The sequence below is a fragment of the Anomaloglossus baeobatrachus genome, chromosome 9 (assembly GCF_048569485.1).
Source record: "Anomaloglossus baeobatrachus isolate aAnoBae1 chromosome 9, aAnoBae1.hap1, whole genome shotgun sequence".
Classification (NCBI taxonomy): domain Eukaryota; kingdom Metazoa; phylum Chordata; class Amphibia; order Anura; family Aromobatidae; genus Anomaloglossus; species Anomaloglossus baeobatrachus.
Genome location: NC_134361.1, coordinates 36900217 through 36972305, shown reverse-complemented (window position 1 = coordinate 36972305; position 72089 = coordinate 36900217). Strand labels below are relative to the sequence as shown.

Here is a 72089-nt window from a genome sequence, read left to right as displayed (position 1 = left end):
GAGGCCCAGGAGCAAAAGAAAAACCAAGCTGGATTTGGGAGAACAGCTGTCACAATGTGACTGTCGGTAAAACACCAGGTACAAGAGGAGCGAGCGATGCAACACAGGGGGAACACCAGGATAGCAATACAACGGAAGGCCCTGGCGCTAGGGAGAGGGGAGCGGGGTCACCTCCTAACATTCCCCTGAAGCTGATCCGTATACTCCCTAAAGTCCCTAGATGGGTCCTTCCCCTCGTGCGTTGCCACAAGCCTAGGCCCTCACTGACCCTGGACTCACTCTGACTAGTGAAGGCCAGCAAGATGCTCCCCTCGCCACTGCAATAAGACAACACTAGGAAGATAAGACAAACAGGTGAGAAAAGACATAACAAATAACACTCCACAGCTTCTCCAGCAGGAACTTCTCTGCTGCAACAGAAGCGACACCTCAGGTTCTCCAGAGGCTGGTTCCTTCAAAGTAGACAGTATAGGTATGTAATGTGTGCCTGGAACCACAGACTCAAACTGGCTGGACCCCGAGAACCCTGAAACCCTTTAACCCCTATACAGGGATTTGGAATTACACAGGGACCAAGGTGATCACTACCTGTAGAAGGCTGCAGTCCAATGAGAGTAGTCGTCAGGCAGGGTCAAACCAGGAAATGTAGAATAGGGACAAAATCAGGCAGGCAAGGACTTAATCAGAAAACAAAGCAAAGGTCAAATCCGGATCCGTTAGTGAGGTACAAAAACGGCAGGCAAGAGGGTAGTCAGAGAACAAGCAGAAGTCAAAATACAGGAATCACAAAACAGCATGGGAACCAGGAATACAGAACTCTCTCTGGCAGAGACCAGCAGACAGGAGGGGGAATTAAAAGGGTGTGGTGTCTTCCCATTGGCTGCAGCTGAATGGTGGTAACTTCAGCTGGAAGACACACGCCACCTACAGTCAGCCAGTTGTACTGTAGGTCACAGGGAAACCCAGCTTAGTGGATAAGTGAAACCTGCGCCCACCAGAGCCACTGGCACCAACTCCTCTCCTATCACCAGCAGTATCCACAACAGGAACACGGCGCCTCACGGCAATCGAAGCAGAAGTCGCATGAGTGGACTCTGGCGTGGACATGACTGTGTATAAGCTATAGCCGGCATAAGGAGGAGTGAGGAGCGGATATTTATAGCAGAAGAGAGTGGCTGCAGCTGAGGTTACAACTACGTGTTAAATCACTGCAGGATAGAAATGAAACTTAACCCTTTCAGTACCATATAGAATTAAATATGCTCTTACCCAGGGTAAATGATAAGCGGCAACTAAAACTGGATCTACATTCAATAATACGCTGTGACCTTCTGATCCCGGTTTCCTCCGAGCTCACATCAGGCCGTGACACACTCATGACAACAGCGGCTTATGCAGCAAGTGAAAATATTACATATTTATGGCAAGTGACAGGTCTGGGGGATTGAGATTATATGCTACTTTTATCTTACATAGGGCCATTTATATTTAAGAACAGGTTGTCCAAGCAATGGACAACCCCTTTAATTTTGCTCCTTAATTACTTGTTGCCTCCTGGTCTAAGAGCTGAGAGCTGCAATGCCGCTAGAATTAAAGAGGAAATCTAAGCAAGGCTCTTGGGTGACGGCCAGGATCTTCTGCAGTGAACGGGAAGGCAGGACAAACAAGAAGCCCATCCATTATTATCAGACGCAATTTACATATTTCAGCTAAATACTTTACTAATCCAAGTATACAGTAAATTGTAATTCATTTTAACCCTATTCCCGTCTGTCTACAATCACAGGGATCCAGGAGGCTGAGATATAGGGTATTTTTTGCGGGATGTGGGGTCCTCCTTTCTCTTTTAGAGCATCTGTCCAATCTGGAAATTAACGAGTAGCAAAAAGCAATTACCCCAAGATGTGCGACAAATAATAGCACATTAGCACATAGCACGGGGTAAATATCAAAATATAACTTTTAATAAATTATTTTAAACCGGGGATGTGAAACAAACAAAACATATAAAACCCGCCAGAAATCCAAAAAGGGTCAGAACACTGATATCAATCAGGCAAAATTGTGAACAAAATTATGTTATCACAATGCACTAAAATGTATTTATTTGTCGAACTTGTATACCGCCCCTCTCCAAAGACTCAGAGCGGCTCACAACATATATTGGAAAATACTATCCCCATTGGGGCTCCCAATCTAGTATCCCTATCTGTATGTGTGCCGCCCCCGTGCCAGCAGCCGGGCTGCTCGGATCCGGATCCGCAGTGGCTCGAGGGTCTCCGGACCCGGGGGTCATGTGTCCAATATAATAAAGGGGGTTATTTACAAGAGAGATTATGGAGTTCGTGAAGCCACCCATGGTGTGTGGTAATTAGGAGTACCACCGCTGCAGTTGGGAGTACCCGGGGATGATGGAATGGGGCAGCCAGGTGTTGTGACCCTCCACGGGTAAGGGGAAATACCCCGGGACTCGTGATGGTGTTGGGGAATGCCATTAGGTGCAAAAGGGGTCACTTGCGTACTCACTCAGTCCATTAAGCTGACACCGACAACTGGATAAACCAAAGTTCTGGATACCACTGCCGCTGAGGGGAGCGTAGTTCGGGTCCCGTCCCCAATGGTGCTGCCTGGTGATCCGTGACCTGCCTCCTGGCACTAACTTTACTTCTCTGTTGGTCCCGGTAGTATGAAACCTGCCGGGTCCCGCTCCCCACTATGGCTAAGTGTGGGAGCTTGCTCTCAGGGTTCACGCTTGGGATTTTCTGGACCGTTTTGAGTGGAAAGTCCTATCCCCCTCGTTGCGCTAGTACCCCGATTTTGGAGCGGGTGGAGAGAGGATCTTGAAGGCTCCGTTCTCTTCGGGTAAATTATCGGGTTGCCTGTAGCTACTCCCCGACCTAGGGTCTACGTACCCTGTCGTGCCTTGGTCCCAGCCCGGTGATGGTGCAAAGCCGCCGGCTGTCCTCCACGACAGATCCGTGCCCCTTGCCACGATCCCCTGCGACTGGGGATCCAGATCCTCTAGGCCCAGACCACCGTCTTCCACCTAGATAACTTCCTAGGAGCCCTGCTCCTGACCTCCTCTCTCCTTCACTTCCAACACACAACTCTCCTTCCTGACACTCCTGACCTCCCCTTTCCAACCCTCCAAGTGGGCGACTCTATTCGACTCAAGACGTCCACTGGTGTGTTTGGTGGGTGTGATGATAGTCCAGGGGATAGTCCAGGGGCGTCACATATGTCTTTTAGAGTGTGGGATGAAAACGGAGAACCCGGAGGAAACCCACACCAACACGGGGAGAACATACAAACTCCTTGCAGATGTTGTCCTTGGTGGGATTTGAACCGAGGACCCCAGCGCTGCAAGGCTGCAGTGCTAACCACTGAGCCACCATGCAGTGCTGACCACTGAGCCACCATGCAGTGCTGACCACTGAGCCACCGTGCCGCCCATGTTACAATGATAACAGAGAGTAACAGAGTCCAAAAGTGATTTGAACACCTCACCACCGTGGACTGGGTTGTTACTTAAATAGAAAAATGCCTCTATGTGAGCAAAAATGGTTATATAAATTATCAAACACCCATAATAAAATACATATAATAATCTCCTGGTTCGGTACAGAAGTTCACAGAAGGAATGCTGGATCTCCAAGGGGTAGCTATCACATATAGCTGCACCGTACCCCTTAACTGCTGACCCGCAGATGGCGTGCTCAAGAGTCTCCCAAAGACTCCCAAAGACAACAGAGATTACCCATCAGCCATAAATTCCTAAAATATAGCTGTCATGCCTTGTCCAGATCCGCACTTGTGGAGGACAGCAATGGCGTTGGACCCTGTTCACATTGCAGGTAATCTGGTTTCTCTTTTGTGCTCAGCTCTGCCGGGCATCGGCTGAGTTGTGTCCACCACTCCCAGCCATGGAGGAGTTAAACCTTCTCTGAGAGTCTGGTTGCTGATTACCAGCTAGCTGGTCTCTCCCTATTTAAGGCTCAGGAGTTTGTTAGGAGGTCACCGAAGATAGCATCTGCTTATGCTCTTGTGAATATCTGGTGTCATTGGCGATCTTCTTTGGTGACCTGTGATCTGCTGCTTGTTTGTTGTGGAAGTGTCCCTTGGTGTATCTTTCATCCTCCCTTATATTTTATTTCTCCCTATGCCATTAATGTCAATCCTGTGATTGTTTGCAGTGTGAGTGAGTTTCTGTTCAACCCCCTGTCCTTGTCTTTTGGGAGGAGGGGAGTTATTTCGGTGTGTCTTGCCCCCCGGGGTTAGGGGTACGGGATATTATGGTTAGAGCCTGGTGAGAAGACAGAGACACGCTGGGGGCCCAGATCTGGCTACCATCAAGCCTATCTCTGGGAGAAGGGCCAGTTCAGGTCTTTCCTGCTATCCTAGCCTACCCGTGACAGTAGCAGAGGCAAGGCCACTAACACATCCAGAGAAACGCTCCCCGTAAATACTGTACACACTCAAATATTACAGTTCTATGTCTCATAGCAATCTGAGCAGAAAATAAAAAAATAATAATATTTTGCCTATAATTTTCCCATTCCCAGATGTAAGGGGGGAAAAAATAATAACTGTGCTGAGTAGCGATAAGCAGGACGCAGCGCGATTCGCAGCCCTGTGATTAATATATCCCAGAGCCGGTGTGACGCAGGATATCTGGAAGGTGACATATAAATCCCTTATTCCCATATCCGTCCATTACTGTAAGGTCACTGCTCACACTTGGCGGTGGATTCATGGGCTGCAGTCTCCCTGGGCTCGCGCTATATTTATAGCCAGCGAGAACTCGCAGGGGGAAGCGGCAAAACGGATGTTCCAGTCGTTCACAGCGAGGCGGCTGCTAGATTGCTATTGTCTGCCGTGAAAGGCAATTATTCGGCTCTGCAAGAAAATCCCGTTAAATACTTATTCTGTACAATGACATCACAGGTATTTTTGGGCCCGGACAGTAGGGTGTTATTACGTATTAAAGGCTGTCAGCATTTTGTAGCATTATATGGCGGTATATTAATGTATATACATGTTATATGAAGTGCAGGAAAGGGTTGACTTTGCTTATAGCCAAAGACCCCCATTTTCTATAAAACACCCATAATGCAATATGCCTATTGAGCACTATTTGACCATATACTATTGTTATGCAGGCTAAAATGACCAGAAAATGAGTGGAAGGGTTCACTTACTTTTTATCCCAGTTCCTCAGGTCCTGAATATGGTCTTATATAGTATTCATGTTGAGTAATATGGCATTATATGGCAGAATAATACCCTAATGTAGACTAAATTTGTCTGGGAAAATTGTCAAAAAAGTGCTGGCAAAGCCCGTTATTGCTGGACAATGGCCCTAACTGTACAGACTAGGCAATATATGTATCCGGTATTATTTAGCAGTGTATAGCGGTGTTATTTAGGATTTTAATTGTAGTATTAGGTCTATCAGGCTTGTGTCTTCAGTACGTGTGATTTCCGTTTTCACAAGTTCACACACTGCGTCAGCGCGGAAGACAATGGCCCATAGAAGTCTATGCGTCTGTGAAAAACATGAATAGCACACGGATGACATCAGTGTGACAAACATGTGCCTTCCACACAGACCAGAACTAAAAGCATTCAAGAAATTAAAGATTTTTGTGTTAAAAATGTGAAAGATGATAGATAGATTTTATAGCTATTAGCCAAATAAATAATTAATTGGAAAAAAAATTGGTTTGGGGTCCCCCCCATTTTTTATAACTAGCCTAGGTAAAGCAGACAGCTGATGGTTGATATTATCAAGCTGGGAAGATGTATGGATATTGGCCCCTTACCCAGCCTAAAGATAGCAGCCGCCCTAGAAGTGGTGCATCCATTAGATGCATCATTACTGGCATTTTGCTCGGCTCTTCAAAATAGCCCTGGTGTGGTGGTGATCGGAGTAATAGTAGTTGGGGTTGATGTCAGCTGTGAATTGACAGCTGGCATCAAGCCCAGAGGTTAGTAATGGGGGGCAGTCTAGCAGACATCCCGATTACTAACTCAGCTGCATGTTTGTTTTTTTAATAAAATAGTAAATGAGGGAAAGTTTTGGGGAGTGATATAACATTTTTTTATGTGTGTGTCTTTGTTTTTGGATTACTGGGTTAGTAATGGGGGCTCTCCATTAATAACACTAGGGCTTGATGCCAGCTGACATATACCCCAATTACCATTATTCCAATTGCCACCGCACCATGACAATTAGGAAGAGCAAAGACAGAGTGCCAGAATTTAATTTGATGTGTCACTTGCTGCTATTTTTAGGCTGGGACGAGCCCAGTAATCATGGGCTTAACCAGCCTGATAATACCAGCCACCAGCTGTCTGCTTTAACTTGACTGGTTGTCAAAAATAGGGGGACCTAATGTCACTCTTTTTAAATGTATTTATTTATTTGGCTAATAGCTGTAAAATCTATCTATCTATATATCATCTATCTATCTATCTATCTATCTATCTATCTATCTATCTATCTATGCACATCTTTAACACATAAAAAAAACCATTCATTTCAGTGTCATGATTTTTTTCCTGGTACTGTCAGGGGGCCGTATGACAATACCAGTACACCTAAGCTGGCCCTCAGACTGTATACTCTGCACTGACCCTCAGCTCAGAGGTACGCTTGATGGTAGCGAGGTCTGAGTCACCAGCGTGTCCCTGACTGCTGTCTTAGCAATGATGTAACTCCCCTCCCCCATCTTTACCCGAGGGGTGAGAGGGGACCGTAAACACAAACCCCACAACACGAACAGGGGAAAACCCAAAACTTATACTTATACACCTTTCAATCCCACACAAAGGAGTTACTTAATGTGCACAGGGGAAACCAACATAAAAGGGGGGACTTTAAGTTCATCCATTGGTTTTATAAATTACTGTTTTGAAAGCTGAAACCCTCCCAAATTTGGTTCAGGTTATGAAAATAAAGTTTCTGCAAAGCTGAAATATTGATCACTTAATGAACACAGAAAGGTCAGATTTTGGCAAGCCAAAAGTTTTGTCCCCTTGTCATATAATGCACCCAATCCTAGTTTACATCCTCACCTGTGCTCACTAAATGATTGGTTAATTAGTGGCTGTGTATAAAAAGAAACCCAGCACCCCAGACCTTCAGTTGAACTGCAACTTGACCTCTGACAACATGCCAAAAATCCACCCTGCAACCAAAGCCTTGATGATCAAGAGGCTGAAGACCAGAAACACTGCAGAGGTGGCTGGCATCTTTAATGTGTCTGAGCGTGAAATACAAAGAATTAAAAAAAGATTTGAAGAGACTGGAGATGTTTTTGACAAGCCCAGGTCCGGCAGACCCCGCAAGACAACTGCTCAGGAGGAACATTTGTTGGTTAGAAAATCCAAAGCCAGCCTCTCTTCCACTGCAGCAGAGCTCCAACAGGCCTGGTCACCTCAAGTCCCTGTGTCAACTATAACAGTATGTAGGATTCTGTCTCAAAATGGCCTACATGGTCGAATCAGTGCCCAGAATCCAGCACTAAACAAAAGGCAATTAAAAAAACGTGTAGCCAAGTCCCACAGCCTGCTAAACAGATGGACGCTGGAAAAGTGGCAGAAGGTGAATTTCTCTGATGAATCTTCAGTTGAATTACACCACAGCCACCTAAAATACTGCAGGAGACCTACTGGAGCCTGTATGGATCCAGAAAACAGTTACGTTTGGTGGTGGAAAGATCATGGTCTGGTGTTACATTCAGTATGGGGTTGTGCAAAACTTTGCAATGTGGAAGGCAATATCAATAGCCTAAAATATCAAGAAGTATTAGTTACCTCTTACATTGCCAATCATAAAAAGGGTCAAATTCTGCAGCAGGATGGTGCTCCATCTCGTACATCCATCTCTACAACAAAGTTCCTCCTGGCAAAGAAGATCAAGGAGGTCAAGGACTGGCCAGCCCAGTCACCAGACATGAACATCATTGAGCATGTTTGGGGTAGGATGAAAGAGGAAGCTTGGAAGACAAAACCAAAGAATCTAGATCAACTCTGGGAGGCATGTAAGATGCATTCTTTGCTGTTCCTGATGACTTGATCAATAACTTGTATGAATCATTGTTGAACCGCATGAATGTGTGGAGCCCCATTACCTCCAGGTCGCCTCCGGGTCTTCAGGGACTCCACGTGTTGGCAATCTTCCTGGAACGGGTAGGTCAGGTTAACTTCTATGGGAATCGTGACGCCACTCTCAGTAATTGCGATCAGTGGGTGACTGCCACTGCAGTTTAGGGAGCCACTGGGGCTGATGGTACATGCAGTTAGGTGGTGTGGCCTCCCGAGAGTGAGGCTGGCCCCAGGGTTCAGGTGTAAGTGTGTAGTGCCGCAGAGTAACTCACACACAGGCAGCAATCTCTTTCAGGGGTTTTACTCACTTTTCTGCTGACACAGTGAGCCAACTCGAGCAATGCTGTGATCAACCAAGATGGGATCCAGGTACCTTCAGGCTAACGTAGGGGTAATTGCTGACTCGCCTTCCTAGCCCTTCTTGTTTTGAGGTGACCCCGACTTGGAGTACTACGGGATCACCCAGGGAAGTTGCTTCCGCCTCTTCTCCCCTTTCTGACCTGTTTGCTTGCAGCATGGACCAAGTAATTCAGGCTGCTGCCTTCTGTCACTTATGGGCACCCTCGTTGCTGCGTGGCTGCGGACTCTGTATGGTTTGATGAAGTGCATACAGCACCCTTACCAGCAGGTTTAGCAGGCCGAATAAATGGGTTCCTGCTCTGGGGACCTGTTTCCCTGTGCGGGCCTGGTCTACCGGTAGTCCCCTTACTCAGCCACCTCTCCAGCACATCGTCTCTAGGTGGTTTTCAAGCGGCACTACTGGGTAGCCGCTCTCCCCCGCCAGCAGCCACTACAGGTGCAGGGTCTGGCTAGTGTTCTGCTCTTCAGCCCTACACTCCAGACTCGGCTGCTTCACTTCCTCCTCCTATGACTGCCACTGCACAACTCCTGTTTCCAGTTACACCACCCACCACTAGCTGAGATGCGAGGGCCACACCCCCACCTGGGTCTGCCCAGGGGTCCCCTCTAAGCTGTGTGTGTGTTCCTGGTTACTTCGTGTCTGTGTGTCCACACCCTGGTCAGCCTTTGAGATTACCTGTTTGTACTCACTCAGCCTGAGTGCAGTACTCAGTGGTGCCTGACCAGGTCAGGGGCGCCACAGATGCAATCCTTCAAGCTCATGGAAGTCACACAAAATATTAAATATGGCTCTAATAGCACCACAACTTCATTCACCAATGTTATGCAACATATCTTTGTATTAGAAGTTAATTATTTGTTTGAATTTCACATTACTTTCTGTGGGCGACAAAACTTTTGTCTTGCCAAAATCTGACCTTTCTGTGTTCATTAAATGATCAGTATTTCAGCTTTGCAGCAACTTTATATTCATAACCTAAACCAAATTTGGGAGGGTTTCAGCATTCAAAAGAGTAATTTATAAAACCAATGGATGAATTTAAAGTCAGGTTATAAGCTTTTATTTACATAACATGGATAAGCGACAGAACTTCTGTCAGGGACTGTACATGTGTAGTATTTTAGTTGTATTATTGTAGATAAATTGTGATTTTATATGTATGTCATGCGTACATGTATATAATATGTGTATACTGTGGTAGAATGTGGAATATGGGATTATTGTTATTGACTATTTTGTTAGGAATTGCAGGGTAATATTGTCTTTTAAGGGCTTCATATGGTAGTATTATCTTAGCACTGTATGGCGGTATGGTACTCTTATGTGGGATAGAATTTTCGACAATTAGTTTACTTCATATTTGTTTTAGAAACTGTATGGTTGCTATTATGTATAAACATCTTATGGCAGTATTATTTTAGCGCTGTATGGCGGTATGATACTCTTTAATTGATTAAAAATAGAAAGTGGGGAGTCTATTTTTTTTTCTTTTACCAAGTCCAGGACCCAGCTTTCTTGGCCTTAGGCAGTGCTCATTACATTTTGTTTCCCTCTGTACTTGGACTTATCCCAATATCCTATTTTTAAATTTCCTTTACTCCAATCCTGGAATATACATCTGCCGAGTACATTTCTGCTATTAACATTTAAATAGGTTTTAGGACTGCAGAGCGTGGCAATGTGACACCCCCCAGATGACCTCGTCTGTAGGAGCCAGAAAGTAAGGTCCTCTGCTTGTGGCACACCTCTAGTTACTGATGATATAATAGTGGAAATGTACTGTGTTTCCCCAAAAATAAGACAGCGTCTTATATTATTTTTGGCTCCAAAAGATGCGCTAGGGTTTATTTTTGGGAAATGTCTTATATTTTCTATTGGTGTCAGTGATTCGGTCACCCGTTAATGAAAAATGAATATTCATCCCCTTTCCAGACCACTCATCTGCGCGGCGTCAGTGATTCACTCAAATCGCCGTATTACTGCCCCAGGATCGCAGGGCAATGCTCACACTGGCCGGCAGCTCTCCTCACCTGAGTGTGACAGCTGCATAGAAATACATCGTAGCACCTGGTTGCGGAGCCCCCCCCCCCATGCTCCTGCTCTCACGCTTCACCAAGGGCGTCATTCTCCTCACCTGCCTGGCGGGCCCACATGCCCCGGGCCTGCTACAGCCTCCTCCTGCTTCCAGGCCACACGCTGGTCTTCTTGGAGTGCCCGAAGGGTGCACGCACGGCCACGCCCCCTTCCTATCACCCGGAAGTGGCCCTTGAGGTCAGCAATCACCCTGAGGGTATTTAAGGCACTTCCCCCTGAGGGGGGAGGTGCCTGAGCAAGGTTGCCTATCTGTAGTGTGGCCAGCCTAAGGCACACCTGTGAAATAATCATGCTGGTCAGCCAAAGGCACACCTGTGAAATAATCATGCTGGCCAGCTTGAGGCACATCTGTGCAATAATCATCCTGGCCAGCCTAAGGCACACATGTGCAATAATCATGCTGGCCAGCCTAAGGCACACCTGTGCAATAATCATGCTGGCCAGCCTAAGGCACAGCTGTGCAGTAGTCATGCTGGCCAGTCTAAGGCACAGCTGTGCAGTAGTCATGCTGTCCAACCTAAGGCACACCTGTGCAAAAATAATGCTGTCTAATCAGCATCTTGCTATGTCGCACCTGTGAGGTGGATTATCTCTGCAAAGGAGAAGTGCTCACTAACACAGATTGTAGAGTGGCCTTTTATTGTGGCCAGCCTAAGGCACACCTGTGCAATAATCATCCTGGCCAGCCTAAGGCACACCTGTGCAATAATCATGCTGGCCAGCCTAAGGCACACCTGTGCAATAATCATGCTGGCCAGCCTAAGGTGCACCTGTGCAATAGTCATGCTGGCCAGCCTAAGGCACACCTGTGCAATAATCATGCTGGCCAGCCTAAGGTGCACCTGTGCAATAGTCATGCTGGCCAGCCTAAGGCACACCTGTGCAATAATCATGCTGGCCAGCCTAAGGCACAGCTGTGTAGTAGTCATGCTGGCCAGCCTAAGGCACACCTGTGCAAAAATCATGCTGTCTAATCAGCATCTTGCTATGTCGCACCTGTGAGGTGGATTATCTCTGCAAAAGAGAAGTGCTCACTAACACAGATTTAGCCAAATTTCTGAACAATATTTGAGAAAAAAAGGCCTTTTGTACACAGAAAAAGTCTTAGATCTTTGAGTTTAGCTCCTGAAAAACGGGAGAAAAAACATAAGTGTGGAGTTTATATTTTTGTTTAGTTTAATACAAAAAAATACATGGCAATAGGGGAATTTACACTGATCTCTGTGCTCCAGGAAGGAACTATTTCTGGAGCTGGATCTTATTTTTTGCCTGCTTGGTTTGAAAGCCCCCATAAGCATTAGATAAAAGTCATCCGAACCCAACAATAGTGAAGAAATTGACCAATCATCTAATGTGTATGAGGGGCCTTCGAAATCTAGACCTCGCTACTTTATTTGAACCTGCTTTTGATTGCGGATGTGGATGAGGGGGTGATGGCAGAGTGTAGACAAGGAATTTCAATGCCACAAATGGTGTGGGCTCCCCCGTCCACTTTCTGCTGTTAGGGTTTGCCCTGGTTCTGTTATTGCCCTGGTGGGCCTGTGACCATCTCTTTAGTGCAGTCCAAGTCTATGCAGCGTACAAGGGGCTGCTGATGAGTCTTTGGCTTTGTGATCTTTTTTGTTTCTATGGTAACGAATGTTACACATGAAAACCTTATGTGTCTAATATATGTTTTCAAAATGTTGTGCTTGTTGCTTATGGAAACTGTGTTCTACGCACGCAGGAAAACAAAATGGCGGAGTCTAATGCGATATTCACAGCATCTGAGAGCAGAGGAGGGATAAAATTCTTGCGTCTGTAAGGAAAGTCCGTGAAGGATATTCATGGTGATATGTCGCAGACATTGGGGGATCAATACCCTTCATATTTCACAGTTAAGAACTGGGTTGCCAAATTTAAACGGGCCACTTCAACACCAATGATGTGGAATGTCCTGGACGACCGAGAGTCATTGTTGTACTGGAGATCGTCAATGCTGCGCACAACCTCATACTGGAGAATCCACGAATTTCAGGTAGAGCAATAGCAGACATCATGGGGATTTCCCGTGAACGTGTTTGTGTCATTATCCATGAACATTTGGACATGAGGAAGCGATCTGCAAAGTGGGTCCCCAAATGTCTGACAACAGATCAGAGAAGCAGTGAGTGATAACTTCCCGGTCCTTTTGTCAGTGTTTCCGGACTGATAAGAACTTCCTGGATCGACTGGTCACTATGGATGAGACCTGGATTTATTTGTATGACCCTGAAAACAAGGAACAGTCAAAAGAGTGGAGGCACAGTGGTTCTCCTCGTCCAAAGAAGTTCAGGGTGCAAAAATCCGCCACTGAGGTGATGGCTTCTGTGTTCTGGGATAAGGAGGGCATTCTGCTAGTGGACTACCTTCAAAAGGGTTCCACCATCAATGCAAGGTATTACATTGAACTTTTGGACCAAATGAAGGCAGCTCTGAAGGCCAGAAGACGCAGCAAGCTGTCCAAAGGAATCTTGTTCCTGCAAGACAACGCCTCCGCTCACACTGCACAAGCGAACACGGCAAAACTGGCAGAACCGGGCTTCCAGCTGGTGACCACCCACCTCATTCACCAGATCTAGCTCCTTCCGACTATCATCTTTTTCCAAACCTGAAAAAACACCTCAAGGGTACCAAATTTTCCACCATTTCTGATGCCATGGCTGCTACGGATGCCTGGTTTGAGGCACAACCAAAATCCTTCTTTTAGCTAGCCTTACGGAACTTGGAATAACGATGTAAGAAGTGTGTTGACATCAGTGGAGAGTGTGTGGAATAAATGGAAAGTTTCATCATCCTGTCTCGTTTCTTTCTGGGTAAAGCTAAAAACTTATTAGCGGCCCCTCGTACATGCCACTATTTTCAAGGTCGGAATCAGTGTGTGATTGTTCCCAACATGATCCACGGAGGTGGCTGTTATACCCCACTTATGGCGTGTCGTGGAACTTCATTCATTCTGCATAGTTTATTGATGCTGATCGGCTCTTCTTCCAGACCTTCTACGTCTGTGTAAATCCACCGGGGCCCATGTGTTGGAGATTACGTATTAACCCTGATTATGAATGCGGCGAAATAACAGTGTCTGAAAATGGCGCCTAGACGTGACCTCCTGAAAAAGTATTTTGGGATGAATTCCTTTTGTTCATTCTTCCCTTCGTCAGACTCTGTAAATGTCTTCATTTATATCAGATATGCAGACGCTCCAGTTTCCTGGGAATTGACGGCTAAATTTCTTTTTTAAAAAGGAACTTTTGAAGAACGATGTGATGTGAATATTGTGCCGCCTTGAATAGATCTAAATTAGCGGTGCGCACTACTGTGCGGTGTAAAGGCTACCTGTCACCGAGAGACAGACATTTACATAATGGCGTCTGTATAATGACTGCAGCAAAACCGAGCCCATGGGTGCAAAATTCTCCACATTTCACCCTAATTAAATGCAGCATTTTTTCTGCTAAATCATCTTGTTGGTTCTAAGGGGTCAAAGGGCAAAGAAACCGTCCCCCAAAAATCCATCCATGAATATCTGAGGTTTTATAAAAGCAAAGATCCGAGGCTGATCTATCCCTCTAGTGTACCTAACAGAGGACGGAATTTGGAAAGGGATTGCCTATAGCAGGACTATGTATGTTGCAATACTTAAAGGGATTGTCCATCTTTGGGAGATATATATATATATATATATATAAAATGTGTATGTATGTATATATATATATATATATTGTGAGGTAGCAGCGTTGTTTGGGCAAAAACGTGAGGCAGTGAGGCAGCAGCGTGTTCACACCAACAGTCTATTTATTGTTGCAGTATAAATAGATCCAATTTCCCACAGTCAAAGTCTCTTCCGGATCACAGCCGGTGCATATAGACAAATTCTTTGCATCAAAAAGTCTTGTTACCTTAGGATCCCGATAACCGCAGGGATCTGTGTAAGGTTCTCCTAGGCTCACATTCTTGGCCTGTGTTCACTCCACACAGAGCCATCCCAGCTCACACGGCATGTGTTAGCTTCACCAAGCCTGGCTCTCAACTGAGACACACCCTGCTGTGCTCTGCATGAGTTTAAATGAAAATGCCGGACATGAGGATTGCTACAAAACCTGGACTGGGAGGAGGGATCTGTCTCCCTGTTACCCTTTGTGCTATACTCCCAGTAATAGCTATAGCAACCTCAGAGGGTTTCCAGACACATTCTGGGGGACACATAGCGGTCTTCAAATATTACCCCTGTCACTGCCTCACATATCCCCCCCCTCAGTTCAAACGGGCGGGGTTGAACTTTTGCCAACATACAGGGACCTCTGGACAGGGCATCCGCATTGCCCTGCAACCTACCAGCCCGGTGTTCCACAGAAAAGTGAAAGTTCTGCAAGGAGAGAAACCACCTGGTGACTCTAGCATTTCTCTCCTTAGCATTCCTCATCCAGACCAAAGGGGAGTGGTCTGTCACCAGGCGAAAGTGTCGCCCCAGCAGGTAGTAGCGGAGGGATTCCAGAGCCCATTTTATGGCCAGGCACTCCTTCTCCACTATGCTATAGTTCTTCTCTGCCGGGGTGAGTTTTCTACTCAAATAGGTGACCGGGTGCTCCTCTCCATCTACCTCCTGGGACAGAACTGCACCCAGACCCACCTCAGAGGCATCTGCCTGTACTATAAACTCCTTTTGAAAGTCAGGGTTGACAAGGACAGGCTGACCACATAGGACTACCTTTAGCACCTGAAAGGCTTCCTCTGCTTGTGTATTCCAGTGGACCATGACCGACTTCTTCCCTTTTAAAAGATCGGACAAAGGCGCCGACCATCCAGCAAAATTGGGTATGAATCGTCGGTAATACCCCATTATACCCAGAAAGGCTCTTACCTGTTTTGTGGTAAGGGGACGAGGCCAGTTTTGAATGGCTTCGATTTTGTTTACTTGTGGCTTGATAACCCCTTGGCCTATCACATACCTCAAGTAACGGGCTTCTTTGAGACCCATAGCACATTTGCTTGGATTCGCCGTCAGACCAGCCGCTCTGAGCGAATCCACTACCGCTTGTACCTGAGATAAGTGGGTGCTCCAGTCACTGCTATAGATGATGATGTCATCCAAATATGCGGAGGCATATGGTTGATGGGGTTCTAACACTATGTCCATTAATCTCTGAAACGTGGCCGGAGCCCCATGTAAACCAAATGGCAAGACGACATAGTGATAGAGCCCCCCTGGCGTGACAAAAGCGGTCTTTTCTTTTGCCGCCTCTGTCAGCGGCACCTGCCAGTAACCTTTAGTGAGATCGAGAGTCGTGAAGTACTGGGCCCGTCCCAGTCTCTCTATCAGCTCGTCGACCCTGGGCATGGGATACATATCAAACTTCGATACCTCATTTAACTTTCGGAAGTCATTACAGAATCTTAAAGAACCGTCTGGTTTCGGGATCAGCACAATGGGACTGGCCCATTCGCTCGTGGATTTTTCAATAACCCCTAGTTGGAGCATCTTTTTTACCTCCTCCGCAATGGCTTGCCTACGAGCCTCTGGTACCCGGTATGGCCTCAGGCGTACCCTTACTTGAGGCTCGGTGACAATATCATGGTGGATTACGGTTGTTCGGCCTGGTAGGCTTGAGAACACATCCGTATTCCGCTGCACTAATCTACGAGACTCCCGTCTCTGCTGTTTTGAGAGAGAATCCCCTATCCTTACTCCCAATTCATCATCAGGGGACTCCTCCTTTGTTGTTGTCAAGGCACCTGAAAAGGTTAGGTCCAACGTTACGTCAGCCACCATACATTCCCTGTCTTTCCACGCCTTCAGCAGGTTTACATGGTAGATTTGCTCTGGTTTTCTTCTACCTGGCTGATACACTTTATAGTTTACTTCCCCCACTTTCTCCCGGATCTCATAGGGACCTTGCCATTTGGCTAAGAACTTACTTTCTGCAGTAGGTATTAGGACTAAGACACGATCTCCCGGTTTAAAAGACCTGACGGAGGCCTTTCTATTATACTGAGTACTTTGGGCTGCCTGAGCATCCAGCAAATGCTCTTTAACAATGGGCATTATTGCCGTGATACGATCCTGCATATCCATAACGTATTCCACTGTGCTTTTGTGAGGGGTGGGCTCCTGTTCCCAAGTTTCCTTAACTATATCCAGCAGTCCCCGCGGATGTCTGCCATACAGTAACTCAAATGGCGAGAACCCGGTGGAAGATTGTGGGACCTCGCGGATAGCGAACATTAAATGGGGCAATAACATGTCCCAATCTTTCCCCTCTTTGGAGACCACCTTTTTCAACATAGCCTTTAGCACGTACTTTGCAGAGATGGGGCTCCTCCCCCATAGTAACAGTGCTTACGGTACAAACAGTATGGGCAGACATTGATACCCGGCGAGCGTACCGGCAGTCCATGGGTTCTGATGTGAGTGGGCACTGTGCCATCACATGCCCGAGCTGATGGCACCGCCAACACATAATAGCAGAGGTGTCCCTGTTTCGGGTGTCTGACTTTGGGAAACCGGGACTCCTGCTGACCTTAGTCTGGGGTTTACTCTCTGCCAGGGCTGAAGACGGGGCAGCACCAGAGGAGGGACGGGAGTCTTTTACCAACTGTGAAGGGGGCGTATCCCTACGGAGTGCCCGCCGTGAAGCAGAGTCCCGGACCAACTCCTGGGTAGCTGTGTAGCGTTCCACCAAATTCACTAGCTGGTCTAGGGTACTGGGGTCCCCCTGTCCCACCCACCGTTGAATGGGGGCTGGCAAAGTCCGCACAAACCGTTCAATCACCACCCGCTCAATCATCTGTCCGGGGTTCAAGGTCTCCGGCTGCAGCCATTTTTTTTACAAGGTCCAGTAAGACATGGGCCTGTGAGCGTGCAGGTTTTCCCTCCTCAAAGGACCACTGATTCACTCGTTGGGCCCGGAGATAAGTGTTAACCCCCATTCGTGCAAGGATCTCACCTTTCAGTGTGCCATAGTCCTTGGCATCCTCCGTGCTGAGATCCAGGTAGGCTTTTTGGGGTTCACCTACCAAGAACGGGGCCACGACATCAGTCCAACGGTCGATAGACAATTTCTCTCACTCAGCGGTCCTCTCAAACACGGAGAGAAAGGCTTCTGGGTCATCCTCTGCACTCATCCTCGTAAGTGCTGCCCTTACTCTGTCCCAGGCCGCAGGAAGGACTGTGTGACCTGGAGTTACCGCTGGGAGCGCTTCTCGCAGAGCAGAAAGCTGCTTAGCCAACAAGCTGTTTGTCTCCTGTTGCTGAATGAACGCCCGCTGGAGCTGGACATTGGTTTGTTGCTGCTGAGCATTAGCCTGGGCCAGCTGCTTTACAAGATCCTCCATAGTGGCTGCTGAGGTAAACTGTAACTTTGCAGGCTTGATCATAAACATGTGAAAACTGGGTTGTTGCCCCTAGCAACCAGGCTGCAACGCCTGCAGGCTTCGTGGACCCGCCGATCCACCGCAAACAGTCAGTAGAAAAAAATTTTTTTTTTTTTCCTTCCGGGTAAGTACCTCTTAGGCCATTGCCCTTAGCAACCAGGCTGCCATGCCCGCATTCTCCACCATAATGTGAGGTAGCAGCGTTGTTTGGGCAAAAACGTGAGGCAGTGAGGCAGCAGCGTGTTCACACCAACAGTCTATTTATTGTTGCAGCATAAATAGATCCAATTTCCCACAGTCAAAGTCTCTTCCGGATCACAGCCGGTGCATATAGACAAATGCTTTGCATCAACAAAAGTCTTGTTACCTTAGGACCCTGTTAACCGCAGGGATCTGTGTAAGGTTCTCCTAGGCTGACACTCTTGGCCTGTGTTCACTCCACACAGAGCCAGCCCAGCTCACACGGCATGTGTTAGCTTCACCAAGCCTGGCTCTCAACTGAGACACACCCTGCTGTGCTCTGCATGAGTTTAAATGAAAATGCCGGACATGAGGATTGCTACAAAACCTGGACTGGGAGGAGGGATCTGTCTCCCTGTTACCCTTTGTGCTATACTCCCAGTAATAGCTATAGCAAACTCAGAGGGTTTCCAGACACATTCTGGGGGACACATAGCGGTCTTCAAATATTACCCCTGTCACTGCCTCACAATATATATATATATATATATATATATATATATATATATAAATATAAAATGTATATATTTATATTTTTTTTAATTTTTTAACTTATACAACTTTATATTTTTTTTTAGATTTCAGGACCGATATTATGGAACCGGATGTGCGTCACAAAAACCATGACCCCGACGATCTATCGCACGATAGGTTGTCTGGTGTAAAGCAGCCTTAATTGCTGGCTGCAGAATGAGGTAACTGAGAATCTGTCAGTGAGCTCATTCTTACTAGAAGGTTCAGAACTCTTTTATATGTCTTTGTCTGAGCTCCTTTTACCTGATTGATGACCACAGACCACATTAAAGGCCGCTTTACATGCTGCGATATCGTTACTGTTATCGCTAGCGTGGGCACCCGCCCCCATCGGTTGTGCGACACGGGCTAATCGCTGCCCGTGGCGCACAACATCGCACAACATCGTACGGACTCGTCACACTACTTACCTGCCTAGTGATGTCACTGTGACCGGCGATCCGCCTCCTTTCTAAGGGCGCGGTGTGTGCGTCGTCACAGCGACGTCACTAAGCGGGCGCCCAATAGAAGCAGAGGGGCGGAGATGAGTGGGACGACCTCCTTCCTTCCTCATTGCGGGCGGCAGCAGGTAAGGAGAAGTTCCTCGTTCCTGCGGTGTCACACGGAGCGATGTGTGCTGCCACAGGAACGATGAGCTACATCGTACACGCTGCAGCAACGATAATTGAGAATGGACCCCCATGTCACCGATGAGTGATTTTGAACTTTTTGCGACGATGCAAAATCGCTCATAGGTGTCACATGCAACGGCATCGCTAATGCGGCCGGATTTGCGTCACCAATTCCGTGACCCCAACGAGATCGCTTGAGCGATGTTGTAGCGTGTAAAGCGGCCTTTAGGTTGAATGTGCAGGGAAACAAAGAGCCTGTCAAAACCAAAGTGTACAACATTGCAAAACTTATTTTTAGCAATAAAACAAAAACTGTAACTAATAATGTGAAAACCCCTTTTAAAAAGATTGTCTACTTTTTATAATCCCTTTTTTAGATGGGGATCCCAATGTCTGGGAACTCCCTGAATTAGCTATCATTTTTTTTATGGAATCCAGCAGCAAGTGTTTAATTCCAATATAATGGAGATTTAAATTCCAATTTAAAAGGGATATTGTAAAGTTTGAAAGTTATCCCTTATCCATATCTAGCAGCGAGATCACCTGCGGTCACAGCTGCAGTTCTCACGGTACCAACTTTGACTGCAGGTGAACTCACTGCCAGACTGCTGGACTGCTCTGCTGCTGTGTCACACAATCCAACAGTCCGGTAGTCTGGCATTGAGTTCCACTAGGGTCACAGTTGACGGCTAACACAGCTATTTTTGATAACCAGCTAAGCAAATCGCTGGGGGTTGCAGCCCGTAGTTGTCTGTTTTACCTGAGGGAGCCCACACCATTTTTTTTTAATTATTTATTTTTCTTTTTACACTACAATATAGCAAACTGGTCTGCAACCAATCACAGAGGGCAGAGGGCGTGTATAGCATTCTGACTGCAACCAATCACAGATGCTAGCACAGAGGGTGGGCGGAGAAAGCAGAGAATATTCATCTAGTTTAATGAGCTGGCCCAGAAAAGAGTCCGACTGCTGTGTTATCTTTGGGTAAACATGGTAAGTATAATTGTCCTGCTCTTAACCACATTTTTCTTCCTTTTGCAGGCCCATAGCCCTAACTATGACCATTTTACAGCCATTTTTCAGCACAGAAGTTTGGGTACCCATTGACATGTATAGGGTTCAGTGCCTGGGGTCATGTTCGGGTCAAGTCCAGTTTTCAACCTCAACTTTCACAGGTCTGCTCATCTCTAGTGGTGATCTGAAAGTTCTCTCTTTGCTCCTTGGGCAGCGAGGAGGATACACAAAGTACTCATGCCAGGATAGGACTCATCATTGGAGCCAAAAAAGTTGGGCAACGAGAAGATCTTTGCAAGGTGTACTCAAGAACATAGTTGCGGAAAAATTAGTTGATCCCACTAAAGTTCTTCTGCCCCCACTCCATATTAAGCTTGGACTGATGAAGTGTAATGATCCAGGCCGGCTTTTCCCTGCTGTGGTTACACCCAGCTCTGGCCTGGTCATGTCAGGGGTTAAATTCCCTTGCCTTGTTCTGGATCCCAAGACGCTATATCTTGCCTCTCTACCTATGGTTCAGTTCCAGTGATATTTCTGCCTTGCAGCTTGAATACTGGCTCTGGTGAGTGTTACCGATCTGTCCTGCCTCCCTGCTACTGTGTCCTGACTTGTACCCTTCCCCGTTCATCTGCCTGTCCCAGTCCCTGACTTCCTGCCTCTGTCTGTTGTGTATATTTCCCTCTGCATACCTGATCTCCCGGATTCCGACTCGGTTCTGTTTTCTGACTTAATTTCGATACTCCCCTTGCAGTGACTTGACTTTCCTGGCTAGACCCTGACTGTTTGACTACTCTATTGCCCCCTGGTGGTTCACCTGTTAACTGCCTGCTGAAGTTACTCTGCTATACTTCAGGCGACTTTGTCTCTCCTTCACTACTCTGCTGTCACCTAGTGGGGAATACGCTGTACTACGTCTTACTAGCCCTTTGTACAGCGTGACATGAAGTAGTCTGTGAAAGCTCTACTGAAAGAAGAATAGACTTTTAAGTACCTGTGTACCAGGTTTGAGGGAGTTTCCAAAGCAAAACTGAAGGAAGACGTTTTTGTGGGTCTGGATATTCAGAAACTCATGAAGGATGAGATGTTCAAAACAAAAATGAAAGCTGTTGAGAAAACGGCTGGGGATTCTTTTGAGGAAGTTGTAAAGACATTTCTTGGTAACAACAAAGATCCAAAATTTCAGTCCATCGTGGAGAACATGCTGAAACGTTTCAAAGTCTTGGGTGGTTTGATGAATTGAAGGTATATTTTTTTCCATTGCCATTTGGAATACTTTCTTCAAAACCTTGGTGCTGTTAGCGAAGAGCAAGGAGAAATATTTCATCAGGATATCAAGAGATGGAACTATGATACCAAGGTAGATGGAGCATGACCATGATGGGGTCAACTTATGGATGTGTCACAGAGAAGATCCTCAGCCTTCTATAAGAGAGAAAAGGATAGACGCAAAAATTAATTTCCAAAAAAGTTGCAGAATGAATGTTCAATAAATTTATATCTAGAATATTGTGCACATTTTTGGCTAAAATAAAGACTTTTCTTGTTGACCTCACTTGTACATAATCCATACGTGATGGTTAAAAATAGAAGTACTTTTTTACACCAGGGCATAAGAAAACATAAGGATCAGTCAATTTTTATAAACCCAATTTCTGTCCGGCTGTGTATGAGTACAGGTCTCAAATGGGGCATCTGAAAATGAGTTTTCGAGTTCTGACAACCCCTTTGACCATCTATGATTGGTCACTACTAACAAAGAACTAATAGTTATATAGGGGACCAACCAATAAACATTATATAGCAGCAAAAAATGTGGTACTAAACCCAATTATTAAAAAAATATTTTTATTTATTTATAACAACCATATAAAATTAATTAAAATAAACAAGAAGTCCATTATGGGTTGGCTATACCTCAGCAATTATAATATGATAGTTATGTAAATATGCCAGTACAATTTACAAGGTTAATTATCACCAGATAAGGGGACATATAGGGGGACAAAATATAATTGACCCCTACAAAAATTCCTAAGTGTAATATTATCAGTGTAAACACATACGTTCCTTGATGAAGAGGTGAAACGTGCGTTGGGATGACTTAGGGGGGCTTTACACCACTGCGATTTACGGGTCAGTACTGGTTCATGACTATTTATTTGAATAGGTGGACATTTAGGAAGTAACTGACTGAATACTTAACAATAGGTGTTTACAATGATAATATTACACTTAGGAATTTTTGTAGCGGTCAAATAAGTGTAATATTATCAGCGTAAACACCTATTGTTAAGTATTCCGTCAATTACTCCCTAAATGTCCACCTATTCAAATATATAGTCATGAACCAATACTGACCCGTAAATTGCAGTGGTGTAAAGCTTCCCAAGTCGTCCCAACGCGCGTTTCACCTCTTCATCAGGGGATGTATGTGTTTACACTGATAATATTACGCTTAGGAATTTTTGTAGGGGTCAATTATATTTTGTCCCCCTATATGTCCCCTTATCTTGTGATTAACCTTGTAAATTGTACTGGCATATTTACATAACTATCATATTATAATTGCTGAGGTATAGCCAACCTATAATGGACTTCTTGTTTATTTTAATCAATTTTATATGGTTGTTATAAAGAAATAAAAATAATTTTTTAATAATTGGGTTTACTACCACATATTTTCATTGCTATCTAACCCCTTTGACCAGTAGTAGTTTATACCATGTTTTGTAATTCTTTCACAGAATGTCTTTTAATCCCAAGAAAGATCCCACCAGTTCTTGAGTTCCTTGTATCGAAGCCAGGGATCAAGAAGAAGCCGAGCAAAGCTCTCATGCGTCATCCTAAAGACGGGGACTAGAGGTCACCATGATTAAGACTCTCGACCTCTGAACCCCCGGCTCTGCTAGTTAGGAAGGACCCAGGGACTTGTTAGAGGGAAAAATCTCCTTTTTTTTCTAATGAACATCCTGTATTGATATTTTTGTTTGTTTTCTGTAGAATCGATACATAAAGGTATAAATCCAGAAATGTAAGAATAAGAGTGCCGCATAGGGACCAGGCGGTGTCTTATCAGAGAGTCCGCACATTCCCTCCGGACGATATATATAATTTATACAGATATAATTCATCATTTCTGCAGAGCACGGTGACTTGGACACTATCCATCCTGTTCCTGGCAGAGCGTGAACTCAGAGAAATGCTCATTTCCATTTTCCTCTGGAAAAGGCCAGAGATCTTACATTACATTTCTGGTGCATACAGAGCAAACGTGAGGATGGATTGTGACTCGAGCCTCTAATGGAAAGAGAGAATGAGAAGAATTGTTTATATTCAGCGTCTATTTTTTATATATATGACTGTTCAAATATTTTTTTTCTTTTTATATATCTGTTAAAAAAAAAATCTGTGCAACTCCCGCTCTTTCAAAGGAAGCTGACAGTGAAATCATGCTGCCCGAACCATTTCATGTGGCATTTCAGAGAAAATATACCTTGAAAAGCTAGTTGAGGACTGTTCTCGGATGACTACTCGTAAAGGCCGGTCTCTAATGGCATCTCCTTGTACCAATCCCCCACACGGACAGATTTCTCCTTATTCACAACGAGGGAGAGATCTGGTCAAGAGAAGACACCAAGGACCGGCCTTGGACTAGTCATCTAAGACATATAGTCTCTGGCTTTTCAGAGTATCTCTTCTTCGCTCCAAGTGAAACATATAAGACTGCCATAATGCTGCCAGACTCTGATTCATGCAGCCCGTGATTCACGCAGCATAAATCTACTATCAGATTCCCTTTAATTACCGTAGTTTTAAAGGGTATTCCTAAAAACGTTTTGATTGGGCAACCTATAACTGATGTGGTCCATGTAATGCAGGACAGTGCAGGTCCTCTAGAGTAATAGACAGACATGACTGGTTCTTTAGATTGAGAGATGAACAGCACGGGTCCTCCAGAGTGAGAGATGGACAGGACGTGTCCACCAGAGCGAGAGATAGACAAGACTGGTCCTCCAGAGTGAGAGATGTACATGACTAGTCCTCTAGAGTGAGAGACAGACAGGATGGTTCCTCAAGAACAAAAAGCTGACAGGGCTGGTACTCCAGAGCAAGAGGTGGACAATATGAGTCCTTCAGAGCGAGAGATGGGTAGGAGTTCCAGAATGAGAGAGACGGACAGGATGGGTCCGGCAGAACAAACAGGGGACAAGACTGGTCCTCTGGAGCAAGAGGTGGACAAGACAGGTCCTTTATTCAGAGTAAGAGATAGACAGGACAGGTCCCGCAGTACAAGATTCTGACATGATGGGCCCTCCAAAGAAAGGAGTGGGCAGGACTGGTCCTTCAGAGTGAGAAATGGACTGGAAGGATCCCCCAGAGGAAGAGATGGACTGGACGGGTTCTCCAGAATGAGGGATGGACAAGATGGGTCCTCCAGAACACGAGATGGTAAGGACTGGTCCTCCAGAGCAAAAGGTAAATAGGACGGGTCCTGCACAGGGAGAGATGGACAAATCAGGTCCTGCAGAGCAAGAGACTGACAAGATGGGTCTTCCAACATAAGAAGTGGTCAGTATAGGACCACCAGAGCGAAAGCTAGGTCAGATCCTCCAGAACAAGAGACGAACAGGACTGGTCCTTCAGAGCGAGACACAAACTGGACAGGTCCTCAAGAGCAAGAGACGGACTGGATGGGTCCTCTAGGATGAGAGATGGACAGGACTGGTCCTTCAAAGTGATAGAAGGACTGGGAGGGTCCTCCAGAGTGAGAGATAAACTGTACTGGTCCTCCACAACAAGAGACGGACAAGACTGGTCCTCCAGAGCGAGAGGTGGACAGCACGAGTCCTTCTGAGAGATGGACAGGAGGTGTCCTGCAGAGCAAGAGACTGATAAGACGGGTCCTCCAGAATGAGAGATGCTTTTTTTTTTACTTGCTTTCCATGGTGCTGAATAGTTGCATACATAAAAATAAGTTATCTTAATTGGTCAGTCCTTTTAAACAAGACAAAAATGATTATTGCCAGAGATCCTACTGTTTATAAAGTCTATCAGCATTCGTCATCATCATGTCCAAAATTTTTCTCACTTAAAGCCAATGTTGATACGTGCTTGCCCCCCTCCAAAAAAGAATATGATACTTAATCTTTGCCCTTTTTTTCACAGATTTTTTTTTTACCAGTTCCTTTTCGAGAACCCTGTCCTATCTCGTTCCCGTCATCCAACCCCTTTAACCCTATCCCTCCGGTGCAGGTTCCAGCTCTCCGGTACCTTGTCCTCCCTTCTCTCCGCTGCTGGCGGTAGTTCTCGTTGCTGTAGTTATAGAGTCTCATTAATCAGACTGTGTTCCCAGCTGTGCCTTATGCAATTAGCTGTGTGGAAATGTTACGCGTCTCTGCGGATCGTGGGCGGCATTTTTATAATGGTATATATTCAGGGAAGTGGGGGTCCGGCCTCATTAGTGAGGGAACTTTATGTTCCCATTGTTACCGGGCAGCCTGGATTAGACACACAGTGTGACTTCATACTCCGGAATCCTAATTAACCAAAAAACGAATGGAAGAGAGTTTATTCCGAAGTTTGAATCTGTGTCTATTTCTTGTTCTATCTGATATGTGTCAATTCATCTATTTATCTATGTAACACTCATATATTAATCTATATGTCTGATATATATACGGTATAATTTACGATATTTATCAATATAATATTTATCTATGTATGTTTCTCATATTGATCTCTCTATTTTTCTTTTTTTTTATACCTCTGTTTGTGGTTTCCATTCAGAATTCCCACAGCTAATAATAATAATGTTTTTGTATCTTCACAAATTGTGCTTATAGCAACATACCACCTACCGCCACCTAGGAGTCATCCCCGGGGACGTCCTCTCTTTAGTGATGACTCACGTCTCGCTAAGTCATTAGCATCTACTGTAAATCTTGGTGGAGGATAAAAAATTGTACAGACTGTTTTTTAGATTGTTGCGACCCCTTACTTCTAGATAAAAGGTGAAGGCTATATTTCAGGACAAGACATTGTGGACCATTATTTTTGTGAGAATAATTTGGGGAAGACTCTTTTCTGTTCCCCATGACTGTGCCCATAAGGTCCACACAGAGGGAGTTTGATGGAAGAACATGACCGGCCTCTCGACCTCAACACCATCGATTACCTTTGAAATGGAATGGAATGCCAAATTTCATGGAAAGTTTCACCAGAGGAGAAGAGGGTGTTATAGCCTCAAAAAAAGGTCAAACTCAATAATAACACCCATGCTCTAGATTATCACGTACCTGGGTGTAGACTCACTGTGCCCTTAGCCACATCCCTCTAATGTAAGCCCGGTTAAGTGCCTACCAGGTATTCACCAGAGCCTCTGATGGGGAGGTTGGACTTGCCTGCCTTAGACGCCAGGTGCTACTCCGAGGGCAGTCACCAGACTGCAGCAGCTGACCCCAGAAGTCAAGGTCACAGGGTCAGGGCAACAGGCAGGACTGGATTGGGAACAAAAATCAAAATTAATGCAACCGTGTTTTATTGACAGACTATCTGCAAAAATGGAAAACAAAATGCCTCAACCAGACATAGAGCAAAGTCGACGTTTCGGCCAAGATTGGCTTTTCTTAAGGTTTTGAGTATCATATACTGGTGAATAAGACGAATTGGGCGTCTAAATCTCAGAGGAGGCGTCAATTTTCATAGGTACTTTCCTGCCTTCCCGTGCCGCCACTATTGACCCCTGGGACCCTGTCCCCATTCCTCCTTTTGCCAAGGCATTTCATCTTTCCCTATACCTATCCTCCGTGCCTCCTTTGGTATTGCAAAGTACCTATGAAAATCGACTCCTCCTCTGAGATTTAGATGTCCAATTCGTCTTATTCACCAGTATATGATACACAAAACCTTGAGAAAGGCCAAACTTGGCCGAAACGTCGGCTTTGCTCCATGTCTGGTTGAGGCGTTTTGTTTTCCCTTTTTGCAGATAGTCTGTCAATAAAACACGATTGCATTAATTTTGCTTCTTGTCTTATGAGTGCTTGGGATTTACCGTAGTATAGTCTTCTTCCCTTAAGCACAACCCATTTCTTAGCAGGAGAGCCCGGGCTTACCCCTTTATTTCTGGATTGGGAACAAAGGCAGGGTTGGTACAAGTACTGGTGCAGACTAGACATCTGACACCAACAGGATGGCTGGAACGGAATACACGCTGGCAGAACACACATGGGTTCAGGCAGACTGGACAGGTTTGGGTTCAGGCTGAGAGGACGGAAACCGATACGGGCAGACTGTACAGAAGTTTACATTTAGCAACATTAACTCTCGTTTGCCAAGTATCTGTCGATTCTGACATCTTATCCAGATCATTATGTAATATTGTACTGTCAAGGTCAGTTTTTCATATCCTACATAGTTTGGTGTCATCAGCAAAGACTAACACTTTGCTCTCAATCCCATCCACATTAATAAAGAGGTTAAAAAGATTCGGTCCTAGTACAGATCCCTGCGGTCCCCACTGCTGACTTTAGCCCAGTTGGAGAACATGCCATTTATGACTACTCGTTGGGGTACTTTGCACACTACGACATTGCAGGTGCGATGTCGGTGGGGTCAAATCAAAAGTTACGCACATCCGGCGTTGCTGTCGATATCGGAGTATGTGAATCCTTTTTACTATGATTAACGAGCGCAAAAGCGTCGAAATCGTATGATCAGTGCAGCGTCGGTCATTTCCATAATTTCGGTAGGACCGATGTTACGATGTTGTTCCTCGTTCCTGCGGCAGCACACATCGCTGTGTATGAAGCCGCAGGAGCGAGGAACATCTCCTACCTGCGTCCCACCTGCAATGAGGAAGGAAGCAGGTGGGCGGGATGTTTAAGTCCTGCTCATCTCCGTCCCTTCGCTTCTATTGGCCGCCTGCCGTGTGACGTCGCTGTGACGCCGCACGACCCGCCCCCTTAGGAAGGAGGCGGTTCGCCGGCCAGAGCGACGTCGCAGGGCAGGTAAGTGCATGTGAAGCTGCCGTAGCGATAATGTTCACTTCGGCAGCTATCACAAGATATCGCAGCTGCGACGGGGGCGGGGACTATCGCGCTCGGCATCACAACAATCGGCTTGCGATGTTGTAGTGTGCAAAGTACCCCTTTGTGTCCTATCTTTTAGCCAATCACACACTGACTTCTCTCGCTATGTCTTCAGACCAAATGAGCAATCAACAGGAAATGAGTGGCGTCACTTCCTGTTGATCAACTCATTTGGCTAAAATATGGGGGGAGAGAACCCGAGGCTCGCATGACGTCACAATGCCACGTCAGCGCCGAACAGGGCTGGAACAGCACCAGAACAAGAAGTGAGTACAGGGTCAGGGGGGAAACAAATGGAATCAGAAGGGGTTGACCTAGTAGTTGACAACCCCTTTAAATAGTATTGATGAATATTCCACAGTGTTTTATAAATAAGGTGACAAGTCTTGGCACCCCAAATAATTCATACTGCGCCCCTTCAGGCCACTCTTTATGTATTACACATTAATTATGGAGAATTATGCTATCCAACTTTTAGACAGTGCAGACGTCTGCTGCACGTCTTGATACATATTTATTATGTTTAGATACTCGTTCCACCAAACTAGACAGTATTTTAAGGGGTGTTCCCATCTCCAAGATCCTATCCCACTATGTAGTAGGTGTAATAATACTAATATTAGCAATTACCTCCTATTGGAGATGTAGTATAGTTCTCCTGATTAGCCATGTCTCTTACCTCATGTGCAGGGCATTGCAGCTTAGGTATCCATGGTTATGACCACTAGCAGCTAACTGGCTGTGACTATATGCGTGGTCGTAACTATGGATACCTAAGGTCCTGCAATGCCCTGCACATGAGGTAAGTGACATAATGAATCAGAAGAACTATACCACATGTCTAATTGGAGGTATTTGCTATTATTAATATTATTATTATTATTATTATACCTTCTACATATTGGGATAGGATCTTGGAGATGGGAATACCCCTTTAACTATTTAAGAAAGAGATCTGTGTCTTAAAGCAAAATATTAGTCTAATATCAGTGCCAACCAATCCATGAATCAATGGCGTCAGGTAAAAGGTCTAATTCATCATTTGTGGGTTTTTTTGTTTGTTTTTTTTGTTTTTGTTTTGTGACATTCGTTAATATTTTATGCCCCATATTCTTATAAATGACAAATAAGTTTCATTAATATATTTTCTTTTATGAAAAATCAAAAATGCTTCTTATTTTGGTCTTTAATTTTAATATTTTTTTTTTACTTATTTTTTTTAACCACAAAAAAGGTCACATTTTCTGATAACATGTCAAATTTGTAAAAAATAAGATTTAGACATACATAAAATTGCGCCGGGGAGAATAGGAAGGGAGGACTGGTATACATTTGCGCACAATATATTGAAACTTAACAAAAGAAAAAAATAATAATAATAATGATCATAATTTGGTGTATCAATTGAAACATTTGGAAACTCCAAAACTTTACCCACAAACCCAAAAAAAAAAAAAAAAAAAAAAAAAAAAATGCAAAATAATAATAATAATAATAATAATAATAAAAAAAAAAGATGAAAAACACAAAAAAAATAGACAAAAAATGCAAATACATTAATAAATTGGGATGAAACTGTCTACTACGTCTAGTTTAATAAATGTGCCCGATCTTCTGGTCTTGCTGTTCTGCTGGTAATTGCTGGGGTTTGTGGTTCCACGCGTTTCACGCTCTCATTTTGCCATTTTTATACATATGTTGTTTTTTCAGAGGCTTCCATTTGGCAGGTTTTCTTTTCTCTTCCCCTTATTTTGCTGCAGATGATTCCTGAGCGAGTCGTGGAGATAACATTACAGGTCTTCACCTCCGGGCTGATCCGGCTAATGACTGCGCTGCGTCTCTCCCCAATACAATTAATGTCACAGGAGGTGACGGCGGTAGGAGCACAGATCAGCTCATAATGCTCCAATAAAGGAGCCGGCAATACTCCGGATATATAGATATATCTATTCAGATGATCTGCATGTAACTGGGTTATCTACTAATTCTCCGGCGATCTGCTGAGCGTCCTCTCCGGAATATAATACTAGATTTGAGAAACTCCAGTGCAAATTTTTCATCCCCCACTGTAAATTCGGTTAGACACGAAGAATGTAAATTATTCAAAACAACCAATTTAACAAATGATTTCTCCAAATTCAACACTTTTACTGACTACGTCATTCTCAGAATTATTCAACCCCTTCACAACAAGCGTTTACTAGACTCTCTCTGGCTGTTATAACCTGCTGCAAGTGTGATGCAGACTCAGACACAAGGTTTTGGCAGCATTCCTGCGAAAAGGACTCAGCCCATTCTTCAATGCCCTCCAGGTCACTAATATCCTTGTCTAGAGAATGATTCAAAAAGTTAAGAGATCGTTGCACAAGCAGGAAAAGGATGCAAAAAGATAGAAACACATTGGGCTCGAGTCATCAAAGCTTTTATGCCAGTTTTAGGGCGTAAAATGTTTTGAAAAATTGCAAAGTTTTGGTACAACTCGATGCTGCGCTTCAATTTTGCAACATTTGGCGTTCCCACGTTTGTCTGAATGAGGAAGAATGAAGTAGATACCAAAAATAAGACCCTGCCTACTGTAAGTCATGGTGGTGATTTGGTGAAGCATGGCCAAGGCTTGATGATGTCTGCAATGAAGCATGAGGGTGACTCAATGATGCATACAGTGAAGCATGGCGGTGTCTCAGTGATGCATACAGTGAAGCATGGCAGTGTCTCAGTGAAGCATGGCGGTGTCTCAAGGATGCATGCAATGAAGCATGGTGGTGGCTCAGAGATGAATACAGTGAACCATGGTGATGGCTCAATGATGTCTGCAGTGAAGCATGGTGGTGGCTCAATGATTCCTAAAATGAAGCATGGTGGTGGCTCAGTGGTGCTTACAGGAAAGCATGGCAGTGATTCATTGATTTCTACATTGAAGCATAGCAGTGGCTCGGTGATGCCTGCAATGAAGCATAGTGGTGGCTCAGTAATGCCTACAGGGAAGCATGGTGGGTCCTTGGTGAATTCTACAGGGAAGCATGATAGTTCCTTGGTGAATCCTACAATGAAGGATGGCAGTGGCTCAGTGATATCTACATTGAAGCATGGCAGTGACTGTGTGTTGCTCTGGGTCTGAGTTTCTTCCTTTGGCATTGGAAACCTGCAGGGTGTGGATGACAAGATGAATTAGAGGGATATTCCCATCTCCAAGATCCTATCCCAATATGTAGTTGGTGTAATAGCAATAATATTAGCAAATACCTCCAATTATAAATGTAGTATAGTTATGTACACACACGTGGTCAAATTTGTTGGTACCCCTCATTTAATAGAAGAAAAACCCCACAATGGTCACAGAAAACAGAAATAACTTGAATCTGACAAAAGTAATAATAAATAAATAAAATCTATGAAAATGAACAAATGAGAATTAAATATTGGTGCTTTTCTGCTTCCACAGAAGTTTAAAAAAAAACAACTCCTGCTCCTCCTCCTCTTCCTCCTTCTCGTCCTCCTCCTCTTCCTCCTTCTCGTCATCCTCCTCTTCCTCCTTCTTGTCCTCCTCCTCTTCCTCCTTCTTGTCCTCCTCCTCTTCCTCCTTCTTGTCCTCCTCTCCCTCCTTCTCCTCCCCCTCCTCCACTTCCTCCTCCTCCTCCTTAACTTAATATTTGGTTGCCCAACCTTTTGAGGCAATCACGGCAATTAAATGATTCCTGTAACTGTCAGTGACACTTCTGCTCCTCTCGACAGGTATTTTGGCTGCTCCTCAAGTGCAAACTGCTCCAGTTGTCTCGTGTTTGAAGGTTGTCTTTTCCAAACAGCATGTTTCAGCTCTTTCCACAGATGTTCAATAGGATTTAGGTCAGGGCTCATAGAAGCCATTTCAGAATAGTCCAATGAACATAACAGAGACTCCTCCATGTTTGACAGTAGGGACAGTGTTCTTTTCTTGATATGTTTCATTTTTCCATCTGTGAACCTAGAGCTGATGTACCTTGCCAAAAAGTTCCATTTTTGTCTCATCTATCCATAGGACATTCTCCCAGAAGCTTTGTGGCTTGTGAACATGTAGTGTGCCAAATACCAGTCTGGCTTTTTTATGATTTTTTTTTCAACAATGGTTTCCTCCTTGGTCGTCTCCCATGAAGTTCACTTTGGCTCAAACAATGATGGATGGTGCGATCTGACACTGATGTTCCTTGAGCTTAAAGTTCACTGTTAATCTCTTTAGAAGTTTTTCTGGGCTCTTTTGTTACCATTCGTATTATCCGTCTCTTTGATTTGTCATCAATTTTCCTCCTGCGTCCACATCCAGGGAAGTTGGCTACAGTCCCATGGATCTTACATTTTTTTAATAATATGTGTAACTGTAGTCACAGGAACATCAAGCTGCTCGGAGATGGTCTTATAACCTTTACCTTTAACGTGCTTGTCTATCATTTTCTTTCTAATCTCCTGAGACAACTCTTTCCATCTCTTCCTCTGGTTGAGTGTGGTACACACCATGTCACCAAACAGCACAGTGAGTATCTGTAGCCCTATATACAGGCCCACTGACTGATTACAAGATTGTAGACACCTGTGATGCTAATTAGTGGACACACCTTGATTTAGCATGTCCCTTTTGTCACATTATTTTCAGGGGCACCATCATTTCTGTCCAGGACTGTTTCATGAGTTTTATTTTTTAAAAATTCCGTGGAAGCAGAAAAGCAGCAATGTCTGACTTTCATCTGTTCATTTTCATATATCTTTTTATTTAATATTACTTTTGTCAGATTCAAGTTAATTCTGTGACCATTGTGGGTTTTTCTTTCATTAAACGAGGGGGAACAACAATTTTGACCACGTTTGTAGTTCTTCTGATTCGCTATGTTGCTTACCTCATGTGCAGGACCTTAGGTATCCATAGTTACGAACAGTAGCAACTAACTGTGACTATTTGTGTGGTCGTAACCATGGATACCTAAGGTCCTAAGATAAATACATGGATTATTTCTTTTCTTTAAATCATGTTAGTGATGCACATTGCATTGGGAGCGATTTAATATAAAAAAAACAACATGTCAGGTTCCCTTTAACCATTAAAATGCTGCTGACAGCAGGGTTTAGATATACAGAAAGATGATCCACATATGCACGGACTGTCATCGGCTTCCCCCAGTGAAGCGATCTGAGGAAGACAATAGGTTTCCTTTGTTACATTAGCTATTGTAATAGCACAGTATTGCAGCGTACAGTATAAGCGAGCAATCACCAGCACCTTAAGAAGACCTAACATTTTTGTAGGCTGTGAATGTAAAATAAAATATATACGCAGTCACCGATATCCACTGAAAATGTTTCACAACTGAAAGGAATATTTTATGAAGCTGCTGAGAATCTCTTTATACAATGATTAATCTTTATTTACATAACAAAAGACAAACGTTCAGTCATTCCGGAGTCCATCAAATGTTTGCTGTAAAGATCTCATTGCATAAGAAGTCTGGAGGGGCCGAACGCTTCCTCCATCAGATGCCGCCTCACTGCTTTATGGCCTATTAGGACGTGCAAGTGATTTCAACCGTGCGATCAAATGACTCACATAAAGCTCTAACCACAGGAAAAGCCGCCGAGCGGAAGAGCAATTCCAATCATAGGCGGAAATCCCACTACTAACCGCTTACCATTTCATTGACCACTAGCTGTAGTACCCGGCGTTGTCCAGGATAGTAACTAAGTGTCTCTCTTCCAATCTCCCGCTCTGTCTGTCTCTTTTTGTCTGTCTCTCTGTCTGTCTCACTGCCTATGTCTGTCCGTCTCTCTATACGTCTCTCTGTCTTTCTCTCTGTCTGTCTCTCTCTGTCTCTGTCTGGTTCTCTCCCTGTCTGCCTGTCTCTCTAGCTGTCTCTCTCTGTTTCTGTCTGTCTCTATCCATATCTATCTGTCTCTCTGTCTGTCCCCCTCTCCGTCTGACTCTCTTTTTATCTCTCTCTATCCATATCTATCTGTCTATCTATGTCTGTCTCCCTCTCCGTCTGAGTCTGTCACTGTCTCTATCTCTCTGTGTCTCTCGCTGTCTCTATCTCTCTCTGTCTCTCTGTGTGTCTCTCACTGTGTCTCTCTGTCTATGTCTGTCTCCCTCTCTCTGTCTGTCTCTCTCTGTTTGTCTGTCTCTCTGAGTCTTTCTTTGTCTGTCTCTGTCTGTCTATCTTTCTCTGTCTGTCTCTCTCTCTCTGTCTCTCTCTGTCTCTGTCCCTCTGTCTATCCCTTTCTCCACTGAAATATTATCTCACACATAAGCGTCTTATAGTAACAATGCCCTTTGTTGCCTATAGCAACCAATCACAGCTCCTATTAATGACCTGTTGCTCCCAGCTCCATTGACTTTAATGTAAGCAGGTTTTTTGGTGAATAATTGTAAAGCGCGGGGTTCTCCTCAAAACATAGTCTAAGACATTCCCTGAGTCACATGGAGTGTCTGTGCAAAATTTCGTGATTGTAAATGTGATGGTGCAGATTCCTTTAGTGGACATACACACACACACACACACACACACAAACCTACACACATACACACACACACACACACAAACCTACACACATACACACACACACACACAAACCTACGTACATACACAAACAACACACACACACACATACACATTCACACATACAAACACACATACACACATACATACACACACATACTGTACATACACACACATACATACATGCACACACACACACATACATACATACACTCAGCCTTATATATTAGATAGGGGGCAGTATTTTAGCGGTCAGTAAATTATTAATGCAGGGTCGGGACCCTGACAATGACGGGCCCCTGTGCAAAACGTTTGAAAAATAAAATCATCAGCAGGTTATCAGTTGTTTCCCTGAAGTCACCTTCCCCTTTAAATTTCAATAATATTTATCAAAAATGGATCTCCTGTAATAACCACTCTCATCAGCTCCGTGTATGTTCACGATTGCAGATCTTGTATTTCTCCACTGCAGTTTTTTTTTTAGTGGTAGCGTAGTGGGGGTTCCCATAGAAACACATCTAGGAATGGGTTTTTTTCCCTTTCTTTTTTTTTTTTAAGACATTGCTTCTTAAGAAATAAAGCATGTCTATTGACATTTACAGCATTTTTTAGATGTGATGAGGGACAGGTCAAGTTCTTTGGAGGCCTCTGGGCAAAACATTGTGTGGGGGCCGCGCTCGCTGCTGAGGAAGAGAGAGAGGCGAGCAAGACTATAGAAAAAGAGACCGACTGCAAGAGAAAGATCCAAATATTACAGCTACACTACTATACTATCCCTGAGGGTATGCAGTGCCCATATAATGCCAGTATGTAAATCCCCATTGTGCGCCATACAGTGCCCATATAATGCCACTGTGTAAGTCCCCATGGTGCGCCATACAGTGCCCATATAATGCCACTGTGTAAGTCCCCATGGTGTGCCATACAGTGCCCATATAATGCCACTGTGTAAGTCCCCATAGTGCGTCATACAGTGCCCATATAATGCCACTGTGTAAGTCCCCATGGTGCGCCATACAGTACCCATTTAATGTCACTGTGGAAGTTCCCGTGCTGCGCCATGCACATGTGTCGCCCAGGGATAGGGGGTACTCAGAGCCGGGCCAATGGGGTCGCTTCTAGAGGTATCACGGTGGCGTGACCCGGTCTGTGATCCCAGGCTCCACAACAAAAAGGGGATTAGGTAAGGGAGATTATCCGTGATGCCACCCGTGGGTTGCGGTAATGAGATGGTGGCACCGCCGCTGCCTCTGGGGATCGTGCCCGGGACTGGTGGTGTGGGGTAGCAAGGTGGAATCCCCTCCACGGATAGGGGAGGTGTAGTGCCGGGGTCCAATTGGGAGTTGTGGTGGTGGCAGGGATTGCAGGGAGCAAGAAACTCACAGTTCGGTTATCGTGGTGCTGGATGAAGCTAGGCTGATGTGTGTGGTCATAAAACACAGAGTCCTCTGTAAACCAACTTGCCGGTGACCGGGAGCCTTTTGGAGGGGTGTGCTGATCCCACACACGGTGCAATGAGCAGGAGCCCTCTTTTGTTGCACTGCACCTTGTAGTCTGCTTAGCTCCTCTGGTTGGAACGGGGGAAGTCCACTTCCCTGCACTATTCCGGGTTCCCGATGCCGGCGGGCCACTACACTGCCCTTGTCCACTTTGGGTCCCCTCCTAGTACCTGACCTGTTCCCGCAGTCCAGGGGCTCCAACCCCTGACCGCTCTGCAACTTTCTCTGTAGCCCAGGAGACACACTCCTTACTGCTCTGCTGCTCTCCCCCGAGTGCCTGAACTCCTCCCCTGCTGCTCTTTTCAGCTCCTAACTGGGGGGGAGGGGCGACTGCTCATATGCACCATGTGGGGGTGTGTGTGTGTATTCCCAAGGAGGAAGCGATTCCTGTCCCCTTGGTGGGGGGTACAGTCATCTGTGACTACCTGGTTTTTCCAGGGCGTCACATTCCCCCTTGGTTAAACGGGCTGTCCGGCCACTGATGTTTATTTTAACGGGAAAAAGAAAAAGTTAACACATTACAATCATACATCTTCCCACATCGGGAGGTACGTTTGCTTAAACGTTACATGAATATAAAAACATTTTTATTAACCGAGAACGGGACGGGACCGAGTCCTTTCATTTGCCCACCCAAGCAAACCTAGCCCTGATGCTGCCTCTAAGATAGCACCCCTTTTCCCCAGTCCAGGAAACGGGTTCAGGTCCGAGTATTGCCCACATGGGCCGGGTAATAAGTTCCTTACCCAGCAGTCTCTCAGAGGCCCCACGTCCAGGGAACCCCTGACCCAGAGGGTTGTCACTGGTTTCTTTGGTGACAGGACCTCGGCCTCCTCTGCCGCAGGCCCTTCCTCCAACCAGCCTCTGCAGAGACTGTAGGACCTGAAAGGTGGTCCAGGATTATTTACAACACTTAACTTTGCTGCCGGCGCAGCCTCCTCCAGCCACTTTCCCTCAGTCCACCACAGGGCAGCACGGGTCCCCAATGCCACCATGACTCACGGGCGACACTGTCCACCAAAGACCCCGTCTTCCACTGCCTGCAGTGTGGGTACGGTAGACCGGGCCCTGTAATGGAAACTGCCATTGCTCCTCTTAACTTCCCTGCCGTTCTCCACCAGGGGCTCCGAGCCCTCTGTGGCTCCGACCGCAGTGGCGTTCAACAAGTCGGGCAAGGTCCTCCTCCTTCCACCCTGTATGCTGGATGGCGTCTCCCGGGAACTTGGGGACAATCAACAAAGGCAGGAGTCATTATATCGGGAGCAGTCTCTTTAAAACTTCTCAACTTTTAACTTCGGGGGTTAACTTACAGATGCAGCTACCACTGCTGCTGCTGCCGCCACTCCCAGTATGGGGCACGGGTTCCATCCTCTGCCTCCTGCTCAGGAGCCAGGCCCAATCGGATGTCCTCGGCGCCAGCTACAACCGGCCTTGCTAACTGCCGAGGGCCCCATCACTCAGTGGCCTGCTCCTCCTCTCTGCAGGTGCACCCCGGCTGCTCCACAGCCGGGACGGGGTACCTGGGAGCGGCTGGCGCCACATCTGGGGCAGACTTCCGGTCAGGTGCTGCCGTCGTTGCGGCCGGGCGGACTGCCGGAGCCGACGTCATCTCCGTTGCGGCCGGGCGAACTGCCGGAGCCGACGTCATCACCGTTGCGGCTGGGTGGACTGCCAGAGCCGGGTGAGATGTCATTGAGGTTGCGGCTCGCTTGTCCAGGAATGGGATTAGGCAAAGTCCTGGTGTCCCTGCCTTTACAGTCCTGGTTACATGAACTGCAGTATTTTCACCCGCCCCCCTTGGTCTTTTCTCGGCACTCCTCTCTCAGGCCGGTAAGTTTCGTTTTGCGACTTCCGACCTTGCTTTCCGGCCGTGTTCCCAGGGGGCGGGGCTTCAACTTGGTGGATTCTGAAAACTTTACACTGCTGACTTCACTTCAAGGCGCACTTCACTAGGTAAGTGAATGGGTAAGTATCCTGTTCGTGACGCCAATTTCTGTCGCCCAGGGATAGGGGGTACTCAGAGCCGGGCCAATGGTGTCGCGTCTAGAGGTATCACGGTGGTGTGACCCGTTCTGTGATCCCAGGCTCCACAACAAAAAGGGGATTAGGTAAGGGAGGTAAGGGAGATTGTCCGTGACGCCACCCGTGGGTTGCGGTGATGAGATGGTGGCACCGCCGCTGCCTCTGGGGATCGTGCCCGGGACTGGTGGTGTGGGGCAGCAAGGTGGAATCCCCTCCACGGATAGGGGAGGTGTAGTCCCGGGGCCCAATTAGGAGTTGTGGTGGTGGCAGGGATTGAATCTGAACGGGGGCGCCCAGAGAAAAATATGGCGCTTTGTATATATATATTTGTACATATTACCCCGTAGGTCATATAGGAGCCTGACCTCTTAAAGAGAATAAAAGGGTCCCATTTAGGTTGCTCCCATAATCTCTTAATATACCCTTGTGTGTGTTCACAATCACTGGGTGTGTTTCTCTAATATTGATTATATAATAAAGTTTATTATTTTTACTGATGATTGAGGTTTCTCGGTTTCTAGTTCCAAAAGACTCAATTCAATTGAACCGTTTTTTTGACAATTACGGTGGTGGCAGGGATTGCAGGGAGCAGGAAACTCACAGTTCGGTTATCGTGGTGCTGGATGAAGCTAGGCTGATGTGTGTGGTCAGGAAACACAGAGTCCTTTGTAAACCAACTTGCTGGTGACCGGGAGCCTTTTGGAGGGGTGTGCTGATCCCACACACGGTGCAATGAGCAGGAGCCCTCTTTTGTTGAACTGCACCTTGTAGTCTGCTTAGCTCCTCTGGTTGGAACGGGGGAAGTCCACTTCCCTGCACTATTCCGGGTTCCCGATTGCCGGCGGGCCACTACCCTGCCCCGGTCCACTTTGGGTCCCCTCCTAGTGCCTGACCTGTTCCCGCAGTCCAGGGGCTCCAATCCCTGACCGCTCTGCAACTTTCTCTGCAGCCCAGGAGACACACTCCTGACTGCTCTGCTCTGCTGCTCTCCCCCGAGTGCCTGAACTCCTCCCCTGCTGCTATTTTCAGCTCCTGACTGGGGGGAGAGGCGGCTGCTCATGTGACGCCCTGGGCAAGCCAGGGGTCACAGGTCATGACACCACCACACACCCCACATTCCCTGCAGGCACGCCAAGGTCAGAACACAAATCCTTGTTGCCTTCCTCCAGGGGCTGATGTCCACACCAGGGGGTGGGCCAGGCGGTTGGCTCCACCCACCGAGGAGTTCACAGTCCTGGAGGCTGGAAAACCAAGCAGTTTGTTGAGAGATGAGTTTGAGAGTAGAAGGAAGTGGTAGAGGAGCAAGTGACAGGAGTGGAAGTGAAGGAAAAGTGACAGCAACAGAGCCTGAAGTTGGTCCGGGTGTGTGCCCCGGACTGAGACAGCAAGGTTGGCAGACGGCGGTGACCGTCTGCAGGAGAGGCTGATCGGAGGTTGCCGAAAGGACCGCGGACGGGTGGTGGCTCGGCGGTACCGGAGCAGTATACAAAGAGAAGCCAGCACCATTGGCAGGGGCCTTTCGGATCCCGGCAAGGCTAGGAGTCGCCGTAATTTGCCAAATCCGTCAGTGAAGGGGACCTCCGGGTCTCCCAGCAGCAAAGTCCCGATTGAAGGCAACAGTCCAACCGTGAAGGGGAGACACCGCCACCGCCAAGGCACCAGTTTCCCAGGGCCAGCGCCTGCGGGCAAGAGAGGGGCTCCTCCGGCTCATATCCAAGCAGGGGAGCGGGTTACCGGTGGGAATCTATCGCTACCAAGAACAGTTTCTAGGTGCAGGGAAGAGACAGTCACCGCTAACTTGCAGGGAACATCTACACCGCAGCCGTCCGAGGGACCCGTCCAACCAGCCGTTTGTTTACCGTGAACTGTGTCATCATTCTTGGGCTGAGTGAGTACCTCCGTGCCGTGCGGCACAGCACTGCCCCTGCGTCCCTGCACCTCCACAGGCCCCATAACCCGCCTGTCCACCACCCTAACCCCCCCGTAATCGGGCCCCGGGACCACCAAACCCCCTACCCACGGAGGGGCAAACCAACATCTAGCTGCTCCATACCACCACTCCCGGGATCCCCAGACAGAGCAGCGGTGGTGTCCACACAATCACCACAACCGTGGGTGGCGTCACGGACATTAATCAAATCCTCCACCAACAAATCACCCCTTTCACTCACGGGCGAGGAGCGCCGCTCGAGTCCCCGGGAGCCGACATATCGCTCGAGCCACCGAGCAGCAGTAGCTGCAGAGCAGCGGCGGCCGGACCCGAGCAGTGGGAGAGCGCAGCGTTGACACCCTCCTCCACGCCCGCGACACTCATATGCACCGTGTGGGTGTGTGTGGGTGTGTGTGTGTGTGTGTGTGTGATCCCAAGGAGGAAGCGATTCCTGGCCCCTTGGTGGGGGTGTTCAGTCAACTGTGACTACCTGGTTTTGCCAGGACGACACACACAGGTAAGTGTTCAGGTCCAAGCATTTAGTATTTAAAGTGGATATGTCAACAGATTTCACATCACAAACTGCATAAACATTAGTTCTCTCAGACCTGATGAGACCGGTGTACTTACCTTGAAAATCCACATCAGAATGAGTATACAATCCTTTTCCCTACCTAATATTAAAATGAGCAGCTGTTACCCAACCTGAGCTCATAATATGTTCATCTTTTTTGCAGATTATACAGCCATTCTAACATCTATTTTTCAAAGTAAGCAACCTAGCCTCATCAGGTCTAAGAGATCGCTTTAATAGCATATGCAGGTTTCATTATGCAGTCTGAAGATGCTAGTAGAGATGAACAAATTTGTTCAAGAAGAATGAAATGTGCCTTAAATTTAACAAAAACAAAAATTATAGCAGCCTGAATCCTAATTTTTGGGGGAGCTGGCCTTCCATTTCCTAAATTGAAGAGGGCTAGGAAAGAGTTTAAAAAGTAAAAAAAAAAATTGCATGCTCACCTGTGACCTGCCGCAGCTCCCTGCTCTTCCGGCCAAATCAAAATTGCCCCAATTGTCGTGGAAATATGTTTAGTATCTGCCAAGGTCTCTTTAGGACCCCAAATGATTAAATACAGAGGGGAGGGAAGAGTTTAACCCACCCAAAAAAAACATACTATTCACCTGACACCCCCATCCACAGCTCCCTGTGCCTTCAGTGGGTCTTCACTTCTTTCCATACTGAGACCCATAATGTCACGACTTTGATGTGCAGAGCCATATTTACCACTATATTTACCACTAGAGGTCCAGTGCCTTGGACGGCGGGTCGCTGGGGGGCGGCGCTAGGGTGAAGAATGAAGTTTATTTTTATTAATGTTCCCTTCACTCCCCAAACTCCATACTAAAACCAGAGTCTTTGCGGGGGTGGGGGTCATGTGATGTGACATGATTGCGTTGGTATGGGAGTTGCGGAGGAGACAGTATAATGATTTTTTTTTGGGGGGGGGGGGGCCTTCAAAAGAACCCAGCAATGGCTGACGGGAATTTTGTTGGATTTATGGAACTTGAATACCAAAAATTGAGGACTGACCGAAAAATCTGAAATTTTGGGATTTTTTTTTTTACTAATTTGATTGGTTACTGACTGATTCGGGTGTCTCTAGGGGGTTCCCAATGTCTGCCAGTTATATGGTTAAATGTAAATAATTGGTAATATTGGTATAAGGGGATTATTGATGGCATTGTAATGGGGAGCGCTGTGGCCTTCACACATGGACTGTAGAGTCACATACAATACAGAATCCATACCTTGGATGAACGCACTCGGGGTTTATAAATAGACCATCGATCGGCGGCGGTGACACCATCCACTTTCAGGTTCAGATCTCCCGGAGAAGAGGAAGCCACCGCTTGTACTCTGCCCGTGTTATATTAGCTGGAAATGAAGTGCATTATTATCAGGAGGAATCCTCATCTCATCCAGCGTGTACAGAGCACACAACTAACACGGAAAGTTAATTAGTGACAATGTCAAACTAAAATCACTCGACTTTCTCATCCTCTCGGGGATCCGGAAGCGACCGAGACCCCAGAACGCGAAAACCAACATCCAGGACGGATGATGAGAGCCTGGAGAGGAGAACAAAGGCAGAGGAGACATAAAGAGAATGAGAGATAGACGAGAACGATAGAAAGAATCTCAATGAAAAGCAGAACGGGAGGCGAAGGAAGAAGAAGACGGATCGAAAAATAATGAGATATTCGGTAATTGGGGCAGGACCTAAGAGAATAGCTAAAGAGGAGGCATAATTCATTGTGGAAGCCACCGTTCAATACGTCTTGAATCGATATATTACATGATCGGATGATACCACGCCTTAAGTATAAAGGCCCCGTTACACGCAACGACGTATCTAACGATATATCGCCGGGGTCACGGATTCCGTGACGCACATCCGGCGACGTTAGCGACGTCGTTGTGTGTAACAGTTCCAAGCGAGTGTTAACGATGGAAAATACTCACCTTATCATCCATCGTTGACACGTCGTTAATTTTCAAAAAAATCGTTGATTCTTGAGGACTCAGTTTGTTCTTCATTACGCTATGTGCGACACCCCGGGAACGACATACAACAGCTTACCTGCGGACGCCGGCAATGCTGAAGGAAGGAGGTGGGCGGAATGTTCCGCCCGCTCATCTCCGCCCTTTCGCTTCTATTGGGCGGCCGCTTAGTGACGCCGCACAAATCGCCCCCTTAGAAAGGAGGTGGTTCACCGGCAACAGCGACGTCACTAGGCAGGTAAGTCCCGTGTGAAGGGTCCTAACGATGTTGTGCGCCACGGGCAGCGATTTGCCCGTGACGCACAACCAAGGGGGGCGGGTATGCTCGCAAGCGATATCGCTGCGTGTAACGGGGCCTTTAGTCTAAAATAAAAAATGTTTGGAAATTCGGGACAACCCCATTATCTCGTAATTGTCAGCAATTTGTATTGGAGATGTAGCTCAAAAATATTCTCTGGTGGAGCTGAGCTGCAATACCACACACAACCTGTTGACTAGTGTGGCGCTATAACCAATATGATAGGGACAAAGAAGCTCAGCCTACTTGCACATTTACACATTCTTCACTCTTTTCTGGATGACCATACTTTTGAGGCTTGTGAACGTGGACTTATTATCTTCGTGAGCGAGGGGCGCTCCATACCACCACTGATGGAAGGAAGCTCATTACCACTTGTGGGCAGGAACACTTGGTGGCCTACTCAGCCTGTAGGACAGCTCTATGTCATCATAGTCTCAGAGGAGGAGAAGACCGGCAGGTTCCACAAAACATTGACTGTCTTCCACCTTCCAAGATTTACCCTCATGGTCACCAAAATTGTAGGTAGAGTAGTGGAGAGTAGGCCAGAGGGTTAAACCGTTTAGTCTTCTCCAACGACCAGGTCTCTCAAGTGTTTCCCAGAAGTAAGACTTAGAATTTAGAATTGTACCTCTGAGAGAAGAGGTTTGGACAACAATACTTGTACTAATATTTATTGCTTAGGGTTCATTGAGCCTTCAGTGATATTTCTTGTGCGTAAAAAAATTACCGATTTTCGTAAGAATGTTGGATCAGACTTTGGTTGGTGTCAGTTTTTATCATCAGAGTTTAAAGTGACCCTCTACATGGGAAATTATTATTAACTATGCATTTCTCGTGTATAATCTCCCTACCTGGTGCCCTCAATTTGCCTCTTTCACTCAGTTGGGCGATCCATTCCTCCAGCATTCGAGATGGTCAACGAAGTGGCATGGGAGCATAGTAATGAGTCCAAACTAAGCCTCACCTGAATTTCCTATGCTACACTACAAGAAGGACTAGGGAGGTGTAGTTTAGACTTAGAATTTATTCCCAATGGTACTATGGTGGCCTTCTTGGAATGGACCTCTGATCTGAGTGGACCAAGTATGGACATTATACATGAGAAATGCAAAAGTAATTTTTTGACATGGGTAGAGAGTCACATTATGGAGGTGTCATGGGTGGGTCCGACAATTAAAGGTCAAAGGGTTTGGCTGCGCAAAATGCTCCCTGACTTTCTATTATGCCCACTGTCAGTATTCAGTGTACTAGGTATCTCCTCTGTTGAGTTTTCATCCTTTTCCCTTTAAGACCCAGCAGATCTCCTCTTCCCTTCAGCTGCTAGTCATCTGTATTTCCCCTTGGGTTTAGTTCATTCAGCTCTGGTTGCAAGCAGGTGGCTTGCACTCATCTGTGGTATTGTTGCTGAAACATTGCTGAACTTCTGTGGATAAGTAGTTTATGAATTTTCCCCCTGTGTGTCCTCTTTGTGTCTTCTTTAGTGTTCAGTGGGGTTGACAAAGAGCTCATCCCACCCGTTCCCTATATAGGGTCCAGCACTAGGGATACCTAGGGTCAGTTATCCGGCTAGACGCATAGGTGCGGAACCTATCTAGGGTGGTGAGGGACCCCAGGGACCAGTGGTAGATTTGGACTGGGGTCAACATCTCCCCCTTCTTTAAGCACAGGGTTCCCCTTCCCTTCCCTTTTGCCGTTCGCTTGGTACTCTCCCGTACTTAACCTGACACTTAGCCATACATATTATGTTAATGTTGCTCAAACTAGTCAATTTTGGTAGGACTGGACAACTATCTAATGTGTTTTGGGCCCTCTCGACAATTCACCCCTAATGGTAGATGTAGTTGAGAAAAGGCAGTTGGAGTCATCATACCTTATCCTTTTGTTCTCTAAAGGAAATAAGCCGCCACCAAAGGTGTCTTGAAGAACCTTACTAGCGTTTTCCATTTGGGGAACATATGCCTGCTATTTTCCATTTGGAGAACATATGCCTGCTACAGACCAGCCATAACTACAGGGAAACAATTTTGTTTGGACATGTTAAAATACAGTATGCCCCATCCTTGTTTCCCCCAACATTAGACATTTGGAATGATCAGGCTGCCCTTATGCAGATTAGGCAGTGGTATGGGCCACCATCGATCATGTTTTAACCCTAGTGGTTCTCTTATAGCATATAGCATTTGTTCCTAACATAATCAAATCATGTAATATGCAAGATTTACTGTAATCTTACAAAGGAAGGGATTTGAGAATGGAACTGAATGAGAGGGAGGAGGAGGAGGAGAATAAGACAATGACAATCAGAGGAGAGGCATGAAGAATGAAGACACAGGCACGTAGAGATACCAGCGAGGCTTCAGTCAGAGATATATAGCAAAAAATAAAAACTAGCTGGAGATAAAGGATCCAATTAGTGAGAGAGAGGCAGCTTCTCCATCTCCCACGTCGAGGAGCATCGGCTGAATACCGTCCCTCTCCTATACTCCCCCCATCCTTCTCCATCGTCTCCATCCTCAAGCTGTTGTTGAATGTCTCCTACATCCTTAGCCCTTCTCCAACGCTAACTTCATTTCTATGTCTATCACTTTTAGAATTCTTATTTAAAGTATTTGTCTAGTTTAGAAAGATGTTCATAGATTGTGAATTAATAGAGGGGGTTCCTCTGTTCAAGATCCTCATCTTTCGGCCATGGTGGAGAATGGCTACAAAGAGTATCTCTTGGTTTGGAGGACCCATCCTGTCCTGTATTTCACAGACAACCCACGTATATGGTTGGAAAATGTGTAATGCTTAATTTCACCTGTGGTGGCGCTGCAGGAAAACTGAAAGGTCACACTAGGTACGGGGAAGTACCAAGTGCATGGCGAAAGGGAAGGGAAACCCTGCGTCTAGGGAAAGGGAAGATGGGGACCCCTGACCGAACCTACTGCTAGTCCCTGGGGTCCCTCACCACCCTAGATTGGTTCCGCACTTATGTGCCGAGTCGGGTACCTGACCCTAGGTATCCCTAGTGCTGGTCTCTGAGGTCCCTCACCACCCTAGATAGGTTCCTCTCCTATGCGCCGAGCCGGATACCTGACCCTAGGTATCCCTAGTGCTGGTCCCTGGGGTTCCTCGCCACCCTTCTGCACCAATGCGCCGAGCTAGATACCCAACTGTAGGTATCCCTAGTGCTGGGCCCGAAATAGGGAACGGGTGGGATGAGCTCTTCATCAACCCCACTAAACACTATAGAAGACACAAGAAGGACACACAGGAGGAAAATGCATGAACTACTTCCACAGATGACTCAGGTAGAAGTTCAGAAAAGTTTTCACCAACTATACCACAGAGGAGTACAAGCCACCTGCTTGCAACTAAGGACTGAAGGAACTGAAAATATTACCAGCACCAGTCTAAAGGAAGGAAGGGATGTTTAAACGCCAAGAGAATACTGATGATCAACAGCTTGGTGGAAGGCGAGCTCCTGCTGAGTCTAAAAGGGTAGAGATGAATCCAGTAGTACATTTAATGTAGAAGGTCTTGCATGACAATGAAAGCCTAAAACCTGGAATCCGTCAACAGTCTGATACGGCAGAGAGACGACTGTGACACTAATTTCCTCCTGGGATCCACCGGCTTTCAGTCATATGTGCAGTGCATGCAGTGGCTACAGTCACTGCTCACTATACAATGCACTTTGATTGACACTTCAGCAGTTCATCTGTGTACATTGAACTGTCACTCAATGTACCAGAATGCTGGAGAGGAGAAACGGGGTTAATTCCGCGCTGCTGCCAAATAAATAGACTGTTGATTTAATTATTAACTCTTCTTTATTTTACAGATCTACGCGTTTCAGACGTCAGAGCCTCCTTCATCAGGACAAAGGAAAAATCAGCAATATATATACAATGTAGATACAATGTTGGCGTTTTCTCTGTCCTGATGAAGGAGGCTCTGACGTCTGAAACGCGTAGATCTGTAAAATAAAGAATTAATTAAATCAACAGTCTATTACTTCGGCAGCAGCGCGGAATTAACCCCGTTTCTCCTCTCCAGCATTGAAGTTTAACCCATGTGGGGCTGCAGCAGTAGCCATTACCTCAGGCTTGCATATGGGTTGTAACTTACACAACCTCTTTAGGTGAGTGTCTCTTTATGTACATCTCCCTATAATATGTGGTAAGACCCTATTAGTGCTCTTTTTTTTCTTCAGCTTTCAATCAAAGTACAAGGGCACGTTTACAGCCCATTCTCACAGTACAGACTGTAGCCGCTCCGTGCACCACCCCCATGACTGAAGACTGTCGGCTTCTGGGAGGAAATAAGTTAATTTTCTCCCAGTAGCTTCACTTTTGTTAAGGCGGTGAGGCAGCATTCTGACGCGATGCAGATTAATCCTATTTCTACAGCTAAATGGTGCTTCCCTTTAAATCAGGCTCATAGTAATAGAATGAAGATACATTTTTTCTTAAAGGGAACCTGTCACCACTTTTTTGGCCTATAAGCTGCGGCCACCACCACCGGGCTCTTATATACAGCATTCTAACATGCTGTATATAAGAGCCCAGGCCGGGGGTATAACATAAAAAACACTTTATAATACTTACCTGATGGTCGCGTGGTGGGCCTTATGGGCGTCTCCGTTGTCCGGTGCCGGCGTCGCCTCTTTCGGCCATCTTCGTCCTCTTTCTGAAGCCTGGGAGCATGATGCGGCTGTGTCATACACACTCGCTGGTTCTGACTCGCCCACCCCAGGGCTATGGGACACCCGGTGCCGGGCCGGACTAGTCCAGAGGTCGTCAGTGGTGGCGGGGCCCGACTCCGTGGCCATGGTGGGTGTCAATTAAATATGGCTGCAGTGTTGGGGGTGAATAAAGTTTGTGTTCGTGACGCCACCTGTGGTATGCGGCTATAAAGCCGCCGCTGCTGTATGAGGCCTCCGGGGTGATGGAATGGCAGCAATGATGGTACTGCTCCCCACAGGTGGAGGGGTGCCGCGGGGCACAGTTGGTGCTCGTGAGAGTCTATGGTGTAATGGAAGGCTAAGCAGATGAAATAACAGAGACAACACCAGAGGGTGCAATTCCAAGATCTTTACTCACACTTCCTGGTAGGTGCACACTGGTGCCTTCGGACGGCTGGAACCCACTGCCAAGGACCTCCACCGTTTCTGGGTGATTTCAGGACTGAAAGCCGGTACCCTTCTCTCTAAGGTGTCTCTGTCCTCAGCTGTCTCCTTAAGCCTAGCTCTTGTAGGATGAACCTGCTCGGCCTCCACTACAGCCTCCAGGCTGGGAGCTCGCCTGTCGGTTACCTGCCCCCTTTCTAGAGGTTCTGCTGTGGGCTGTGACCCTGGGAGTTTGCAACTTTCCCTGGGCCTCGGTTTTCACTGTTGGAGATGATTTTTCATTCCTTCTGTTTCTAGGGACTGTCCCCTGTTGCAGCTTGATCCCTCCACCGATGTTCCTGTGGAACAGGCCACCACAGCTCACAAGCTATCTGTCGCCCTGGGATCCCTTCGTTCCCTGCTTGGTGTCCCCTGGACCCTCTGAGTCCCAGGATCTTCACCAGGAAGCGTCACTTTATTTTCTTAGCTCCTATCTGACTAGAGCTTTCTTTCCTTCTCTCCTTCTCGTCTGCCTCTTGCAGACCTCCTCCTCCTCCTTCCCCTCACTCTCTTCAACTCCTCAAACTTGACCTTCCTTTCTCTGTCTGCTCTCTGGTGGCTCCTCCCACCTCCCCAGTTGCTAAGCTGTTCCCTATAGGAGCAGGGATGGGTCTTACGGCCCCTCCCAGAATGCAGCATGGGAGGGTTGCTGCCACTATCCCTGGTCCCAGTGTGTACCTAACAATGGGTGTTGTGTAGATTTGCCAGGGGACCGGCATTCACTCCTTTCCTCACCCAGAATGGGACATCACACCGCTGGATGGGGTGCAATGTCCTGTGGCGACGGAAGCCTCAGGGGCGCCACAGTTCTATGCAGGCGCACTACAATACTTTGATCTGTCCTGCTCAGGACCTGAATGCCAGCGAGTGTGGATGACGTCGGACCCGTCATGCACCGCGGCTAGAGAAGAAGGAGCACAAAGATGGCCAAAAGAGGCGGCCACGACATCGGACAATAAAGACGCCCATAAGGCCCACTGCGCGACCATTAGGTAAGTATTATAAAGTGATTTTTATGTTATACCCCAGCCTGGGCTCTTATATACAGCATGTTAGAATGCTGTATATAAGAGCCCAGTGGTGGTGGCCGCAGCTTATAGTCCAAAAAAGTGATGACAGATTCCCTTTAATACTGTTCACATGGAAATGTTCTTCAAGCCTCCTTCTTGCTCCTTATTCCTCAGCTCCATCCTGGCTCTTCCTTAGCTCTCCCTCCCTTACTCTTATCTTTGTAATCCCTCTATTGTCTCTTCATTCTGTCTAGTCTCCATGGTCCGATCACCACCTCGCACCCACTGCGCTGCTTTACTTAATGTCCCCAAGTAATGAGTGTATGCCCCCGTCTTGTACCCTCATATTTTCTGGTTTTGTCCACCCATCCCCATCCAATTCCTTCTTGCGTTACACCTTTTCTTCGCTCTTCTGGATCCCCTTTATCATCAGTTCTCGACAATCTCCGTCTTTTCCACCCGCTAATACTCTCGTTTTCTACGCTGTTAATTCTCGTCCTCATTATATCTTTTTTTACCCCTCGTCTCCCCCTCCTTTGCTCTGTCCCTTCGTCTCTCTCGCTCTCTGACTGATATATTGTTCCATTAAAGCTTTCACAACCTTTTAAGAAAATAAAATCAGCGGAGAGAGAAGGAGCGAGAGACGAGGACGGAATGAAAAGAGCATGAAAAGATTTTGGATGCGAAATGAGGCCGAGGACAAAGGGTAGAACAGTCAAGTGTCACATAGGAGGATATATATATAATATATATATATATATATATATATATATATATATATATAAAGCTCTCTTACTAGTAAGATTAGTCATCACTTACTGGAATAAATCATCCTGCAAGTCCAAAACCTCGAGAAGGAAGTAGTCTCATCGACTTCTCCAGGTAACCCTCTTGATAGTCCTTTCCAGTGCACCTGCCACACGTGGAGAAGCAGATGAAGATGTTGTAACACTTTTAATGAAGTACTCTTAATTAGCATGTAATTGACACTTATTTCATTAGCAGGATTCTTGCAGGGTATTACGAGGCCATGTCACGGAATAGCGGAGGGAACTGGTGTAGTGTAATTAGTACAGGAATAGCGGAAAGAAGCAATCACGATTGGACTGTGATGGGATGGCGCAAGCGAAAAATGAATTCAAGCCTATCACCCTGTTAAAGAAGACCCTCACTTGCCTAAAATTTGTAATTTTTTTTTTTTACTGGTGTAAAAGCTGCTGTTCTCCTGAATCCGGCGTTGTATTTCTTTTGTTCCTATGACTCTCCATTGCTGAGCTATGGCCCTTTTTCCTACTCATTTAGCCACGTGGGCATATTTCTCCACTCTCTAGCCAAGTGGGCGTCTTTTTTGAGGACCACCCCCAGTATACTAAAAAAACTAAAGATGTGCCATATCTCAGGAATTGAGAGGAGCAGGAATAAAAGAAAAATATCAACGGATTCAGGAGAACAGCGGCTTTGACATCAGTTTTAAAAAAATACATATTTATGGCAAGCGACAAGTTTTCTTTAGAATTTCCTTATGCCTAAACCTTTGGCCAAGACCTTGTTTAGTTGTCAGCTATTACTCTTGCATCCATAAAACTGACTGTTCAGCTTGGCTGATTTTGCTTCTGTTCTTAATAGAGACCAGGAATAATTCTGCTGGTGATGGTCTTCCTTCCTTGAGGAGGGGGCAAAATGAAATCTATTATGCCCAGTACTTTTCTACCCTATTTTCACGAGTGTCTCCCATCCTTAGGAGACCTTTGACCAGTCTGGGATCTGAGGTTCACATTGCCTTGTGAAACTCTGGGTTTTACATGTATATTTATTTTGGGACAAAAAGGATTAAGGACTCTTCTCTTGCTGGTAGTTCTTTGTTACTCCAATCTCAGATGCAACTGGTTGGTGACCACTCCCCTTGACCTTAAATAGTCACATGTTCCATCTCCTGATGCTGCTTATAGAATTCACTTCTGAACTGACCAATGTGTAGAGAGGACGTCTTTTGGTGCAGCAAGGGTTAAGGACTCTTTCCTTGCTGGTAGTTCCTTGTTAGTCCAATCTCAGGTGCAGCCGGTTTGTAACCACTTTAAATAGTCACATGTTCCATCTCCTGATGCCGGTTATTGAATTCATTTCTGAACTGAGCACTGTGTAGGGAAGATGTCTCTGGAAGGTACTGGAATCTAGTCATTTGCAGACCTGGTATTTAGGCTGCAACTTTGGTGTTGGAGTATATCCTTTTGTCTATATTCCCCTGTGTTTGACTCTTGCAGTGGTGAAGACTAGTGCACTCACCGGCCTTTGCACTATTCAGGATGGAGAGACAGCTAGGGACTAGGTACGTGACGGCGACGGGGAAGGACCCGTATAGGGATGTTAAGGAGCTGAGCTGGGTTCAGACACAGGTTGGTGTCAGGAGGTGACCCATCTCTCCTTTCCCTACTGTTAGGGCCTTCCTACCCTTTTGATTTCTATTATAGTGACACCCCAAGATACATAAGGTGGTGGGACTGATTATTTGTAAGTTAGGCCTATACTCTTTTATTATATATATATATAATCACCTTTATATAAGAGAAAAAGAGCTTTATCATAAGCAATATGGAGGCATAATAACAATAACATAGCTAGTTAATGTGCAGTGATGTAGATGACATTACAAAGATGTTATATATTTTTTCATATTTCGCGTACAACATATTTTTATTAGATTTTTCATTAACATTTTCAGAATATGGTTAATGGTAACGGATTACAGAAATGGTGCAATCATCTGTGGTGCTGTTACTTGTTAGTCTATGACTTTCAGTCTCATTGAAGGGTTTATGCCATGTACCAATAAATAGCAAAAGTCAAAGTCACATTTTTTCCTAAATTTAGGGCCACGCGCAAGCAACAAGAGCCTCGGCTACAAACCGATTGCCTTCAACGTCATCTGGCCCTTTTTTTATCATATGAAATAATCACATGCACCGAAGTGTATTGCAGTCACATACGGCGACTTCATTATTTCTAGCCAGATGTCATTATCTCTGTAATATCTGACTGGGGGTCAAAATAACTGCAAGCAAGCTGCTTCCCCGATCTAAAAATCAGATTGCATCTGTCTAGATAGGGTTTTCTTAGACCTAAGCTACGATGACGGAAAGTAGAACAAGATGAAAACATATGAACAGAGCGGAGTACGGTACGGAAAGCACAGACACAGCAGATGGAGCTTAAATGGTCTCTGTCAGTTCAACAAACATTGCAAAAATCAATAGAAGCAACGAATATAAGACGCTTGTAATGTATCTTATCAGAAAAATATGCTTCTTTCTCCATTTGTGAGCCACGTCTCCTCCCCTCTGCATTATGAACTCATCAGTCACTTTGGAAAAACAGCTCAAATTCATTTTACTGAGGGATCAGATGAAAGCTTTCCTTGCTGGCAGTTCCTTGTTACTACAATTTCAGGTTCAACTAGTTTGTGACCACTTTAAATAGTCACATGTTCCATCTCCTGATGCCGGTTATAGAATTCAATTCTGAACTGACCACCGTGTAGGGAGGACGTCTCTGGAAGCTGCTGGAATATAGTCGTTTGCAGCCCTGCTGTTTGGCTGCAACATTGGTGTTTTTGTATATCCTTTTTTTCTATGTTCCTCTGTCTGTCTTCCCTCCATTGTGTTTGACTTTTGCAGTGGTGAAGTCCAGTGCACTCACCGGACATTGCACTATTCAGGGTGAGTGGAGACACAGCTCAGGACTAGGCACATGACGGCGACAGGGGGAAGAATCCGTTTAGGGACGTTAAGGAGCTCAGGGTTCAGACACAGGTTAGTGTCAGGAGGTGACAAAGGGAAAGCTGAAATATGAAGTCTAAGGAGAGGGAAGGGTAAAAGAGTAAAGTGATGGAAGGAGTAAAAGGGGTTGTAGCTCTCTAGTAAGTGTTTTATCTCATCTCTCTGCTGGATTCACAGCTAAACTGCTCAGTACTGCTGTGTAATGTCATCCATACTGCTGATGTTGCTTCTGAATATGTGCAACACAGAGAAAAGAAACCAATAATAGTTTATGCCTGTGTTTGCTGTGTATGGGAGACATCAAAACAACTAGTCATCACTGTCACACCCGGGTTGCCAGGCAAGACGGGAGTGGGTCCACTGGACCAAGGTACCATTCACTGATCCGGATAAGTGGACAGGAGCTGCCACTGAGTCTTCACTACTACCACCGAAGGTGGCAGCAGATATACATACTGTTAAGTGTCCGCCCAGAGGCAGCCCCGGGCGATCCTGATACGTCAGCAGCTGGCGTCAAGTGTCCTACGTCATCCTCATTGATGGCTTTGAGGTCCTGCGCAGGCACACTTTGATCTGCCCTGAGCAGGGCAGATCAAAGTATTGTAGTGCGCCTGCACGGGACCTTAATTCTGGCTATGTGGATGATGTAGGACACGTCATGCACCCAGGCTTCAGAAGAAGGACAAAGATGGCCAAAAGAGGAGGTGCCAATACCGGAGAACAGAGACACCCATCCAACTAGTCTGCACCGCACCGCCCCTTAGGTGAGTATTATAAAGTGATTTTTATGTTCTACACAGCGGCCCATTGGCCCACTGGTGGTGGCCGAAGCTTATAGTCGCCAAATCTGGTGACAGGTTCTCTTTAAGTTGTGAGTAAAGGTATTTTTTTATTTTAGAACATTTCATGCTCTTGTGATACTTTCTTAAAATTTTGGTCTGCCCCATTCAAAGACTAGTTCCTGCTGCATCGGGGATAACATACTTGTTTAAAGCATGTTATGGTGCTACATGGGCATTATATCATGAGTGTGTCCCGCTCTGGGGAGACCTCTGGCGAGTCTGGAACCAGAAGGTCACAACGCCTTATTGTTTGCAAGTCTACAACTCTGGTATTTGAATGCGTGCCACCCCAGCAGCGGATCGAACCGCTCAGATCCGTGGACAATGTCCGTTCGTGGCTCGAGGGTCTCCGGACCCGGGGGGCTCGGGGACACACTCTAAAGTAAAAGGGGATATTTACAGGGAGATGATAGTTTGTGACGCCACCCGTGGTATGCGGTAATTGGGAGTACCGCTGCTGCTATTGTTGGGAGTACCCAGGGTGATGGAATGGGGCAGCAAGGTGTTGTTACCCTCCATGGGTAGGGGTAGGCCCCAGGGCTCTGAGAGATAATACTGAGTGCCGTGACAGGGAGATCACTCATGTACTCACTCAGCCAATAAGCAGACGCTGACAACCGGGTAAACCAAGTCTCTGGGTGCCACTGTCTCTCAAGGGGAGCTCGTTCGGGTCCCGTCCCCTGCAGTGCTGCCTGGTGATCCGTGTCCTGCCTCCTGGCACTAAGTTTTGATTCACTGAAGTGGCTCGGTAGTCTGGAACTTGCCGGACCCCGCTCCCCACTGTGGCTAAGTGAGGGAGCCTGCTCTCAGGGCTCACGCTTGCGATTTTTGTAGTCTGCGTATGTGGAAGGCCCTAACCCCCTCGTTGCGCTAGTGAGAACAGTCCATAAAGGCTTCGCTCTCTGTAGGTTAATTGCCGGATTGCCTGAAATTTCTCCCCGACCTAGGGTCCGTGTAACCCACCGTGCCTTCGGTCCCGGACCGGTGATGGGACCAGGATGCTGACCGTTCACTCAATAGGTCCAGGCACCTTGCCTCAATCCCCTGCGACCGGGGATCTGACTCCTCTAGGTCCAGGCCACCACCTACAACCTAGACAGCTACTCCGAGGAGCCACCGCTCCCTGCTTCCTCCACTTCACTTCGCTGACACTCCACACTCTCCTCCTGACCCCCAGGTGGGCGACCCTATTCCGCTCAAGCCGCCCACTGGTGTGTCTAATGGGAGTGGTGCAGGGTGAATCTAGGATTTGATTTGCTGTTGGAGGCAGCACTGTAAGATGGTGACCCAGAACCATGAGGGATTTGAATACTGCACTAAGGGAAAAGAGCGTGCAGTACCCCGTGACGACCTGATAATCCAGGGGCGTCACAAATGTATCTAATTTCTTTTAGTGTTGCAGGAGTTAAGCACTCTTTCCTATCTGGCTGTCCTTTGTAGCCTTAGTCCCATGTGCAGCTCTTTTGTGACCACTCCCCTTCACTATAAATAGTCATGTGTCTTACCATCTGATGTCGGTTATAGAATCTCATTCTTATGCTGTCCCCTTTAGAAGAAGCCAGTCTGCGGAAGAAGCTGAGGAATCGTGACTATTGCAGAGGTGTTGATAATCCAAAAAATTCCAAGGCACCGAAAAGCTCCTCTCTGTTTATAAATCTTTATTTGTCCCAGCATACAAAAGAAAAAGTGCAAAAAAAGTTTCAGCCGACAGAGGGCCTTTTCAAGCCAAAAAAATTACATACTTTTTTGCACTTTTTCTTTTGTATGCTGGGACAAATAAATATCTATAAACGGACAGGAGCTTCTCGGTGCCTTGGAATTTTTTGGATTCTCTACAAAGTTGCAGCTGGTGGAGAGCTGCACCAAGCAGTACGAGTGGTGGAGTGGTGCATAGGATACTGTTGATTCAATTAAGTTTATTGCAGAGGTGTTGTTTAAGTGCATAGTGTTTTACCTTATATTGTATTATTGTGTTGTAGTATTGTATTATTGTAGAGACTACTGCTCTTGCGCCGCCCCTGTGCCAGCAGCCGGCGCTGCTCGGATCCGGGCCTTCAGGGGTGGTGGCTCAAGGGTCCCCGGATCCGGGGGTCTCGCGGACACGCTGAATAAATGGGGGGACGTATATGTACGGGCTGGCCGTATTAAGTTCGTGACGCCACCCACGGTGTGTGGTGAGGTGGAACACCACCGCTGCTGTTACGGGGCACCCGGGGGAGATGTTGTGCAGCAAGTTGTTAACCCCTCCGTGGTGTCACGGCCGGGCGGTCGGGCAGACCCAGGAGGTGGATCCACTGGACCGAACTCTCTGAGATGGTGGTAGGGAGTCCGGCAGCTGAAGCACTGATGGGCAGTAGAACAGTCCGTGCAAGTGAAAGCAGCGGAGGAGTCCCAGGGACCACGGAGTCACAGAAGGTGGTCTTGGTGACGTAGCTCAGGTTCGGAGGCCGAGGTGATATCAGGCGGGGTCCGGAACCTCTGGAGCAAGATGACGGGTCACCGCAGGGATCCGGGATGGTACGGACTGTCAGATGGCAGACGGACAGCGTGCGGGGATCAGGACACGGCAGACTGGATGGCGAGGCAGGTACGGCTCTACAAAGACAGATAGGTGAGTACAGGCACATAAACACCAAGAGACCTGACTCCTAGCTCAGGGAACACGAAGATCAGGCCCCGCCCCCTTGGACAATGACCCCCTATATACCCTGTACCTGTGCAACCTCATTTCCTGTTAATGGACGCTGGCCCTTTAAGAAAGGGTCAGTGACCGCGCGCGCGCCCTAATGCGCATGCGCGCCGCCCGGGTGCCAGAAGCCAGGGAAGGAGGCTGCGAGGAGGACGCAGGGGAGCCGGCCAGGTCCAGGGAAGCTGTCGGGCGCCGGGATCGGGGGCCCGGAGCCCTGGGACGGACGGAATCCGGTGACTGGGGAGCGGAGAGCGTGGCAGGTGAGCCGGGGAACGGGGGTGAGGACCCGGGGAGCGTGACAGTACCCCCCCCCCCACGCCCCCCTCCCCGCAACCGGGACATGAAGGCACGGATAAGAGGAGTGCCCACGTTCTCCCTGGGCTCCCAAGACCTATCCTCAGGACCATACCCTTCCCAGTCCACCAGGAAGAACTGTCGACCTCGTACGGTCTTCATGGCCACGATATCCCTTACCGCATAGATGTCATCATCGGCAATAGGAGGAGGGACCGGACTGGCAGCAGCGGAGAAGGGACCAAGGACAACCGGCTTGAGCAGAGAGACGTGGAAGGAGTTGGGTATCCTCATCGTGGCCGGGAGCTGTAGCTTGTAGGATACCTCATTGATCTTGCTGAGGACCTTAAACGGCCCGATGTAGCGAGGACCCAGCTTGTAGGAAGGTATCTTCAATCGGATGTACTGGGAAGCAAGCCAGACCAGGTCACCAGGAGAGAAACACGGAGGATCCAGACGTCTCTTGTCAGCGTGTTTCTTCATCCGCTGGGAAGCGCGCCCAAGGGACGCTTTGACAGAGTCCCAAATGGTAGCAAAGTCACGAACTGCAGTATCAGCAGCCGGGACATCCGATGAAGGGGATATAGGCAATGGGACGGCGGGCTGGAGTCCGTAAACAACATGGAAGGGAGATTCGGAGGATGACTCACTGACGTGGTGGTTATGGGAGAATTCAGCCCAAGGCAGAAGCGAGGACCAGTCGTCGTGATGGGCGTTGACATAGTGACGTAGGTATGAGGTCACGATTTGATTGACCCTCTCCACTTGGCCGTTAGACTGAGGATGGTAAGAAGAAGAAAAGTCCAGAGTCACTCCCAGATGTTTGCATAGAGCCCTCCAGAAGCGGGAGGTGAACTGAGTTCCTCTGTCGGACACTATGTGGGATGGAAAGCCATGCAAGCGGAAGATGTGATGTATATAGGCTTCCGCGAGTTCCTGAGCAGAGGGCAGTCCGGCCATAGGAACGAAGTGGGCCATTTTGGAGAATCGATCAACCACGACCCATATGACTGTGTGCCCGGAGGATAATGGCAAGTCCGTAATAAAGTCCATTGCTATGTGTTGCCACGGGACTGAGGGTATCGGTAAAGGCAGAAGACGGCCATGGGGCAAGTGTTTGGGCGTCTTGTTCCTGGCACAGGAGGAGCAGGCAGAGACAAAAGCAGCGACGTCCGTGCGAAGGGATGGCCACCAGTAATGGCGTACAATCGCACCCCATGTTCTCTTCTGACCAGCATGCCCGGCTGTTTTTGAGGCATGACCCCAGTGTAACACTTTTTGCCTGTCGGTATCGGAGACATAGGTCTTCCCGGGCGGTATCTGGGCTAGGGTAACAGGGGCCACCGGAATGATGTTGCTAGGACAGATGATGGGTTGGGTAGTCTCTTCCTCCTGCTCCATGGGCATGAAAGACCTGGACAAGGCATCAGCGCGTACATTCTTGTCCGCGGGTCGGAAGTGAAGCTGAAAGTCGAACCTGGCAAAGAATAAGGACCACCTGGCTTGCCGTGGGTTCAGTCGCTGAGCGGACCGCAGGTATTCTAGGTTCTTGTGGTCCGTGTAGATGATCACGGGATACACTGCACCTTCCAGGAGGTAGCGCCATTCCTCCAGTGCCAGTTTGACTGCCAAGAGCTCTCGGTCCCCGATGGTATAGTTGCGTTCAGGCGCTGAGAAGCCCTTGGAGAAGAATCCGCAAGTCACCATCTTCCCGGAGGAGGACTTCTGCATGAGCACTGCTCCGGCTCCTGAGGAGGAGGCATCCACCTCCAAGGTGAACTGGCGGTTCAACTCCGGACGGTGAAGTACAGGCGAGGAAGCAAAAGCCCGCTTCAAAGAGCCAAACGCGGCGTCGGCCGCAGGCGACCAGTCCTTTGGATTTGCCTCTTTCTTAGTCAAAGCGGAAAGTGGAGCAGTCAGAGCAGAGAAGTGAGGGACGAATTGGCGGTAGTAGTTGGCGAATCCCAGGAAGCGTTGGATTGCCTTCAGTCCAGAAGGGGGAGGCCAGTTGAGAATGGCGGAGACCTTCTTGGGATCCATCTGCAGTCCAGTCTCAGAGATGATGTACCCCAGAAAGGGGAGAGAAGACTGCTCAAAGACACACTTCTCATACTTTGCGTACAGACGGTTCTCTCTTAGTCGTCGTAGAACCAGCTGTACGTGCTCTCTGTGGGTTGGGAGGTCCGGAGAGAAGACAAGGATGTCATCTAGATATACTACCACACAGGTGTAGAGGAGGTCTCGGAACACGTCGTTCACCAGTTCTTGGAAGACGGCAGGGGCGTTACACAGGCCGAAGGGCATCACGCAGTACTCATAATGTCCATCGCGCGTATTAAACGCGGTCTTCCATTCGTCACCAGAGCGGATGCGCACCAGATTGTAAGCACCCCGAAGATCCAGCTTGGTGAACAGACGAGCTCCTCTAAGCCGGTCAAACAATTCGGGGATGAGCGGCAGAGGGTACTTGTTCTTAACAGTGATCTGATTCAGACCCCGGTAGTCGATGCAGGGACGTAAATCGCCCTCTTTTTTCTTGACAAAGAAGAAACCTGCTCCAGCAGGAGAGGAGGATCTCCGAATGAATCCCCTAGCCAGGCTCTCTGAGATGTAAGTCGACATAGCCCTTGTTTCGGCTGGAGATAAAGGATATATCCGTCCTCGTGGTGGCGTTGTTCCAGGGAGCAGGTCGATGGCACAATCGTAGGGGCGATGTGGCGGCAGTACCTCGGATTCTTTTTTATCAAAGACATCAGCAAAGGACCAATAAGCCGAGGGCAGCCCCGGTAGGTTCTCAGGAACCGGAGGTCGTCGGATGGGTTGTGTGGATTTTAGGCATCTCTCATGACACGAAGCACCCCAGCGGGTGATTTCGCCAGTGCCCCAGCTGACTGATGGTTCGTGAGTCCGTAACCATGGAAGGCCCAGCAGGATCTGATGGGACATGTGCGGAAGGACGTAGAAGGCGATGTTCTCGGTGTGAAGAGCACCGATGCGCAGTTCAACCGGCCTGGTGGTCCAGGAGATGGTGTCAGAAAGGGGTCTCCCATCCACAGAGGCAATCACCAGGGGCTTGTTGAGTGGGATAACAGGCACCTGGTATTTGTCCACGGTGGCTTGCTGGATGAAATTGCCTGCTGCCCCGGAATCAAGATAGGCCTCAGCCGTGAACCGCGTCTCTCCCGTTGTCACTTGCACGGTCCATGTGACCGGATCAGAGAGAGTCCCAGCACCTAGGGTGGCCTCTCCTACCAACCCTAGGCTTTGGAGTTTCCCGGCCTTTCCGGACAGGAACGGAGGAGGTGTGTGCCCTCACCGCAGTAAAAGCAGAGACCCTGGGCAAGCCGCTCTGCTCTACGTTGTGCAGACTGACGCACTCGGTCAATCTGCATGGGCTCGTGGACGGGACTCCCAGCTGTTGATGACTGAGGTACGGAGGGCTTCTGAGGAGGAGATGAATGCCGTAACGGGCGTCTCTCACGAGATAGCTCTTTGGAGCGCTCCTGAAAACGTATGTCCACACGAGTTGCTAGGGCAATCAGGGCATCTAGGGTGGAGGGCACGTCCCGACCCGCCAACTCATCCTTGATGCGACTCGAGAGTCCCTCCCAGAAGGCGGCTGTTAGGGCCTCATTATTCCACCCGAGTTCTGAAGCCAAAGTGCGAAAACGGATGGCGTATTGGCCCACCGTCAGTGTTCCTTGACGTAGGCGGAGGAGTGATGAAGCAGAGGCAGAAGCGCGTCCCGGCTCGTCAAAGGTGCTGCGGAATGCCTGCAGGAACTGTTGAAGATCCTTGGTCATGGGGTCCTCCTTCTCCCACAAGGGGTTCATCCACGCCAGCGCCTCGCCCTCTAGGTGGGACATTATAAAGGCGACCTTGGCTTGGTCGGAGGCGAACAGATGTGGCAGCTGCGTGAAATGAAGGGAACATTGATTTATGAAGCCCCTGCAGGTCTTGGGATCTCCAGCATAACGAGGAGGTGACGCCAAACGGAGTCGGGAAGCATCTGACGAGGTTGCCACTGGTGCGGGGGCCATGGCTTGCCTGGCGGGGGACCTGGGTGCCGCAGGCGTCATTGATGCTTGTAATGTGTACAGGCGGGTGTCCACGGAGGTCATGAATTGCAGCATGCGGGTCTGGACTTCACGCTGGCGTTGGAGTTCCTCTTGCAGAGCCATTAGTGCTGCAGCGGGATCCATGGCCTGATCTTACTGTCACGGCCGGGCGGTCGGGCAGACCCAGGAGGTGGATCCACTGGACCGAACTCTCTGAGATGGTGGTAGGGAGTCCGGCAGCTGAAGCACTGATGGGCAGTAGAACAGTCCGTGCAAGTGAAAGCAGCGGAGGAGTCCCAGGGACCACGGAGTCACAGAAGGTGGTCTTGGTGACGTAGCTCAGGTTCGGAGGCCGAGGTGATATCAGGCGGGGTCCGGAACCTCTGGAGCAAGATGACGGGTCACCGCAGGGATCCGGGATGGTACGGACTGTCAGATGGCAGACGGACAGCGTGCGGGGATCAGGACACGGCAGACTGGATGGCGAGGCAGGTACGGCTCTACAAAGACAGATAGGTGAGTACAGGCACATAAACACCAAGAGACCTGACTCCTAGCTCAGGGAACACGAAGATCAGGCCCCGCCCCCTTGGACAATGACCCCCTATATACCCTGTACCTGTGCAACCTCATTTCCTGTTAATGGACGCTGGCCCTTTAAGAAAGGGTCAGTGACCGCGCGCGCGCCCTAATGCGCATGCGCGCCGCCCGGGTGCCAGAAGCCAGGGAAGGAGGCTGCGAGGAGGACGCAGGGGAGCCGGCCAGGTCCAGGGAAGCTGTCGGGCGCCGGGATCGGGGGCCCGGAGCCCTGGGACGGACGGAATCCGGTGACTGGGGAGCGGAGAGCGTGGCAGGTGAGCCGGGGAACGGGGGTGAGGACCCGGGGAGCGTGACACGTGGGCAGGGATGGTGGCCCCGGGACCCGGTTGGTGCATGCAAGGGATGGCGACCGCAGGGGGTACTGGTGTACTCAGTTAGTACAACACACAAGTCCATGGTAAACCAAGGTGAGGGTGGTTGGTGCCGCGACCGGTTGCGTTCTGGTCCCCCGCCCGACTGGTGGTCTCTATCCTTTTCCTGCACTGCTGTATGTAAGATGGACTTTCCTAGTGTGAAACTCAGGAGTCCCCTCCCGGCTGGATGTGGCCTAAGGAGCCGTGCCCGCAAACGCTGGCCCTTGGGATCTATGGGCCCCGGCGGTGACCTCTTATCCCTAATCGGTGGGCTGTTGTCTTCTGTGAGGGGCTTTGGGTGGGACAGGACCTCTAGTCCTGGCCTCAATCGGTTAATTAACCAGCTCCAGTTGGTTCTGGTCCTGATTTCAGGGTCCGAGTACCCCCCTTTTGTGCTACGGTTTCCGGGTCGGTTCCCCGTGTCGGTACCAGCGGGCTACAACCCTGGCCCGGTCCACCTTGGTTCCACCGAGCCGTCTTCCCGTCTCCTGCTGACAGAGACCACCGTCTGCCTCCTAGCCAGTGGCACCAGGGCTTCTACCCTGGTACCGTTCAACTTGGACTTCACCGCTGGAGCTACCCCTAGCCCCAGCTCACACTCCTCTACAAACTGAACTTCAGACTTGACTTAACTGATCTGATCTCCTGTTTTTCTCGCCCCGGGCTGCCTAGACCCCTGGGTGGGCGTGTTCCAACCGCCTGGTCACGCCCACTGGTGTGTCTATCTTTCCCTAAGGGGGGGTGACTAGGGTTTTCTGGTTGGCTGTGTGCTTCCTAGTGAGGGAAGGTGTTATGGAGGGGCCTAACTGTGACTGCCTGGTTTTGCCAGGGCAGTCCCACTCTCTTTGGCCTTCTCACTAGCCAGGGTGAGTCCAGGGCAAGCAAGGGTCTAGGCATGTGACGGACACAGGGGGAAGGACCCGCAAAGGGACATTATGGAGCTTAGTGTCTATACTCAGGTGGGTTGCAGGAGGTGTACTCTCTCCCTATTGCCAGTGCCTTCTTTTTATACCATCCCCATTGTCACCCTTGTGTTGCGACTTCTTGCTTTGTGCATTTACTTCTTTTGTATCATATTGCAGTTTGACAGACTTTTTTTCAGACCCATTTTCACTTTTTTTTCCCATAAAGTGGGACCCTGGGTCCTACTTGCCCATTGACGCTGTGGATTTGCAGAGACGTGGATGTATTTGGGTCAGTACAGGAATAGCAGGGTGGCGGGAAGGTGTAGTGATAGCAGAAGGTATGTTGATAAATGTGCCCGAGCTGTAGAATAAGGCTCTAGGGGAAGTGATTGAGTGGGTACATGTAGGTCATCTTCCTCTTCTGTCTGTATATTTAACATCAATTTGATTCCTGCATTTTATATTTAGACTGAGAACATTTGGAGCCCAGGAGTCCCCCAGTCGCCTCTGACAGATTGTGATGAGTGACACAATGTGTTAGCAGCGGGATTTTAATACATTTTCCAGCACAGAAGTCATCGGCGTGTTTCTTTGTGGTATTGTTTTTCTGTATGTGTTCTAAAACATGGCCTGTCACAGCAGAGCTCACATGAACAATGGTCATGTGGCAGCCCCGAGACGTGTGTTTTGTCAGCCGCTGGCTGGAGTCCAGTCCTTGATGAGAACTGGGAGTTTATCCAGCAGGTGCTGAACACTTACAAATGATTCAGAGCAGCCGGGCGGGGAGCGCGGTGCACGGAGAACTAAACGAGACGAGAATCTGTGATATAAACACAGAGAGACTGAAGGTAATGGACCAACGAAGATGAGGAAGATGGTGGAGAGGGGGGGAGGACCTCAAGCAAGCCAGGTCAACTTGATGAGCAAGTCTATGTGTGTCATGCCATCCAGAAAGATCGTCAGTGCCAATCAATGCCTACTTAAGTGATGTATCGTTATGCGACACAGCAAGTCCTGTCAGTCAGAGGCCGCCAATCTATGGCTTCCATGCTGTTGGACAATTAAAAGTCCCGGTATAGGTCAACATACACCTAGGAGTGAACCTTCTCCACCGTATGTGATTTTATCATTGAATGCCGTGTCTGTCCATACCCTTCTTTTCTCCCTAAAACTGAACCCATTGGGGTTTAAAAATAAAAAAAAGTCTATACTGATTTTCAATAGTTCGTCCATAGTGCTGCCCTTGTCCCCCGCTGGTTTCTTCGCTTCCTCCTCCATCCACTGATAGACTGCAGCGATCACATGCCTGTATCACTGAAACAGAATGTATAGCGTTAAGCGGGCTTTACACGCTACGATTTCGCTACAGCGATCTCGTTGGGGTCACGGATTTTGTGACGCACATCCGGCCGCTGTAGCGATGTCGTAGCGTGTGACTCCTAGGAACGATTTTGGATCGTTGCAAAAACGTCCAAAATCGCTCTTCGTTGACATGGGGGTCCGCTGCCAGTTATCGCTGCTGTCGCAGGGGCGAAGTTGTTCCTCGTTCCTGCGGCAGTGCACATCGCTGTGTGTGACGCCGCAGGAACGAGGATCATCTCCTTACCTGCCTTCGGCCACAATGCGGAAGGAAGGAGGTGGGCGGGATGTTACGTCCCGCTCATCTCCGCCCCTCCGCTTTCATTGGGCGGTCGCTTACTGACGTCGCTGTGACGCCGAACGGACCGCCCCCTTCGAAAGGAGGCGGTACGCCGGTCACAGCGACGTCGCTATGCAGGTAAGTATGTGTGACTGGGTTGCTGGATTTTGTGCGCGATGGGCAGCGATATGCCCGTTTCGCACAAACGATGGGGGTGGGTCGCATGCTAGCGATATCGGGCCGGATATCGCAGCATGTAAAGCCACCCTTAGTCTCTGTAATTGTGATGCCCTGGCCTATCAGGTCGTCACATGGTATTGTGCAATCTGCCCTTCTGTGCAATATCCATCTCCTCCTTGGTTACGGGTCCCTGACCTTTGATGTTGCCAAGAACAAGCTAATCAAAATCCTAGGAACACCCTGCACCACACCCACAAGACACACCAGTGGACGGCCTGAGTGGAATAGGGTCGCCCACTTGGGGGGTTGGTTAAGGGGAGGTCAGGAGTGTCAGGAGCAGAACAGTGGAGTGTTGGAGGTGAAACTGTGAGGAGGTCAGGAGCTGGGCTCCTTGAGACTACTAGGTGGCAGACGTTGGTCTGGGCCTGGTAGCAGCTGGACTCCGGTGGCTGGGGATCGTGACAAATGGCACGGACTGTTGAGGAGGACAGCCGGCGGCCTTGTGCCATCACCCGGGCTAGGGCCAGGGCACGACGGGGTACGGGGTTGACCCTAGGTCAGGAAGAAGCTTCAGGCATCCTGACAATTTACCCAACGAGGACAGAGCCTTCAAGATCCGTTCTCCACCCGCTCCAAAATCGGGGTACTAGCTCAACGAGGGGGATAGGACTTTCCCACCAGTAAATCCCAAGTGTGAACCCTGAGAGCAAGCTCACCCAGTCAGCCATACTGGTGACCGGGACCCGATCAGTTTTATACTAAAGGGACCAACCAGAAATTAGGTGCCAAGGTAAAGGTCACAGACTAACAGGCAACACCAACGGGCACGGGATACCGGCGTGCTCCCTCCCAGCGGCAGCGGTGTCCAGAACTTTGGTTTACTACAGTTGTTGGTGTCAGCGTTATTGGACTGAGTGAGTACACAAGTGTGTACCGTCCCAACGGCACTTCTCCATCACCATCACCGAGTCCCGGGGCATTCCCCTACCCGTGGAGGGGTTAAACACCTATCAGCCCACACCATCGCCATTGGGTACTCCCAATCGCAGCAGTGGTAATCCAGCTTACCACACACCACGGGTGGCGTCACGAACTTTAACCATATCATCCCATGTAAATACTCCCCCTTTTATCCAAGTGGCTGCAAAACTCCGACTCCCGGGTCCCGAGACCCCTCGAACCACCGCGAATCCGGGTCCGAGCAGCCCGGCTGCTGATGCGGGGGCGGCACATAATTTCCACTCTGAGCATATGGATATGTGGCCCCCTTCAGCTACGTGGTCTTATTCCCATTTGAAGAAGAAGATGAAGGGAACCAGTGAGGGACCTGGGCATCACTATGGACAAGCAATGGTGGATCAGTAGATGGCTGCAGTGGTTTTACACCCATTACCGATGAAAGAGGAAGCGAGGAGATCAGTGAAGGACCCAGGCAGCACTACACAGAGCCGTAGGGGATCAGTAGCTGGCCACATTAGTCTTATAACCCTCACCAATGAAAAACGACAAAGGAGACCAGGGGGAACCTGGGCAGCTGTACAGGGTACCAGTGGGGGATCAGTAAGTAGCTGCAGTGGTTTTACACACATCACCATTGACAAAAGAAGAAAGGAGACCAGTGGGAGATCTGGGCAGCATTATAGTGAATACAGTGAAAGATCAGTAGATGGTTCAGTAGTCTCTTCACAGATTAAAGAGGAAGCAAAGAGACTAGTCAATGACTCAGGCTTCACTAAGCAGAGCCATTGGGGATCAATAGCTGAACACATTAGTCTTAAAGCCATCACCAATGAAAAAGGAAGAAAAGAGACCAGTGGGGGGCCTGGGCATCACTATGGACAAGCAATGGTGGATCAGTAGATGGCTGCAGTGGTTTTATACCCATCACTGATAAAAGAGGAAGCAAGCAGATCAGTAAAGGACTCAAGCAGCACTACGCAGAGCCATAGGAGATCAGTAGCTGGCCACATTAGTCTTATGGCCATCACCAATGAAAAACTGACAAAGGAGACCAAGGGGATATCTGGGCAGCACTACAGGGAACCAGTGGGGGATCAATAAGTAGCTGCAGTGGTCTTACACTCATCACAATTGAGAAAGGAAGAAAGGAGACCAGTGGGGATCTGGGCAGCATTATAGTGAAGCAGTGAAGGATCAGTAGATGGCTGCAGTGGTTTTACACAAATTAATGAGCAAAGTGGAGGAAAGGAGATCAGTGAAGGACCAAGGCAGCACCACGCAGAGTCTTGGGGATCAGTAGGTGGGCCATTAGTCTTACAGCCATCACCAATGAAAAAGTAAAAAAGGAGACGAGTGGGGAACCTGGCCAGCACTACAGAAAACCAGTGGTGGATCAGTTGATGGCTGCAGTGGTCTTACACTCATCACTGATGAAAAAGAAAGCAAGGAGATCAGTGAAGGACCCAGGCAGCTCTATGCAGAGCCATTGGGAAACAGTAGCTGGCCAAATTAGTCTTATAGTCATCACTAATTAATAAGAAAAACATGACTAGGGGGAACCTGGGCAGCACTACAGAGAACCAGTGGGGAATCAGTAGGTAGCTGCAGTGGTCTTACACCCATCATCATTGAAAAAGGAAGAAGGGAAACCAGTGGGGAACCTGTATAGCATTATGGAGAAGCAATGAAGGGTCAGCAGGTGACTGCAGTAGTCTTATACGGTTCCGAGAGAAGAAAGTCGATGCAAGGAGACCATTGGGGAACCTAAGCAGCACTATGGGAAAACCAGTTGGGGATCAGTAGGTGGCCACAGTGGTCTTATACTCATCACAGATGAAAGTGGAAGCAAGGAGACCATTGGGGAACCTAAGCAACACTATGGAAAACCAGTCAGGGATCAGTAGGTGGCCACTTTGGTCTTATACTCATCACAGATGAAAGTGGATGCAAGGAGACCAGTGGAGGACCTGGGCAGCACTACAGAGAGACTATGTGGCGGATCAGTAGTTTTTTTATTTTTAGACTACACTGGGATTGGATGTAGGGGAAAAGAGGTGTGGACAACCATTTAAAGCAGGATGTATATAATAGTTGACTGGCAAGGGGCTATGTGTAATGTAAGGTTGGAAGTATAGATTTCTAGATAGCTTTCAACTAGCGGAAATTTGAGCAATTGCTCCTCATCATAGACTTCTAAGAAATGGAGAAAAAACAAAAAGCCAGCACCAAATGTGCACTTCAGCACTAAACATTCCAAACTGTACTTATTCTAAAATATTTTTATTTTTTTTTGAGATTTTTGGCAAAAAAATTGCAATTTCTTGAGCTGCCTCGCCACGTCACGGCAAATCTCATTTGAGGCAGTCCTACACTAAAATATTTTTATAAAATGTGCCATACGGCCTCACATATGAATAGTAGAACTGCTCTTAGCAGCACTCACCTGGTCTATTTCAATCCCATACCCATGACTGAGTCATGGCTGTGGGCGGGACAGGTCCAAGCAAATGCTGCATGAAGTAAAAAGCCTGTGGACAAGGCCTGATGACTTAATGTGAACAGTCACCAACCGCCAAAATCTAAACAGATGCTGGCTTTTTGTTTTTTCTTCATTGAATTGGTCGGTGGCTGACCCCCACCTTGCTATGCACCCCAATTTGGGATGTATTCCATCTGTCTAGATTTTGGCGGTTGGTGACTGTTCACATTAAGTCATCAGGCTTTGTCCACAGGCTATTTACTTCATGCAGCATTTGCTTGGACCTGTCCCGCCCACAGCCATGACTCAGTCATGGGTACGGGATTGAAATAGACCAGGTGAGTGCTGCTAAGAGCAGTTCTACTATTCATATGTGAGGCCGTATGGCACATTTTATAAAAATATTTTAGTGTAGGACTGCCTCAAATGAGATTTGCCGTGACGTGGCGAGGCAGCTCAAGAAATTGCAATTTTTTGCCAAAAATCTCAAAATTTTTATAATAAGTACAGTTTGGAATGTTTAGTGCTGAAGTGCACATTTGGTGCTGGCTTTTTGTTTTTTCTTCTAAGAAATGGAAATGTGTCTTAAAGTGGGCATTTCTGAGCCAACCAGGGCAGCATCTAAAAGTGTACCACGGATGGGGATTCTAATGTATGGTGGTATGGTGGGCTTACATTACATGACAGGTAATCCATTACTGTATCCATGATCATGTGATGACTTCACTCCCGACTGTAGATTATACCCCCCACCCAACATTATAGGAGCCTGTAACTATAAAAAATGAAAGAGAATCAATATGGCAATGCAGACATTTTGCAGAACACTGTATAAGCCTGAGATCGTTCATCATGATCGGAGCTGTCAGCAGAATTGACGGGCGATTCGTCTTAATTGATCGTTGATATAGTAACCTATACACGGTGACATTTCCCTGATCGGCGGTAATATGTCTTTATTATAGACTGACGTGTGAGTCAACATACAGTACTGGGGTATTGACTTTTTATATAATAGAGTGTGTACAAAGAGCATGTCTTGTTTGGAGGACTGGCATGTCCATGCTTTGCATGAAAAACCCTTAATTTTAAACACAAATTATGCAATACTTTATTCTACCAATGGTGGCACTGCAGAAAAGTTAAAAACTTGCTGCAGTGTTCCCCCAAAGATTTGAGCAAATCACTGGGAAAACAGGACAGCCCGTGATCAGCTTAATATTAGGGAACCTAATACTTAATGTCATGAGTGTGTCCCGCTCTGGGGAGACGTCTGGGACCGGAAAGTCACAGCACCTTATTATGCACAGGTCTACAACTTCTATTTCAGTGAATCTACTTTCTTTTAGTGCTGTAGGGGTTAAGCACTCTTTCCTATCTGGCTATCCTTTGTAGCCTTTATCTCAGGTGCAGCTCTTTTGTGACCACGTAAAAAAGTTACGTGTCTTACCATCTGACGCCAGTTATATACTCTTATTCTCCACTGACAACTTTGGTAGGAGCCTGGCTTTGAAAGAAGCTGAGGAGTTGTGACTGCTGCAGCTGTGGTGTTTTGGATATAGCAACATGTGATAATAAAACTTAACCTTTAATTGGGTTATTTAAAATAACGTGAATAACATACAGTGATCCAAACACCAATTAAAACCAGAAAAATGTTGAGGCCAATACGGTTCATGTATTTATGGCGCCAACATATTTCAATAAACAGGGGAACGGGAGACGTTCACCCTTTACAGCCAACACAGGAGGGGTAGGGAGATCTTGTGCACAGTTGGCTATAATGGCACTGCTAATAAGCTGGATTATTACTGGGTATATGTAGCTTACAGGATATATATATAATCACAATGAAGATAGTATGCCAATTAGCCCAGTCAGCATTAGTACCATTTAGGCTTAAATGGATGAAAATAATTGCCCAGCTGTTAAATTACAGTAGTGTAACGTACCAACAGAGGACAATTTAAGCCGAAACAAACACCATAGACTGTAATATCCAAAAGATGGTAACTCCTATATGGATATACTATGCTAGATATCAATCACATCCTATAGTATATAATAAGAGGAAATGCAATATCAAGACCACTTGAAGTGGAACAATCTCACCCAGTCCTTTCGTCCCATGGATGGATCAAAGTTCTCCCGTGTTGTTTAGTCCAAATACCGGCACGGTGGGAGTAGTGGCTTGGTCACTAGCCCTGTCTGGGATTAAACTGACCCTTTAGTTATCCACAATGACTCCCGCCCTTACAAGGGCAGTCCACAGCTGGCCCTGTTGTGGCTGACCCTTAGTAGAAGAAACCAGGTGACTCCCGACGCGTTTCACATTATCTGCTCATCAGGGGAGGCGTAAAACACCTGAAAATCACAGCGGTGGCTCAACACAGAGCTCAAACCTATGTGGCCTGGTGTTGGATACCAGGCCACATAGGTTTGAGCTCTCCCCCCAGGAAACGGTACGGGACAGGGACGGGGGATGCTTGCAGCGCCACCCGTGGTTTGCGGCCAGGTGTTCAGCCGCCGCTGCGCAGTCTCTCTCCGGGGCAGGTGTTACGGGCAGCCGGATGGAATCGCTCCCCACGGGTGGAGAGCGGGGTGGCCCCGGGAGGTTTATGAGACCCAGGACAACAGTCCTCAGGGACACCGGGGGCACAGTGCGGCGGCATTACTCACAGCAGTCACAGAGTGTGGTTCCAGTTGTTCTTTATTTAAAGTCCGTTTCACATCGCACCCGGGTGCTGGTCCTCGCCACCTGTAGCCTTTGGTCGGTCCCGGGCAGGTAGGAGGAAGGGGTGTCCGGTGAGGTGTTCTGGGTTTCTCTCCCTTTCGGTGCGTTAGAGCCGTCCCCGTGGCATAGAGCATCTTGGGAACTCGCCACCTCTCTGTCTCTCTCATCCCCGGTAGCGGACCTAACACAACCGCCAGCGGGTACAACTTTCTCCAGGGAACCCCAGTCCTCAGCTCCATTCCCCTCCTCTAGGTGTTATCAGCCCTGGTCTCGTGGCATCTCCTCAGCAGGGAGCTGTTGTCTGGACGTCTGCACTCTCCTGCAGCCTCTAACGTTCTAACTAAACTTTCTGTGTGTTCTGCACTAAACTCACTCCTTCAGGCCCCCCCCCTTGGTTGTCATGGGGACCTGCCTGTGTCCAGCCACCTGCTCATTAACGAGACAGGATGAGTCATGGACTCAGAACAAACTTCATGCTGCAAAAGCTATTAACTCCTTCCTGCCAGTGTGATGTGAGTGTGTGTTGTGGGGACTCTTCTTCCTCCTGCCCGGGAAAAATGGGGTAACATTTAATACCCTGTAACGACCCGTTTACAGGGGCGTTACACTATTACGTGCCTTCCTGGAATTTTTTCCCCTGGATTGTGACTTGAGTTCGCCTCTGTCTAGTCCCTGACTTCATACGTGTCCTCCTGCTACCAGACCCCGGCTTTCCTGACTACTCTTCTGTTTGTACAACCCGTAAGTTGTGACTGCATTACATATGGAACCACTTTCTCTGAATCTTTGGGGTGCCCAGTGCTCTGACCCGCAGCTATTAGTAATTCATCCCCTATCCCAAGATAAAAAAAATTCCTTTTAATCAATATTTCACTTTGATTCGTCACCGTCTTCATGTTGCCATTTGACCAGCCTCCGAGCTTGTTAGCAGTCGTGTTTTGCAAATTGTGCAATGGGAGGTGGACAGGAAAAAAATAGTTGCTCTTCTGTAGTTTTGTTTGCACACTGTGATAAAATTGGTCATGAGCAGTTTCCAGACAGCGTCCCCGCTGTGAAGCCTGATTCATGATGTTGCTGCAGACACTGTATCCTTTGACCCCAGCAAAGGCGATCCTGCCGCATAACAAATATCACAAAATCCAAACTTAGCA

At 47.6% G+C, this 72089-nt stretch overlaps 1 long non-coding RNA gene across 1 annotated transcript; it reads right to left on the bottom strand.

The window, feature by feature from the left end:
• Positions 1-20154: 20154 nt before the first annotated feature.
• Positions 20155-71260, bottom strand: LOC142250395 (uncharacterized). Its single transcript, XR_012725185.1, has 4 exons — positions 70884-71260; positions 50252-50345; positions 42216-42342; positions 20155-21775 (listed from the first exon to the last, which is right to left on the bottom strand). It is a non-coding gene; the product is annotated as an uncharacterized LOC142250395 (long non-coding RNA).
• Between the last annotated feature and the right edge of the window lie 829 nt (positions 71261-72089).